The sequence below is a fragment of the Cucumis melo genome, chromosome 2, assembly GCF_025177605.1.
Source record: "Cucumis melo cultivar AY chromosome 2, USDA_Cmelo_AY_1.0, whole genome shotgun sequence".
Lineage (NCBI taxonomy): Eukaryota > Viridiplantae > Streptophyta > Magnoliopsida > Cucurbitales > Cucurbitaceae > Cucumis > Cucumis melo.
Genome location: NC_066858.1, coordinates 17,268,330 through 17,340,418, shown reverse-complemented (window position 1 = coordinate 17,340,418; position 72,089 = coordinate 17,268,330). Strand labels below are relative to the sequence as shown.

The 72,089-nt window shown below is 32.6% G+C and overlaps 6 protein-coding genes and 1 long non-coding RNA gene across 14 annotated transcripts in view; 5 read left to right on the top strand and 2 right to left on the bottom strand.

Moving 5' to 3' along the window:
* The first annotated feature begins 1,368 nt into the window (after positions 1-1,368).
* Positions 1,369-1,677, top strand: LOC127148297 (secreted RxLR effector protein 161-like). Its single transcript, XM_051081773.1, has one exon. It carries the CDS (start codon positions 1,369-1,371, stop codon positions 1,675-1,677), a length of 309 nt encoding a protein of 102 aa, XP_050937730.1.
* Positions 1,678-4,921: 3,244 nt separating this feature from the next.
* On the top strand, positions 4,922-6,768 carry LOC103501543 (heavy metal-associated isoprenylated plant protein 45). The gene is made up of 3 exons (XM_008465151.3): positions 4,922-5,556; positions 6,125-6,200; positions 6,330-6,768. Exons 1-3 carry the CDS (start codon positions 5,323-5,325, stop codon positions 6,461-6,463), a joined length of 444 nt encoding a protein of 147 aa, XP_008463373.1. The 5' UTR covers positions 4,922-5,322; the 3' UTR covers positions 6,464-6,768.
* Positions 6,769-17,935: 11,167 nt separating this feature from the next.
* Positions 17,936-20,821, top strand: LOC103501542 (uncharacterized). The gene is made up of 2 exons (XM_008465150.3): positions 17,936-18,502; positions 20,603-20,821. The coding sequence occupies exon 1, from the start codon at positions 18,038-18,040 to the stop codon at positions 18,497-18,499; it is 462 nt and encodes a 153-aa protein (XP_008463372.1). The 5' UTR covers positions 17,936-18,037; the 3' UTR covers positions 18,500-18,502; positions 20,603-20,821.
* A 3,511-nt stretch (positions 20,822-24,332) lies between these two features.
* On the bottom strand, positions 24,333-29,921 carry LOC127148048 (uncharacterized). 2 transcript variants are annotated; one of them, XR_007818703.1, is made up of 3 exons: positions 29,772-29,921; positions 29,469-29,533; positions 24,333-24,363 (listed from the first exon to the last, which is right to left on the bottom strand). It is a non-coding gene; the product is annotated as an uncharacterized LOC127148048 (long non-coding RNA). The 2 variants fall into 2 exon arrangements; XR_007818702.1 differs by lacking the exon at positions 24,333-24,363 and adding an exon at positions 28,720-28,750.
* A 3,761-nt stretch (positions 29,922-33,682) lies between these two features.
* On the top strand, positions 33,683-37,812 carry LOC103501541 (VIN3-like protein 1). Of its 5 annotated transcripts, XM_008465149.3 has the most exons (5): positions 33,683-33,883; positions 35,007-35,632; positions 35,790-36,100; positions 36,203-37,378; positions 37,503-37,812. In XM_008465149.3, the coding sequence occupies exons 2-5, from the start codon at positions 35,175-35,177 to the stop codon at positions 37,514-37,516; spliced, it is 1,959 nt and encodes a 652-aa protein (XP_008463371.1). In that variant the 5' UTR covers positions 33,683-33,883; positions 35,007-35,174; the 3' UTR covers positions 37,517-37,812. The 5 variants fall into 5 exon arrangements, with proteins under 5 accessions (XP_008463371.1, XP_008463370.1, XP_008463367.1 ...); XM_008465148.3 differs by having other exon boundaries at positions 36,206-37,812; XM_008465145.3 differs by having other exon boundaries at positions 33,685-33,883; positions 36,203-37,812.
* Positions 37,813-52,160: 14,348 nt separating this feature from the next.
* LOC103501540 (anaphase-promoting complex subunit 4) lies at positions 52,161-65,989 on the bottom strand. The gene is made up of 20 exons (XM_008465144.3): positions 65,625-65,989; positions 65,464-65,540; positions 65,229-65,340; positions 64,665-64,756; positions 64,383-64,466; positions 63,963-64,202; positions 63,041-63,115; positions 62,288-62,439; positions 61,617-61,777; positions 61,440-61,540; positions 61,291-61,365; positions 60,993-61,172; positions 58,902-58,984; positions 58,715-58,813; positions 56,633-56,737; positions 53,970-54,108; positions 53,495-53,722; positions 53,223-53,375; positions 52,813-52,894; positions 52,161-52,530 (listed from the first exon to the last, which is right to left on the bottom strand). The coding sequence occupies exons 2-20, from the start codon at positions 65,530-65,532 to the stop codon at positions 52,436-52,438; spliced, it is 2,325 nt and encodes a 774-aa protein (XP_008463366.2). The 5' UTR covers positions 65,533-65,540; positions 65,625-65,989; the 3' UTR covers positions 52,161-52,435.
* Positions 65,990-71,135: 5,146 nt separating this feature from the next.
* The window catches only part of LOC103501537 (nudix hydrolase 20, chloroplastic-like), a 6,195-nt gene continuing 5,241 nt past the window's right edge, over positions 71,136-72,089 (top strand). For 2 of the 3 annotated variants that reach the window (XM_008465142.3, XM_008465141.3), the window contains exons 1-3: positions 71,136-71,500; positions 71,686-71,750; positions 71,901-72,081. In XM_008465142.3, the coding sequence (XP_008463364.1) occupies positions 71,222-71,500; positions 71,686-71,750; positions 71,901-72,081 (525 nt within the window). In that variant the 5' untranslated portion in view covers positions 71,136-71,221. The remainder of the gene's footprint in view (positions 71,501-71,685; positions 71,751-71,900; positions 72,082-72,089) is intronic. The other variant, XM_008465140.3, reaches the window with a different exon arrangement.

Here is a 72,089-nt window from a genome sequence, read left to right as displayed (position 1 = left end):
ATGTTTGGGGTTGTCAAGCGGAAGTAAGAATTTATAATCCACATGAAAAGAATATGGGTTCAAAAACAACCAGTAGTTTCTTCATTGGTTATCCAGAAAAATCAAAAGGGTATAGATTTTATTGTCCTAACCACAGTACAAGAATAGTTGAAACTGGAAATGTAAGGTTCATTGAGAATGACATAATTAGTGGGAGTTTGGAATCGCGAAAAGTGGAAATTCAAGAAGTTAGGGTGGAAATTCCTTCATATATAACTTCTTCTCAAGTTGTTGTTCCTGTAGTTGTTGACTCTGTTAACAATCCACAAAAAGGGACAAATTAATGGTCAAACACCACATAATGATATTGTAACAAATGAACCTGTAACTGAGGGACCACAAGAAATAGAATTAAGAAGATATGTAAGATCAAGAAGATCAGCTATTTCTGATGACTATTTGGTTTATTTGCATGAGTCAGAATTTGACTTAAGCATTGATAATGATCCAGTTTCGTTTTCACAAGCCATTAAAGGAGATAATTCTACCAAATGGTTAGATGCCATGAAAGAAGAGTTAAAATCTATGAATGATAGTGAAGTCTGGGATCTTGTAGAATTGCCTAAAGAAAGTAAAAGAGTTGGGTGTAAATGGGTCTTTAAGACCAAACGTGACTCAAATGGCAATATTGAACGATACAAGGCTAGACTTGTTGCCAAAAGTTATACTCAGAAAGATGGCATTGACTACAAAGAGACTTTTTCTCCTGTCTCGAAAAAGGACTCATTAAGAATTATTATGACTTTGGTAGCTCATTATGATTTAGAGCTTCATCAAATGGATGTGAAAACCGCCTTTCTAAATGGAAATTTAGATGAAAAAGTGTTCATGGATCAACCAGAAGGTTTTATGGTTGAAGGAAAGGAACATATGGTGTGTAAATTAAAGAGGTCAATATATGGACTTAAACAAGCTTTCAGACAGTGGTATCTTAAGTTTAATGATACCATCACATCTTTTGGTTTTAAAGAAAACATCGTTGATCGATGTATATACCTAAAGATCAGTGGGAGTAAGTTTATAATTCTTGTTCTATATGTTGATGACATCTTGCTTGCTACAAATGACTTTGGTTTATTATGTCAAACCAAAGAATTTCTTTCTAAAAACTTTGAAATGAAAGATATGGGTGAGGCATCCTATGTGATTGGAATTGAAATATTCCGTGACCGAACACATGGGTTGTTAGGATTGTCTCAAAAGGCCTATATTAATAAAGTTTTAAAGAAATTTAAGATGGACAAATGCTCTTCAAGTGTAGTTCTTATTCAGAAGGGAGATAAATTTAGTCTCATGCAATGTCCAAAAATTGAATTAGAATGAAATCAGATGGAAACTATTCCTTATGCATCTATTGTTGGAAGCTTATTGTATGCACAAACTTACACTAGACCAGACATCAGTTTTGCTGTGGGTATGCTAGGCAGGTATCAAAGTAATCCAGGAATGAATCATTGGAAAGCTGCAAAGAAAGTTTTAAGGTATCTGCAAGGAACAAAAGATTATATGCTTACTTACAAGAGATATGATCATCTTGAGGTAATTGGATATTCAGATTCAGATTTTGCCGGATGTGTGGATACAAGAAAATCCACTGTTGGCTATTTGTTCCTGTTAGCTGAAGGAGCAATTTCATGAAAAAGTGCAAAGCAGTCTATTATCGCTGCATCCACTATGGAAGTTGAATTTGTAGCATGCTTTGAGGCTACAGTTCATGGTTTATGGTTGCGGAACTTTATCTCAGGACTTGGAATTGTCGACAGTATTGCCAAGCCGCTGAAAATTTATTGTGATAATTCTACAGCAGTTTTCTTCTAAAAAACGACAAATATTCTAAAGGTGCTAAACATATGGAATTAAAATACTTTGTCGTTAAAGAAGAAGTTCAGAAACAGAGGGTGTCAATTGAACACATTAGCACTAAACTAATGATTGCGGATCCACTGACTGAAGGATTGCCACCAAAGACGTTCAATGATCACGTTGAACGTATGAGCATCAGTAGATATCATCATTGAGATCAAGATTATGTTATTTGACACTTTGAGCTCATTTATTTATTGTTTCTGATTTTATCTTATGGTTCTGTTCTTATGATTAGTATATACATAAAAGAATTATGTAAACCAAACAGGACATCGTCTTTCATAAAGACACTTATTGTTGGATCATTGTTGATTATCTTTATTATAGACCATGTTAATAGAAGAACTATTTCAGTGATACATGGAAGGGAGTATGTTAATGCAATGATGTATGACCGCCATGATCCTTTAGTAGTTTCTTTGACTTGACACGATATGTTATGAAGTTTAATTTTGCGCATTATGTCTATGAATGTATATGGTAAATAATGTCAATGGGCCAAGTGGGAGAATGTTAGATTTATTCTTAAATATAATATTATCATTAATGTGGCCCAATTGCATTATTTATTATTTATTCTTTTTGGGCTTATTATTTTATTATGCCCATTAGGTTAAAAGATAATGCCCTAATTTAACACCATGATGGGTGGTGTCTATAAATAGAACCTTAGGGATTGGTCCTCTCACTGCCTCATTAACTAGTTTATTCTTCCCATCAAGAAACTTAAATTAAGTCTAAAGGAAGGCAAGTGAGAGAAACACAATTCCTCAAGAAGATTATTCATGGATTAAGGTATGTTGTTCTTTAACTAATTTTAATTTGTAAAGTTATCTAGTTCAAAGATCTTGACATTTATCGTTATATACAATGTTAAGGTTTATTGTATAATCATGAAACTAAAGTTTACAAAAAACACTTGCAATGCAACCCACTATATTTTTAATCCGCCAACTATATTTTTAATCCGCCAGCAAAAAAGTCTAATCCTTAATTAATTAATTAATTAAAAGTTTGTCACCCCATAAAAACATGCATACATTAAATTTAAAATTAGAATAGAGTTTACAACCATGCAAAGTGTACACTTACTTACTACTACTTAGTACATAAAAAATAATTGCTGACATAAAATTAGGTCAAGAGCAAATATTTAATCAACGAGGCAGAAAGTGAAAAAGAAAATAATAAACCCTCCATTCTTCCATTATTTTGAACAAAAAATTAGTGTCTTTTCAAGACGGTGTACGGCCGAATAAATGAAACATAATTTCCATCTATCAATAGTCAAGATCAACCCTTCAATCATAGCATAAAAAATATGATCATTATCAAATAAAACAAATGTTCCATAGTTATTTTTTTTTTCTTTCAAAAGTATGATAAAAATGATTTAGAAGAGGAAAAAGAAAATCATTTATTACTTTTTTGTGAGTGGATTTCATAAAAAACAGTTATTTATTTAATTTTTTATTTTAGAAAAAGATGTTGATTAATAACAACAACAACAATAATAATAATAATAATAATAATAATAATAATAATAATAATAATAATAAATAATAATAATAATAATAATAATAATAATAATAATAATAATAATAATAATAATAATAATGGGGTCCAGTTGGAAGAGGAAAATGCAAAGAAAAGTGGAGTTGTTATCCTCTCTCTATCCAAACAGGGAACATGTTACATGCCTATGTTTCATTATTTTAAGGCTTTTTCCAACCAAGCTTTTTCAATCTTTGTTCCAAAATTTAGCTATGCTCACGTGACACGCACGTGCATAACATGACTCCTTGAATCCCTCTTCCCCCCCTCCCTTTCCTCATAACTCTTTTTCCTAAAACACCCTTTCTTCACATGGCCCATAGGCCATAACCATTTACAGTTCTATTTACATAAATCTCCTGTAAGAATTACAATTATTAATTCAACGTCTTTCCTTTCCTTTCCTTTCCTTTCCTATCTATATAAACTTAAACTCTAAATCAAGATTTCATTTTTAAAAAAAAATATTCACACATCAATTATAATTTCTCTCAGCAGCTTGTTGATTAAAACAATAATTATTAATTAGTGTAGGTTTACACGAAGCATTATTTAGAAAAAGAAAAGCAAAATAATGGAAAGAAAAATTTGAATAATTTAAAAGGTGAGGAGAGAAATGAAGTGATGGGTTCCAATAATTGTAAACCCATCATCTCCCATGCCACTATTATATAATATATAAATATTAGTAGATGGAAGACAAAGGACAAGGCTGTCAGCCCAAAATAGTCTCGTCACCCGCAGGTGGGCGGTGCCCAAAGCCTTTGCTTTTTGCCTTCTTTCCTGCCTCTCATTGCTGCTATCTTCACCTCCAACAATTCTTCTTCTTCTTCTCCTTCTTCTCATGCTACACCCCACCTTCATTTCTTCATTATAAATATCCATTTTATACTTCTTTATTCACTATTCAAAATATTATTACCCGCTTATATGTTGGAGTTTATAAATGTGTGTTTTTAGGGTTTTAAGATAAATTTTTTTCATTAATGTAAAAGGTAGAAAAATGAAATATAAATGAAATTTCTTTGTAAATCTAAATAAATAGAAATAATGGAAAAGATGGATTCTTTTTTTTTTTTTTTAAAGCAGAAAAAGATGAACATTAATTAGATTAATGTTACTTATCAATGTCGTAAGCTTCTAGATTACTACATTATCAAGATTATAAAAATAAATTAAATGTGAAAATATTGATATTTGATATTTTACGCAAAATTAAATTAAAAATAAAATCAAAACCAATTAGTTGAAAAATTAAAAACTATATTGTCAAGTAAAAAATATTATATCTTTAAAAGTAGACTAATATATATAGATACTTTTTTTGCGTACCAACAATTTTTAGGAAAGAAATTCAAACGATAAATTTCGTGTATTTAAATTTTAATTGAACTAACCTGGAAAGAAACTTACCTGGATAAGTAGTGTTAAGAAAGCTGGGGTAATCTTAAAATAAATAAAACATAAAAGAAAAGAAGGGGGGGTTAAAATTAAATAATTTGATATTGATTAGTTTGGGGTTGGTTACCACTTATTAGCTGCAACCCCCAGAGACATTATCTGTTTGCCTTTACTTTTTCATTCTGCTATAAATACCAATTTTCTTACTTCTTCAAACATTTATATTTGTTTTTCTTGCCATTATACCTGCCCATCTCAATTTTTCTTGTGAGAGAGCCAAAAAGTTATTTCTAATTATATATTCAGAGTCTGTCCACTATTCACTTGTTTAGTGTAGTTGGGATTGGTGAGAGGCAGTTGTTGAAGAATATATATATATGGAGAGATAGATCACTTTCAAACTAAACAGGGGCCAAGAATTTTTGTGATCATTTCTTTTGAGTGTTTTATTTGTATATAGTGATGGGGAAGCTGAAGAAAATGGGAAAGGTTTTTGATTGTTTCAGTTATTCATCCAATTCTTGTAGTTCCAACTCTTGCTTTTGTATCAACTCCATGAAAATTGAAGATGAAGAAGATGAGTTTTTTGATAAACAGCCACTCATTGCCGACAACAACAAGAAGGACAACCAATTGCTCACATTGAAGGATGTTGTCAATGGAAATCAGACCTTAGCCTTTCAACTCAAGCCCAAGGTCCTATTTTCTTTCAACACCTTTTTTTCTTATTTGCCAAATTCGAGTTTCTTTTTAGATTTCAGTATTTGAAAGTAAAGAGGTATGTATTTTGAATATCGTCATTCGTAGGAGTTGAATCAATGCTTCTGTTTGATTTTCAAAAGATGAAAAATAAAACTCAAGCCTCTCTTTTTCGTTACCAATCTGATTTTTAATATTTAGTTTTTATGAATTAAGTCTATAAATACAATTTTCGTTTTTAAATTTATTGTTTTGTATTCCATTTTCTATTAATATTTTCAAAAATTAAAATTTCAAAAGGAGACTACTAAAAATCACACTTATAAGTATTTGATATGCCTTTTGTTTCTTTATTTTTTATTTTTTTGGGATAAAAAACCAAACTAAATTTTAAAAATTAAGAAAAGCTTCTTTTTTTTAATTCTTCTTTCTTAATTAAATCATACATAAAATAGAATGGAAAGAAAATATGACTAATTTTCAAAATATTTACACAACTGGGTTGCAATTCTTTTAATTAAAAAGGAGTGCTTTTTGAAAGAGAGTATTATTTCTGATTTTTCAGATGGTGACACTGAGAGTGTCCATGCACTGTAAAGGCTGTGCAAGAAAAGTGGAGAAACACATTTCAAAGATGGAAGGTAATTAAACCTTACAAATTAATTTAAATGTTATCTAACTAATTAATTTTGAAATATATATATATATATATATATATATATATGTTTAAGCTACTAATTATTTTATTATTAAAAAAATGAATGTGACAGGAGTGAGCTCGTACACAATAGACTTGGAGGCTAAGATGGTGATTATTATTGGAGACATTCTGCCCTTTGAAGTGGTGGAGAGCGTTTCTAAAGTCAAAAACGCACAGCTTTGGCAATCCTCTATAGCTTCATAATTATTATTATTGAATTATCAACAATTTTAATCTATATATATAATATATATTTATTAATTAGAAATATGTACATCTTTTTTCTCTACAAGTAAAAACAGAGGGATCGGAATTTTGCAGAGAATATTTTCATATTCTTTGTAATTTTGTGTTTTTAATTTCGATATTTTCTATATTTTGTTTATTATTAACCTATAGATTGATCATATGTGATGTCATTTAATTTATAGGGTATTTTTTTATAGGTAGAATGTTGAGTATTTATAGGTTTATCTGTCCAAAAGAATTAATGTTATTTCAAACTTAAACACATGCGCATACACACACACACACACACATATATATGTTTTATGTTAATTACCACATTCATGTGGACCAAACAAATTTTTTAAACAAACTTTAGGTGTTTTAGTCTGGTAATTACAAAGCATATGGAGAAACATGGAAGGATTAGACTTCAAATTAAAATATATAATTCAACTTCCGTATATGACAATATTAACGAATTACAAATTAATCTTAAATATTGAGACAATGTTAAGGATCCACATATCTCCCACCTTCTACATTTAAAAACAACTCATCCAACCAAATTTATGTTCCACTGATCTATTGCAAAAATGGATGAATATAAAATTAAAACCTAACATTTGGAGGAGCTCATGATCGAGAGTCTCTAGCTAATCTCTTCCAGAGAACCTCTTATTTGTTCTTTTATCAAATAAAGAAAGAAATAAATAAAAAGCTTTGAGAAATGAAGATGCATGGTGGAGTGACTGGAGTTGCATTAAAAGTAAAATGAATGCACCACTAAACCATATTAATTATGTTTTTCAGAAACCATTAGGTATTGTGGGCCACTACATGTATTTTGATATAGATGCATGCATATTCAACAAAAACACATTTATAATAATTATTAATTAGATTGAAACTATTAATAGATATAATATAATGTAAATTAATATATAATTTATACATACATTTTAAATTAATGTTGTTCACTGTCTATGAATAACTAGCTTTATAAATAATGCCACTCATCTCAATGTTATGCCAAAATATTGGTTAATTAAAATAACTAAAAGAATCTATTTTAATCATTTTAAACTTAAAAAACTTATTTTGTTCGTTGTCATTAGAATTTTATTAATTAATTAATGAAATGTTTAACGAAATGATAGACATTGTTTTCTATACTGTTTTCTATATTTTGATGATTATACTTTAATTTGTCATATTAATTAAACTGATCAATAACCAAGAAATACTGTTAATTTGTTCTATAAATCTTTTATGTTATTATAGAAATATAATTAACACATTTGAATTAACTAAATTCATCTTTATTTTTTTAAAAATTGAAATAATTTTAAAGTAAATTAAAAGAACGACATTGGGTAGAATAAAAAAATAAAATAGAACTGACATATTGGTGTTTCACATCCATGATAAGATAAAATAAACTTGAAAAACAAAATAAGTATATACAATGCTTCTTTAAAATAAACTCTACGAAATCGTAAACAAGTATTCATACGATGAATCATAAAATCCCAGAAATAATTGAGAGGAAGAGAAAAAAAACACTTCAATGAATCACAAAATATCCAAAACTTGAGACATTAAAAAATTTATGTATCTTATTTGACATCCTAATCATCTATATATAGAAGTCATCTCACCATTTTGTTAGAGAATTAACGAAATCTTAACGACGCGTATCAAAATATATTCTTTTTAAAAGTTTAGAAACTAAAACAAACATTTTAAAAATTTCAGGACAGGGATAAATATGATAATCATCATAGAATTTAAATCGAAAGAATTTTATTATAGTTAAAATTAAAATAAAAAAATTGATAAAATAATGAATAGAACATACAAAATTAAAATCAAGTTTGATAATGAATTAGACCGATCTATACCCAACTCTTTTTAGTATAAATGGGATGAAGATGAATTCATACCACGAATTTTTTGATAGATCCTTGATACATGCATGTGTTAACTGAGTTAGGACTCAATGATTGGATAAGGCTGGTATCAATAATAATAATAATAATAAACATCTCCTTCACTTCAATTATTATATGGTGATCAATTAATGAATTATTACTCTTTATCAATCAATTTGATATGTAAAGAAACATTAAAATATATTTTCCTAGAAAAACACTAAAATGTATTCTCACACAAAAAATAAAAATAAAAAGTTTATTATTAAGAATATTTTAAGTTATTATTCTTTTTTAGCAACTACTTTATTTGTTTATTTTTTAAAAAATTTAAGTATTTAACACTACTTTCTATCTTTAAATTATTAAGGATTCATTTGATAACTATTTTAGAATATTCTAATGGAAGTCATATTGTTAAAGAAGGGTAAACATTCTTTTGTGGATAATGATCTTCGGATTACTTAACATATTCATGGTTTTACAACAAAATTGTGTTCTAGTTGTTTGTCCCCCTCCATGTGCCCTCTATGTAATCAACATGACGAAGAATTACATCTCTTTTTCGCATGCCCTAATCATCTGCTGGTGGAAACTTTTTTCCATTTTTCAATTCCCTTAGGTTTTCAATAACAAGAGTTTAAAAGTAATGTGTTACTACTCCTACTTGGTCCACAAGTAAACATAAAGGCCCGATTGATATAAACCAAGCTTTGGTTGGCTAATTTGTGGTTCGAGAAAAATCAAAGGGCTTTTGATGATAGAAACCTCTTCACTGGATAGATTAGTATAAAGTTGCTCGGAGAAATAACCCATCATGGTGCATCCTGTCTAAGTCGTTTGAAGACTATTTTATCCAAGATTTATGTTTGCATTGGCGAGCCTTCATTTTCATACCTTAGTTCTATTGTGTTGCATTTAATTGTACTAATTATTTGAATTCCTTGTTTATGCTCTTTCATTAGTTGGGTTTGTCATTCAAGTTGTGTATAAGCCTTAGTTTCATTTCTTTAATTTTAGTTTTCTTGAAAATGACGAGGATGCTAAAGAGATTTCAATCTATTTGAGACGTTCGAGTGCAACTCCTAATCCATAGGTCTTTTTTTTATGCTCTTAGTATAATTCCCTTGTACTTTGACCATCAAATTTCACTTCCATCATTTCATCAATGAGGAGGTTTGTTTGCATTTCAAAAGAAAAAAAAAAGTAAAAAGAGAAGAATTCTTGTAATGAATATATTTCAACAAATAAATTTGCGAACTACAACGATCCTATACTTCCAATTCATATCTTAAATAGATAGAACACAAAATACATTGAGACAATCACATTACATTGTCACAATGAACTAAAAAACCTCAAACTTGACTTAATATACAAAACCAAATTCAAGAAATCAAAACCCAATAACAAGAAAATTAAACCAAAATTTCTTTCAAACAAACATGAATTGCGTTACACACAACAAATGAGGTTCAAAGAACAATACCAAGAAAAACTCAAGAACAAAAGCTAATAGAATAATAGAATAAAAGCCAAAAGGGGTCGTACTTGGAAGGTGCCCAATAGTGACATTGATTCCACCTTCTTCGTCCTTGTTTTTGAATTCAACTCCTAAAAGAACTGCAACCCAAGTCAAAGCACAATACCAAGTCGAAGGACCGCAACAATTTTCCTCTTTGAATCTCAACAATATAGTACCATCATAGAGAATTTGTTGTGGTTCTAAAAGTGTGATATGATTTTTTGCTATGTGATGAAATGTATATGCATTGAAATGGTTGTGTTACAAGTTTTTCTAGTCAAGTCCAAGTATAAATTAGAGTAGGTACTTGGTGAATCCATGACCGAACACAAGGAAAATTGTTGTTTAAGATGTGAGTTGAAGTCTTACTCTTTCATGAAACGAGCTATAATTAAACGAGTGAAAGTTGATTATGTGTTCTATTAAATCATATCGAATAAATCATTTTCGTTTTTGGTAAATTTACCAACGGCTATAGTCATAGTGATCCTCCTATTCAACTAACTTCAACCATTTTTGAACACCTCATTGCATTTTCAGGTCCTTCGAGTCTAGCACTTCTATATGATTTCTACTATCCCTTCTTTCTAATGGGTTTCGAATATAAAAATCATTTTTTGAATGATTTGATCCATAACCTGACCTAGATCAATATGATAAGCTCAATACTGTAAATTAAAGTATCATTCTCGTCTCCATTCTTCGTCACATTGTTGGAACACATATATTGAATATGTATCAATATGGAAATATTTGGCACATGGAGCCGTGATCGACTATGTAAAACATAAAAAGTACCAATGCTAAGAAAAGACAAAGAAGAAAGACAACTCCTTAGTGGAATAAGACTCGTTCGGATCTTAATACTCCTACCGTAGGGTCCGAATGTCTTTAATTTGCTTTGATCCTCTTGAGAAGTTTTCTCCTTTTAGAACTGTGGAGGGAGGCAAGGTTCAATAAAATATGATGGACCCGTAGGCAAGGTTCAAATATGGACACTCCTACGGAGCCTTGTTTTTTGAGGAGGAGTAGTCTTCTAGAATATGAAAAGAAGCCGATCGGAAGGAAGACTAAGAGGTGGAAACCGTACCCTCGGTCGGTCTTGGGCCTAGAGCCTTTCTGGAGAGGAAAATATCAAAAGCCGGATTCGGATCTCCGAGCCAGATTAGAGGCAAAACCGAAAACCGTACCCTCGCCTTCTCCGGGCAAAAGCTTGATTCCCTTTCCATAGGATTTAGTACTTTAAAAGGAAGCATGAGTGAAATAAATAGTCTTAAAACTATTCAGGTGTTGATTTGCATAGGAAAGTATCTGATGAAGTAGGATTATGAAGTTTTCCTCTAATCCTTTCATAAACACAAGTTATTCATGCATTCACTATCGAATTAAGGCAAGTGTCCTTTCAGTGCCTACGTGCCATAAATACTATATTTCTAGATGTAAATGATTAATGAAATGCGATAGGTTGTGCTTATTTCTAAGTTATCTCCTATCTTCGTTCTACATGGTCTAAGTCACTTACTCTTTCGAGCCGTTAATTACCGTTACTTGAAGTATTCTCTCGATGCTTTCAAGCATTTAACAAAGGTCAAACAAAATGAGAGGGATCCATGCTTATTCTACTTTTATAAGAAATGAAGATCAAAGATATGAATGTGATGAAACTCGAAATGATCATATTGATAACACAAATTTTGGCTTGAAGATTGTCTGTGCGTATACGTATATCCTTGGCTCACTCTTCAGAAAGGATATTTATAGGCTTCCGACACTAATACCCACTAAGCATATTCTGTGTTCTTCAATGACTATTTTTACATTACTGGGTCTCAACAATAATCCAAAAATGATGCATCGCATTTGGTTATCTGTGCTTATATAACTCCTAAGCGATGGACTACGTTATGATTTTTGAACTCCTCTTAGAATTCTTGTTATGCTTCAAGTAATTTCTTCTCTTTAGCATTTCTCTACCGCATTGCCTCTATTTGTTCGTTGAGAATTCTTAGCAATTGCTTTTAGACTAATTGCTCCAACTTTTATCAAATCCTACAATAAAAAATACCAAGTCATAGTTTCCTAAACATCATTGCAATATAAACATGTGAAGCATATTAAGCACAATGCATAATTTCTAACTATAATTTCTAACTATATTTGATTTGTTTCCTACCAGTTTTCCCTACTTCTCTTGAATAAAGAAGAACAAATAATAACCTGTATTTCTAAAAGCTATCAAAATTCAAGTATATTCAAATTTTTACACCTCCCAATAAAAACGGAAATTTAATATGTGCATCTCCATTGAAGCCTAGCATTCTCATTGCAATGTGTTTAGTGATGTATGGTCGTCTAATCACTTGTCCATCAAACCTCCTGACCAAATGTAGGGCTTGCAAAAATCTATCCAACATATAAGTGACAAATGAAAGCCTATTCCACGAAAGTTCGAGACTTAAACTTTAACTTAACCTTGACAACTAATGCAATAGACAAAATTGAAAAATCATACGCAAACTAGAAATGATATAGATAAGTAATTATTTATGCACACTTCTACTAAGAAATTAAGGCACTGTGTGGATTGACTTTCTAAGAGCTTAAATAAGCGGTCCAAAGTTAAAATAAAGTATTCTTAAGCACTCAGAAAGTCAATCCAAATATGCTCTAAACCAGTTGTTGGAGTCCGCTTCCAAATTATATACTAAAAGAAATATATCTTTACTAAGTAACAAAGATGTGATTTTTAGCAACTAATTATCTAACAAATTAGTAGTTTTAAACTTAGAATATTCCAATTGCTTCACTACAAAATGTTAAATACTTGAACTTACTGCACCAACTCTACACGACATAATAATGTAAAACACATCAACTACTACTTTCTCTTTTATACTTGCACACCATTATATCAAATAAAAATATTAGAAAGAAAAAAATGGAAAAAAGAGACCAATAACGATAAAGTGTAATAAGCTTCAATCTAAGAGAGAAACACTACAAGAAAATGGAGGTCTCCTAATGCACAAAGGCGTCGGGAGATATATGAAAAAGCGTTGGGAAATCCTCTTTCGAGGAATAAATCCGCTTTGGGATTGGAGTCGGGAAAAATGAGTTTGTAGAGGATCTTCCGACGCACAAAATATAGCGTCGGGAGATCCTTTATTTCTTTTTTTTTTTTGTAAACCAAGAATGAGATCTAAGCAAAAAAAATGGAAAATTAGCAAAGCTAAGACAAAATTAGAATTAGGATTTAGGATTTTAGAGCAAATTAAAAATCAAACTTAAATAAATAACTAATCGAAAGAGATAGGGAGGCGGTGGCAACGGAAGGGAGGATTGAGAACATAAAAAACAATAACAACACAATCAACAAAATAAAAACAAAATTTACACAATCAACAACAAATCCACAACAAAATGAACATAGTTTGGCTTACTATCAGCGAGGGGTTTGACAACGAAGACTGGACGGATGACTAAGTTTGGATTATTGTTGGCGAGGGGCGGCGGGCAAATGTGAAGATCGGACGACGGAGTTTGACGTGAAGCCTGGACGATGGACGACGATAGGAGTCTTCTTCCTCTTTCAAAAGTCTGAAATCTCTCTCTCTCTCTCTCTCTCTCTCTCTCTCTCTCTCTCTCTTGTTTTTTAGCTGCCTTTTAGATCTGTAAAAACATAAATGAAAATGGGTTTTAAAGGGAAACGCCCGACACCGTTATGCATGGTTCGGGAGAAGTTAAATATATTAAAAAATTATGAACTTCTTCTGACGTCGTTATGCATGGCGTTAGGAGAAGTTAAATATATTTAAAAAATTATGAACTTCACCCGATGTCGTTATGCATAGTGTCGGGAGAAGTTAAATATATTAAAAAATTATAAACTTCTCCCGACACTGTTATGCATGACGTCGGGAGAAGTTAAATATATTTAAAAAAATTATAAAATTTTCCCGACGTCGTTATGCATTGCGTCGGGAGAAGTTAAATATATTTAAAAAATTATAAACTTTTTCCGACACTGTTCACAGCATCGGGAGAAGTTTATAAATTTTTTTAATAAATTACCTTATATCGACGTCGCCTTATGTCACGTTGGAATTGTCAACCATTTCCAACAGAGTTTCTACAATATCGGGAGAATCCTTTTTCTAACATTACTTATCCCGACGTTCGTGTTGTGCGTTGAGAAATATATTTTTTCTTGTAGTGAAAGTTCGAACAACAGAATCCATATGTTCTCAAAATCATATCATAATTATAAAGTCATCCACGAAAGGATTCAAGGAGGGCACCTAATTTACCCTACAAAAGTTTAAATATAATTTATTAATTTTGTGTTTTAATGTATGATGCAAGTGAAGCAAAACAACAATAGGTAAGTATAATACAATAGAAATTCTAACTAAAGAGAACTAATAATAAAAGGAAAACACATCTAGACCCTACTTTTTTTATTTGTTTTAATTAATTTAATTTGGTTGAGATTTGGTTGTTGAGATGGTTTGGATGTTTGTTATGACATCCCATTATTCTGAGGAGGTTTGGAGTACTACGTTCAATTTTGTTCAGATTATTATATATGGCTACGTGGTGATTGATAGAGAATGGAGTTCTTGGGTGCAAATTATTGGAAAATTTATTACGATGAGTGGTAAACGTTCAGAATGTACTTTTGAGAATTAATGTGTGACAATACAACATTATGAACACAAGAGATCGATCAACTATTCAAGGATGCTTGAGGTTAGGATTGCAAGTGGTCATTGATTAAGAGGGAGTAATCCTATTAATGTTATGATAATTGTTTTTGTACAATATAGTTTTGATTGTTGAGATAGTTCATGTTCAACATTTTGGTTCATGTTTAGAATGTTGTACCCTCATTCATAACATTGTAATAATCAATTACTGTACGAACAATATAATATCTTATCATGGGTCTAAGACCTTCCAGATGTAGATGTTGTGTCATCGAACTGGGCTACCAAAGTTTGATGTGTCCTATGTGCTTTTATGTGCTTATGTATTTGTTCTTTCTGTCATTAACTCTCTGTACAACAAACAGTACGACAACTACTAAGTGTGTGTTTTCTCAATTGGTATTAGAGCGGGTTGACATTGGTTCATTGTGTTTTTAATGGCATCGATCAGGGTTGGTGGGTTAACAACTTGAAGCGTAAGGTGTGATGAATGTGAAGTATCCTCTGATAGCAAGTTCGAGTGGGCAGACGAAATCTAGTGCATATGCCGAGCATAAAGGTTCATCATCTTGTGACATTCCAAGTGGCGACTATCTCTTCAGAAAATTGAAGGAAGACCAAATTATGCTGAAACAACAAGGTGAAATAATTCAGGTTTTGATGGAGGACAATCATCGTAATCTATCATCTATTGCAACTCACAGAGCTGAATTGAAAGAAGCTCATCATGAGTTTGAATCTCTATCCAAGTATGTCAAAATGCTCACATCAGGGACGCAAAACCTCGAGAATATTTTGAATGATGGAAAATCAAGTTCAAATAAAATGAAACTTGGATTTTCTGAAGGTACCTCTACTAGTACATCAACTACTGTGTTTGTCAAAGCCTCTGGTAATATTGATCATGATGTCATAATCAAAGAAAAACAACATGTGATTAAAAGTAAAAAAGAAATGGGTATGTCACTATTGTGGAAGACCTGGTCACTTACGACCATTCTGTTATTGTCTACATGGTTTTCCATTGTATGGAAAATCTGCTCGCACTAATAGTTCTTGGAAACTTCCTGGAACTGAATGGAGACCTAGCCAAAGAAATGATCTTAGGTGTAATGTTACCCTTACCTTGGTTCATTCCTTAAGAGCTATAGGCTGCTATTTCAACAGTGGATGTTCTCGACACATGACTGGCAATGATACCTTCTTCACAAATTTCAAGAAATGTAGTGCAGGACAAGTTATGTTCGACAATGGAGTTAGAGGAAAGATTCTTGACAAAGGATCTATTAATCAACCTGGTTTTCCATGTCTTCAAGATGCTCATTAGTCAAAGGTCTGTCTACAAATTTAATTAGCATCAGTCAACTATGTGATCAAGGTTTTAATATTAAATTCTTAAAAGGCAGATGTTTTGTGACTAATAAGGATGAGACTATCATCATGACAAGTACACGATCTTATGACAAGGGAAGACGCCAAAAAAAAAAAAGGGAAGACGCCGAAAAAAGAAGGCTCAAACTAGTGACTGCATGAGAAGGGAAGATGCAAAAAAAAAAGGGTGGCAGAGTTTTGGTTTTCTTTATTGCTCTGATACCATATCAAGAATTTAGGTAAGGAATTCTGGTTATTTGAATTGAATTATTTAAAGAGATCAAGTCTCATTATATAGAGATCTTGGCAGTTAGTTTACAGAAACTGATTCTAACAACTTTATAACAAATTGACTGAATAACAAACTAATTGATCTTTATAGTAACAAACTAACTAATGTTTATTTATCTAATAGTACTAAATTCTCTTGTGAAGTATGTCCCTCACTCTCCAGTCTTTCTTTCCCTTGACAAAAGTTTACAGGTAACCTAAAAAAAAACTAAAGTTTCCTTTCCGGCCCATACATCAAGATTAACTTCATGCATCAATAAGAAGGAGGAAGTGATTAGTTGGCCGGTTAGAGTGTCTTATCTTCATCTTCTATCTTCCCTCCTATCACCTCCAAACTTAGAAACAATGTCATTCCGAATAGCTAGATGATCAGTAAATATTTTTTTAATTTTGGATCAACACATTGGTAGAAACAAGTTGGGAGTTTGTTTCTTCCTTAAAAAAGTCAAAATATTTTTGTGGAAATCCTTCCACGATATTCTCTCCACCAATTTGAATCTTGCTAAAACAAAAATCCTGGTTGAGAGGTGGTGTGTGTATTGTGGTGATGGTTTTTTAGACTGGATTCTATGCTCTATTTATATGTAAACATGCTTATAAGAATTTAATGGAAATTTTATCATTGCTTGGCCATTGTTTAGTGGAGTTGTCCTCTTCCTGTGATGTCTTTGTAGCTGCAACAGAGTGTCCGAATAATCCACTATTTTCCTTCTTCAGGGTGACCTGTTGGCCGATTTGGGAAGGCCATAATAAGGTAAATAACCCACAACCAATTGCTCCTGTGAGCTACAAAATCAATTGGATCCTTAAATACTATGTCGAAATCTTTAGGCAAGGCGAGAGTGTGGAAATGTTTCTGACTTTTCTTCCCTAGAAGGTCGACTTTCTCGTGCTTCCCTTAGGCCTACATGTTTTTGGGTTTGAGGCATGAGACGTCTAAACCATGTGTATTCCACTGAAGCCCACAAGAAGTTAGGTGCCCAAAAATTAATGTTGACGTTGCATGTTCTCCTATCAAACCTGGGCTTGGTATGGGGGTGATCACGACTGCTACTATCTTTTAGCGAGGCTTCTTCTCGATTGAGGCAGGTGGGATTTTTGCTATCTTTGGAGGTCTATGTTTTGCCGAGGAGCTTGGACCAATGAGTTATCATTTGAAATATGATGGTGATGGAGTTGCTAAGTCTCTCCTTTCTCTCTCTTTTTCCTTCTTCCCCATTGAAGTATTTTAGGGTGAGATGACTTCATTAATGAGTTGTATAAATGTTAGGGGTTCATGTATAATCCTAGATGTTAATGTAGTGGCTCATTCCTTAGTCAAAATCTTCTTCTAGAGTTTTTTAGAGTTGGACTTGTGACTTTCCTGTTATCCCAATGTGTATGATAGTGAATATGTAATTTGGACCTTTTAATTTCATTGACTTTCATTCCACAATAAATAAATTGCAATTTGTTTAAGAAAAAGAGAGAAATATCTCTTACAAAAAACAATTAAATAAATAGCCATTGCCACGACGTCGTTTAGCAGGTCAAAGTGTTTCTTCATCCCACTGTTTCCTTTGTGGAAGAGAGAACAGTTACGTAGCCATCACAAACGACTAGTCAAATAACTATAAACAACAATCTCATTACAACACAAACAACGTATCTCATACTCTAATTGATTTCCAAAATCTGAAACCAAACAACATTTGATTTTGATTCAGAGGTTGAAGAAGCTCACACCATGAAATCCATCTTCCTTCTCTTTCTCTTCTCAGCCCTCCTTCCCCTTTCCACTCAATCCATTGACTCCAAAAACCTAAACATTCCACCTTCCTCTGCCCATGCTCGCCTCGCCGATTACGGATTCCCCTTCGGCCTTCTTCCCTCCGCCGTCTCCACCTACACCATTAACGAGACCTCCGGTGACTTCTCTTTGGACCTCGGTGATTCCTGCAAGTTCACGCTTCCTCCAGACAACTATGTGGCTTCCTTTTCTAGGGTTGTAACTGGTAAGATTGCAAAGGGTCGGATCCACAATCTTGATGGGATTCGTGTTCGGGCTTTGTTCCAGTGGTGGTCGATTACTGGTATTAGGTCCACCGGCGAGGATTTGGTTTTCGAGGTTGGGTTGATCACTGCGAAGTACCCGTCTAAGAGTTTCAACGAGAGCCCAGTGTGTGAAGGCCGTCGGTCTTCTTCGTAAGAGGTTCGGGTTTCTGCTATTTATTTTACCGTTAATTCCATTGTTAGGATTGAAATTTGAGGAGTAATTTTGGGTTTTATTGTTACTCGTCAAGTAGACTTTTTACCTAACTCGATAAGCAATTTGTGATCGTGGGGTTGAGAGTAATGTTTTCAGTCTTTGCATTGGTGAGAATCTGTAGGAATAGGTCGCTGTTGGTTTAGATTTCTGATGTTTTGCTTTTTAAGTTGATTGGATTCTTGTTATCTTCAATATCCATGAATTTTGAACAGATGCTGTATATTTTCTCCATATTCTTTCTGTGCCTAATTTCAGGTTCTCTTGATTATACCTTGATTAATTTGAGATATTTAAATGAGGTATCTTTTCCTGCTTAATTTGATTATACCCTGATTAATTTGAGATGTTAAAACTCCCAGCATTTATTATTTCCGACGTAGCAAGAGCGAATTATTCTCGGTGCAATATCTGCTGGATCACCTTGTAAACATATTATATTATTAATTATCGGCCGCTGGCTAGTTTTGGCAATAGTTTAAGGGATAAAGTTACTGGGTGCCCTTTGTTAAATCAGCCTCATTGATGAATGAGATATTTTTCTTTTTTTGGATTTAACAACTGGGCGTTCTAAGGTTAAAAAGGTGATGACGTTGTAATTTGGATCTATCAAAGACTATAGCTACTACAAGACTTTAAAGGAGGGAGTTTAATAAGAACATAAGCCATTAAGGACAATCATACGATGACAAAACCCGTATTATTTAGGGATATTAAAGCATATTTCTGGTGTTTTAGCTTAATTTGTTGCACATTAGGCCAATAAATATATCCGACCCAGCAGGCTGGCTAGCAAAATCCACTTTTTACTATGTAGTTTTTATTAGGGAAATTGTGCAACCCATTCTTAAAGTATGAGGTGTTACAACTACACCCCTAAATACTTTTTACTATGTAGTATCTAAGGGAGATGATTGATAGGATTGTAATTGTAACAAACCTCACACTTTAGGGATGATTTGTGCAATTCTTCCTATTTATTATTATGAATAGTATCTTATCACCTCAGCTGTGAATTTCGAATCACATTTGCTTGCTCTAAGCTTGAATAATCAAGTAACTACAAACTTAGGGGAAAAAAAGGAGGTAGTGATTCAGAGAGAGAGATCAAATAGACAGTTGAAATTTGAAGTCTTGATGATGACAATAAATTTGAAAGTTAGAAAAAGAAAAAAATGGAAACATCTGAAGAACCATCCCAAAGGTTGAACCATTTAATGGTCAGAGTCATGAAGTTTTGTTTCTATGCTACGGTCTTACATTCCCAAAATCAAAATTCATATCAGGGACACAAGGGTTATTAAAAATATCATTTTCCTCTTCATATCCGCAAAAGCAACCTTGTACTTTGTTATGATGGTTTCTGGGGCCAAGATCAACCATCTGAAGATATCATTTTTAAAGATTGAAGTACAAATTCTGACTGGAAGCTGGACCAGGTAGGGTAGGATGTAGATTCTTCTTCCGCATATATGAAGTTGAAAGAAGCAACAGCAACAATCTACATCTCAACCCTCTGTCCATTACAGAAATTGCCAACTTTACATGTCCTTTTTTTTCTCTTCATACATCTCTTGGAACCTCATTTTTCTCCCTGATCACAAGATCTTTGATAGAATTAAGAAAACGAGAGCATATGAATAGCTTTAATTTCCTTGCATCACGGGCGCATAATATGGATGCTATCTGAATGTACATTGTCATTCTCAGGTTCTAGAAAAGTTATCTTGTAACCTCCATAATACCTTTTCCTAAAGAATTATTTAGCTGGATTTGTGTTTCTTTTAGTGTGTTTGGGAGGCAATGCTGTGATCTCAAGCTATCTTCAACTTCATTATTGCTCATAAAGAAATGAGTGAATTGTCATTTGTCTGGTTTTTGATTTCTATGCCAAAAAAGTAGATTCCTCCACTTTGTATCTTTTGCTTTTAGATATTTAAATAGATTGACTAGTTAAAGTGCGGAACATATAATATCTTGTATTTCTGAATCATACAAATTGCATATGATCTCATATTTAATTGGTATTTTGTTTGTGTACTGCAGGGGCATTCATTCACTTCAAGGATAGATGAACTTAGTGGATAATGCATATCATTTTATGCTGGTTCTTTTAAATGAAAGGTAAACCTTCTACATATTCTGGCTATGTGATGAACTATATACTTTGTAATTTGTATATATTTTAGTTCTGCGGATTGTAACACTTGCTACTTCTAGTTCTGGATTAATACTCTTTTAATTAATAAGGTTAGTACTTGATTATGAGCTGATGTGTTGTTGTTTTATACACTTTTAACTTTTCCCTTGTATTTTTTATTTGGTTTCTTCTGTTGGTTTGGTGAGGGGTGATGACTTGCAAATTCCGTTGTCGGTTGTCTCGTCTTTTGAGCAGCTTTTCTCCCATTTTTGAGCAGCTTTTCTCCCATGATGATACTTTCAATTGAATTTTAATGACTAAATTGTTTATTTGAATAATAAGGGTCAAACTATTGACTTTGGCTTTTATGATTCCAAATGAAAAGTTGAACTTTCATCAAAGCTAAATTACAAAAAGTGCTTCTGAATTTGGGCTTTTGTATAAAAAAAATATCCTCATACTTTTAAAACTTGTAATTTATATCTGGCCAACCTTCAATGCTTCAAAACTACTCTACTGCTCTCTTGAAACCCTTTTGCTTATATCAAGTCGTAGTTTTTTTTTTTAATTCAAATTATATCAAGTTTTAGTTTTTTCTGTTTTTTTTCAATTCAAGTTACATCAAATTTTAGTTTTTTCCTTTTTTTTTTTTTTAATTCAAGTTATATCGAGTTTTAGTTTTTTCTTTTTAATTAAAATTCATATATTTAGATATATTATATCCATTTCCATTGAAAAATAAATAAATTTTCAAAGAATTAATTAATTAACAATAAATAGTAGGTCACATAATTGGCAATTTAACTAATTTTTAATGAAGCACATGACAATTATGGATTGATGTTAATTTGAGCATAACACAATAATATATAAAACATTAATATTTTTATTGTAAGTCAAAGTCTAATTTGTTATAAATTGAATATCCAGAAGTTCACATCTACATCTACTTTATTCACTTTATTCAGATGCTATATTCCCATAAAAAGAAGAAGAAAAACAAGTAATTTACAAATAAATAATGTCTATGGTCACAATTATAATCATGAAGATTCCAATTTCACTTCACCACATTTATTCTTATTTTTAACCATTTAAACTTTGCAAATATTCATCAAATTTTGTTTTGAAAAATCATGAAAAGTAAAATTGAAAACAATCTATGAGAATATAAGCCTTATGCATATTGGTCGACATGTCATGATCATATTTATTTTCGTAGTTCCAAACTCTGGACCTGTCGACATGCACTTTTTTGAACCGGCGAAACTTTTGTAGACATGAAACCAAGTGGAAGGAGAAGGGGCAATATTTCTAGATCATTCATTGCCTTGCCATTAAACATTTAAAATGTTTAAGAATTGCATCAAACTTCTTGGTAAATAAAATGGTATTTAAAAAAAGTACATTCTTTTAGTTTCTGGGTTTTTGGTTGTACAAAATTGAAATACAAATACAATCAAAAGAAGAGTGAAGTGCTTTGAAGTAGTTGAGGAGACCTATGATGAGTAGTCTTCAATTCAAGTTTTCAAGTGTTTGAAAGAATGAGCCGGATGGACAAGATCATAAGTATACTTTTATTTCTCTTTTAGATTTAAAATTTTGAATGTCATTGTTATACATTTTCATGAACCGTCAAAAATTTTCTTCATTGAAATCCGGTGAAAATAAAATTCTTATGCTATCTTCATTCATTGTTTGTCACATGACAAATTTCAACAAACTATGCAAAAACTATAATATATCAAATGATATAGGACAAAAATCATTTTAGCTCTAGATTTTGAATTAAACATTATATTTTACTAGCTACCTTTCTTTGATTAATTTTAAAGTATTATAATATAAAAATAATAATTAGTCTAATAGTGATAAAAAAAAAAAGTGAAAACTATTTAATTGTAATTGACTTATTTCAAACACGAAATTAAGTTAAAAGTCGAAAGAGAGTAAATATGCATATTTATTAAAATCTAATAGAAAATAAAATTCAAAAATAAATAAAGAAAGAACAGTTTGAAAATAAAGAACTAAAAATAAAGATTAAATACACATTTTGCAATGAAAAATAGTTTTAAATAACGAAACTACTTAAAATATTTATAAATACAACAAATGTCGTAATTTATAAGTGATAGGGCTACTATCTTTATCGATGAGCAAACATAGAATAATTTTGTTAATGATCAATGGTTGAAAATGAGTAAAATGTTGCTATATTTATAAATATTTTGATTTATTTTACGATTAAAAAAAAAAAAAAGAGAATATATGTGTAGCAATAACTTAGTCATTGTCCAAAGATGTGTGGAATGGAGATGAGTAATATGATTACATAATTAGAAAGTTTTGTTTTGTAAAAGAAATAGGGAAAAAGAAGAATAATGAAGAATTGTGGTATAATTTCCTCCACATTTTCATTTCCCAAAAACCACAACCATAATTTAGGCATAAACCCTAAAATCAAAGTTCCCTCTAATACCATTGGCCCTCTCTGCTCCCTATCGCATGCGCTCTTTTTCTCTGTCTTTTGTTTTTGTTGTTCATTGTCATTACCCAATCAATTCCTCCCTTTAATTATTAAAATATTTTAGGATCGTTTCCCAAAAACAAACCCATAATTACATCTCACTCTTCTATTCCTTTGTTTTTAAATATCACCGAAAAATGATAACATAATTTTCACATTTGCCTTCTTCTCTATTCTTCACGAGTTTCATCAATCAATCATCCCCCCCCCCCCCACCCACCTTTTTCTCATTTGTTTTCCACTTCAACTTTCTTTCCTTTTTCAACTACTCTTCACCTTCTTTTTTGTCTATTATCATGAGAAAACACACACACACACACACACCAATCAATTTTATACGCCATTAATTGCAAGTTTAGGGGTTATATTCATTTCTTCTTTAAATTTTGGTTAGAGCCAATGAAACTTTTTGTTTTCTTTTTTTTTTTTCATCCAAAATGTTTCATATCATTGAAGATAGTCGTTATCCTTTACAAGCTTACGATCATTCTATTATGTAGTTAGTGTGAGAATTTGATTATGCTTTAACAATCCTCCTCTCTTTGAATAGTCATTTATTTGAATTAGACTATCCTTCTAAAGGCTCAACGATGGATAGATATAATCGTGGCTAGCTACATCTTTTTGATGAGCCGCATGCCTCTGATTTTTTAACACGTGAAGATTTTTACTAGCATGCCTACTTCAGAGGATGATTGGATACCAATCTCTTAGGAAAATCAACAAATATAAAGAAGGCTAGAAAAGTGGAAATGGATAAGATTGAAATAGACAATATGTAGGTTATGTTCATGAGTAGAGTTTAGAGAGACACATCAAATAATACATATTGCGAAGGCTTTAATAAGGTTATAAGATTTATATATATATATATATATATATATATATATATATATATATATATATATATATATATATATATATGTAACGACCCAACTCTTTATACTAAGCTGAGGTCGTTACTAAAAAGAAACGATGACAAGGACACTTTTTGGAACGAGGGAAGAATAAATTTTTCATTAAAAACGGAATATTAAAACACTGAAACATAAACGCGGAAGCAAAACTGAGTCCCTATATGGCATGTCACGGATCCTTCTTTGTCGCTCGCCAGCTTTCCTCTACCTTTACCTTCGCCTGAAATGTTAAACATAGAAAGAGTGAGTATAAACATATACTCAGTAAGGGACCTACTACTAGTCCCGCTAGGTGTCTGTTAACTTCCCATTAGAGTCCTGAAAATGGTACCCAATCTCTGGCACGTTCCCGAACACGTGCAACATGCGCTCCCGTAGGAACGAAAATCTGGTCTTCGGTGTCCCGAGGGAGCACCTAGGACATGCTGGTCTGTAGTGAACCCGAGGGTAACACTAAGACAATCGGGATGCGAGGACCCCGTCGAATCACTCGAATCATATCTATATCCATGCTAGACTGGCGTCCCGTCGAACCACACAGTCCTAAATAGGTGGTGATCCCGAAGGACACCCATGCAGGTACGACTCTAATAGACAAAGTTAACAGAACACCCTATCCATAGCATGTAGCATAACATAACATCATAACATGGCATGAGTATTAATCTTAACGTCCTTAATCATGTGATTAATATATCATGCATTAACAATCATCAACAGTCATCAACAGCATACTACCGGTCATTAACATAACATCGGTCATCATCATCAATCATCAACATAATAATCTCAGTCATCATCATCAACATCAACTATCATCATAATCTCAGTATAATCATTATCATCAAATTATGCATTTTAGCTACCATCAATGCATAATCATAATTACATGCGGTCTCTTGAATTCAGTTTGAAGGTCTAGTAGGAGAATCTCTTACCTGGAGATTTTAGCCAAACAAAGGTACTCCCTAGTTGACAATAAAATTCTCCAATTAACTTGATCCTAATCATAAAAGGAAAACTTAGTATTTTAATTAATGAAATTAGCAATTGGCTAACATCCAAAAATTCTCCCAAATTAATTAACTTTCTAAAAATTGGGGTTGAAACCAATTCAACCTTGATTGGGAAAAATCCAAGATTTAGATCTTAAAAAGTTTAGCCAATTGAACCTTTAAAGAAACCCCCAAATAGATCTAAAATTAAATTAATAAAATATTAATTTAATTTTATTGGCTTACCAAGGTTACTCAAATGGAGGTTGAAAAATCCTCTTATCCTTGATGAAAAAATTCATCACTTTAAATCCTCAAGCTTCCAAAGAGACCAATCTTAACTTCAACTGAGGCGGCGACAGCAGAGGGTTATCTTAGAGAAGAAGATAAAGAACCTTTTTCTTTTTCATTTATTTCCATCTTAAGCATTACAATGCTATTTATAGACCCAAATAATAACAATAATAATAATTATTATTATTATTATTTCCTTTTCCTTTTCCTTTTAGGATATATATATATATATAATACCAAAAAAATATACATATATCTTTATTCCCATTATCTTTCCTAAATCAATGCCTTAATCTTAGGCATTTATAACCATTAGTAATAATAATAATACTTTTTTATTATCATTATTTTTCTCTCACCAAAATCTACAATAAATATATATTTATTTAAACCATTATTCTCTCTTATAAATATATATCTTTTTCGTCCAATCAAAATCAATCATCTCTCTCTTCATGAATTATTTTCTTTTCCAAATAAATATAATTATATTCCATAATATAATTAACTACACTTTTCCAAATTATTAATTAAATATATATATCCATATATATATACTCAATTAATTACAATTCCACCAAAACTAACTTTTCCCTCCAAAATCTCAAATTAACTTAAGTCCTCAATTAATTTAATCAATCAAATCTTTTCTAATAAATCACTTATAACTTCCAACATGAATTATCTTAACTCAACCATAACAACTTCACTCCATAAACAATATTTATCTTTCTACAGAATAATTAATTATCATCCACAATAATTAATTATTATTTACCTTTCTTCCAAAATAATTAATTATCTTCCACAATAATTAATTATTATTTATCTTCTCCAAAAATAATTAATTATCTTTCACAATAATTAATTATTATTTATCTTTCTCCAAAAATAATTATTAATTATCTTCCACAATAATTAATTATTATTTATCTTTCTCCAAAATAATTATTAATTATCTTCCACAATAATTAATTATTATTTATCTTTCTCCAAAATAATTATCCTTTTACAAATAATTATACTTTCCCAAAATATAATTATTTTACTTTTTCTCCCTTACCAAATATCTTTTCTCCAAAATACAATTACCTTTTCCTTAAATAGTTATATTTTAACAAATATAAATATCTTTTCCTTTAACATAATAATTATATGTATATAACTTTCAACATGAATTATCTTAACCCAACCATAGCAACTCCACTCCATAATCAAGATTTATCTTTCTACAGAATAATTAATTATTTCTCACAATAATTAATTATTATTTATCTTCCTCCAAAATAATTAATTATCTTCTACAATAATTAATTATTATTTATCTTTCTCCAAAATAATTAATTATCTTCCACAATAATTAATTATTATTTATCTTCTCCAAAGTAATTAATTATCCTTTTACAAATAATTATATTTTTCCAAAATATAATTATTTTACTTTTTCTCCTTTAATAAATATCCTTTCTCCAAAATACAACTATCTTTTCCTTAAATAATTATATTTCAACAAATATAATTATCTTTTCCTTTAACATAATAATTATATATATATTTCCACGTATACATATAATTATCAAATCTCCAACAAACTTTCCACCCTACGGTTTAATTAAATAACGTCCATAATTATTTAATTAAATTCAACTTCAACAACACTAAAATCCACAACTTTACTTAATCCTCTTAACCTACCATTTAATAAAAACTCAACAAACACCACGTGTCAAAACCTCTAATTAATTAAATATTCATCCAAGAAATATTTAATTAATTTTAATTCCCACTTAAATCAAATAATTCTCATTAAATGGATTCAAAATAACGCCCAATAAATTAAATCTAGATAAACAAAATTAAGATAACTGACTCCAAAATTATCTAAATTTTTGGGGCGTTACAATCTTCCCTCCTTTAACAACTTTCGTCCTCGAAAGTTCTAATCTTTGAACAACTTGGGATACTTGGCTCTCACGTCTTAATTAATAACAAATTCTACCGAATTCCAAAATCTTTAATTAAATATACACACCCATGTATATATATTTAATTAATCCAACACAAAACAACCGAATATATTCCTTAACTTTGAAGTCCACTTAATGTAATACCCATAATAAGTTCCTTAAATTTATTGGGTGTTACAATCTTCCCTCGCTAAGAAACTTTCGTCCTCGAAAGTTTTAGTCCTTGAACAATTTCGAGTATCGAGCTCCCTTGTCATACTCTTGTTCCTAAGTAGCCTTCTCAACTTGGTAACTCTGCCATAAAATTTTCCTAAGTGCAACTCTCATGTTGCGCAAAGCTTCGCTTCTCTTGACAAAATATTACTTTTCTCAAACACTTTTCTTTCCTTTACACTTATCTAAGTGAAACTTAATTCATAACTCTTCAAAAACTACATTCTATTTTCCAACTTCGGACTTCCACCCTTAGTAAGGCATTCTCCACCATTTAGCAATCTTTAGAACTCACTAATTTCTCTTTTCTTGTTTGATAAAGTTCAAACTTTTGTCCAACTATTGGCTTTCTTTAATGACATCAACTTAGCTAGTTATTCTAAAGGAGTTCGTTATTTCATCACTTGTACTTTGAACTAGCTGTAACTTATCCTTCATGGTAAACTCAAAAACAGTTTCTTGAAGTCTCACCAAAATAACTATGCACTAAAGTTTGCTTTGTTCCTTCTCCAGCAACTCCATTCTAAACACAATCAAATGTGCTTGATATACTTGAACTTAACCATGCCTTTAGTTCCCTTTAAAACCACCAACATAACTTATTTCTTAGATATCCAGTCACAAAACAGTTCATCACGCTGAACACGTCCAACTCTTTTGCCTACTCAATCACCCCTTTGAGCATCTTTACGTGCCAACATTTTTCTTAAAACTTTACCACCAAAGCCATCACCATTAAATCATAACATTCATGCAGTTCTAGTTTAATACAGGCAAGGTCACGTGCATATTCATAATCATGTATCATAAAATACATACCTGGCGAGTGACGAAGGACCGTAATAGCCATATATAGAGACAAAATCAGAGACTCACATCGTAAGTTAGTCTACAGAACCTAAAAGCTGACGCTCTGATACCAACTGTAACGACCCAACTCTTTATACTAAGCTGAGGTCGTTACTAAAAAGAAACGATGACAAGGACACTTTTTGGAACGAGGGAAGAATAAATTTTTCATTAAAAACGGAATATTAAAACACTGAAACATAAACGCGGAAGCAAAACTGAGTCCCTATATGGCATGTCACGGATCCTTCTTTGTCGCTCGCCAGCTTTCCTCTACCTTTACCTTCGCCTGAAATGTTAAACATAGAAAGAGTGAGTATAAACATATACTCAGTAAGGGACCTACTACTAGTCCCGCTAGGTGTCTGTTAACTTCCCATTAGAGTCCTGAAAATGGTACCCAATCTCTGGCACGTTCCCGAACACGTGCAACATGCGCTCCCGTAGGAACGAAAATCTGGTCTTCGGTGTCCCGAGGGAGCACCTAGGACATGCTGGTCTGTAGTGAACCCGAGGGTAACACTAAGACAATCGGGATGCGAGGACCCCGTCGAATCACTCGAATCATATCTATATCCATGCTAGACTGGCGTCCCGTCGAACCACACAGTCCTAAATAGGTGGTGATCCCGAAGGACACCCATGCAGGTACGACTCTAATAGACAAAGTTAACAGAACACCCTATCCATAGCATGTAGCATAACATAACATCATAACATGGCATGAGTATTAATCTTAACGTCCTTAATCATGTGATTAATATATCATGCATTAACAATCATCAACAGTCATCAACAGCATACTACCGGTCATTAACATAACATCGGTCATCATCATCAATCATCAACATAATAATCTCAGTCATCATCATCAACATCAACTATCATCATAATCTCAGTATAATCATTATCATCAAATTATGCATTTTAGCTACCATCAATGCATAATCATAATTACATGCGGTCTCTTGAATTCAGTTCGAAGGTCTAGTAGGAGAATCTCTTACCTGGAGATTTTAGCCAAACAAAGGTACTCCCTAGTTGACAGTAAAATTCTCCAATTAACTTGATCCTAATCATAAAAGGAAAACTTAGTATTTTAATTAATGAAATTAGCAATTGGCTAACATCCAAAAATTCTCCCAAATTAATTAACTTTCTAAAAATTGGGGTTGAAACCAATTCAACCTTGATTGGGAAAAATCCAAGATTTAGATCTTAAAAAGTTTAGCCAATTGAACCTTTAAAGAAACCCCCAAATAGATCTAAAATTAAATTAATAAAATATTAATTTAATTTCATTGGCTTACCAAGGTTACTCAAATGGAGGTTGAAAAATCCTCTTATCCTTGATGAAAAAATTCATCACTTTAAATCCTCAAGCTTCCAAAGAGACCAATCTTAACTTCAACTGAGGCGGCGACAGCAGAGGGTTATCTTAGAGAAGAAGATAAAGAACCTTTTTCTTTTTCATTTATTTCCATCTTAAGCATTACAATGCTATTTATAGACCCAAATAATAACAATAATAATAATTATTATTATTATTTCCTTTTCCTTTTCCTTTTAGGATATATATATATATATATAATACCAAAAAAATATACATATATCTTTATTCCCATTATCTTTCCTAAATCAATGCATTAATCTTAGGCATTTATAACCATTAGTAATAATAATAATACTTCTTTATTATCATTATTTTTCTCTCACCAAAATCTACAATAAATATATATTTATTTAAACCATTATTCTCTCTTATAAATATATATCTTTTTCGTCCAATCAAAATCAATCATCTCTCTCTTCATGAATTATTTTCTTTTCCAAATAAATATAATTATATTCCATAATATAATTAACTACACTTTTCCAAATTATTAATTAAATATATATATCCATATATATATACTCAATTAATTACAATTCCACCAAAACTAACTTTTCCCTCCAAAATCTCAAATTAACTTAAGTCCTCAATTAATTTAATCAATCAAATCTTTTCTAATAAATCACTTATAACTTCCAACATGAATTATCTTAACTCAACCATAACAACTTCACTCCATAAACAATATTTATCTTTCTACAGAATAATTAATTATCATCAACAATAATTAATTATTATTTACCTTTCTTCCAAAATAATTAATTATTTTCCACAATAATTAATTATTATTTATCTTCTCCAAAAATAATTAATTATCTTCCACAATAATTAATTATTATTTATCTTTCTCCAAAAATAATTATTAATTATCTTCCACAATAATTAATTATTATTTATCTTTCTCCAAAATAATTATTAATTATCTTCCACAATAATTAATTATTATTTATCTTTCTCCAAAATAATTATCCTTTTACAAATAATTATACTTTCCCAAAATATAATTATTTTACTTTTTCTCCCTTACCAAATATCTTTTCTCCAAAATACAATTACCTTTTCCTTAAATAGTTATATTTTAACAAATATAAATATCTTTTCCTTTAACATAATAATTATATGTATATAACTTTCAACATGAATTATCTTAACCCAACCATAGCAACTCCACTCCATAATCAAGATTTATCTTTCTACAGAATAATTAATTATTTCCCACAATAATTAATTATTATTTATCTTCCTCCAAAATAATTAATATCTTCTACAATAATTAATTATTATTTATCTTTCTCCAAAATAATTAATTATCTTCCACAATAATTAATTATTATTTATCTTCTCCAAAGTAATTAATTATCCTTTTACAAATAATTATATTTTTCCAAAATATAATTATTTTACTTTTTCTCCTTTAATAAATATCCTTTCTCCAAAATACAACTATCTTTTCCTTAAATAATTATATTTCAACAAATATAATTATCTTTTCCTTTAACATAATAATTATATATATATTTCCACGTATACATATAATTATCAAATCTCCAACAAACTTTCCACCCTACGGTTTAATTAAATAACGTCCATAATTATTTAATTAAATTCAACTTCAACAACACTAAAATCCACAACTTTACTTAATCCTCTTAACCTACCATTTAATAAAAACTCAACAAACACCACGTGTCAAAACCTCTAATTAATTAAATATTCATCCAAGAAATATTTAATTAATTTTAATTCCCACTTAAATCAAATAATTCTCATTAAATGGATTCAAAATAACGCCCAATAAATTAAATCTAGATAAACAAAATTAAGATAACTGACTCCAAAATTATCTAAATTTTTGGGGCGTTACAATATATATATATATATATATATATATATATATATATATAGCAACATCTCTCTAACCTCTAGAGTTAATATCGAAAAATAACATAAGTATTATACAACTTAAGGTTATAAGGTGTTGCCCTCAAGCCCCTACTCGAGCACATCGGCTCATGATTACACTTGACTAGATATTCGAAGCACCAAATAACATATTCAAAGAATTCCATTTGAAACAATATATTTTATACTACATATCAGTGATTGATAGTTATTTTTATCTGAACAACTTAAACAAAATTAGGATTTGTTTGAGAATAATTTTAAAAAACAATTTATTCATTTAAACACGCAAAATTAATAATGAAATAAGTAAAAACCTGTTGTTATAGTGATGGTGGTTTGAAAACCAAAAGAACTAAATTTAATAATTTTCAAATGGTTTCCAACTATTTTCTTATAATCAAATTAAAAATAGCAAAAACTTTATCACATACAGCTTCTTAATAAATAAGGTGAGAGATAGAGAAAATGAAAAACTACTCTCTTTATTAGTAACAAAAAAAACCACTACTATCAAGTATTATCTATTCGTTTCTAACCTTTCTTTTACTTTAGTCGTTCTCATCTTTGGAAAAGTTATATATATACAAAACCCAACAATTTTAAAATAAAATTTTAAGATGTTTCAGTTCTTCCTCTTGCATGGCTATGTGAGCAATTTCAGATGAAAGAACGTAATTAATATAAAGAATAAAGTAATAACAAAAGTGGTACTGTTGTGTACAAAATCCAAACTATAATTAAGTACCATTCAAAAGGCTCTAAAAAGCGTAAGTCTCATGTCCATACCAAACGCTCGTCTGATATATAAAAAGCTCTACACATGTCCAAACCCAACGAAATTTAACAATGATCCTAGGATGATGTGAAAACCTAAAGAAATGATCCTTTGGTCGAACAATCCTATTGACTAAGTTGACTTAAAACATGTTTGGGAGTGAGTGATACTAAAAAAAAAATATGTTTTTAATAATTAAAAATTGATTAAAGATCCTTTTTAAAATGATTATAAACAAGAAAAATATCGAATTTCGAATACATATGAAGCTCTCAGAAGTATTAACTTGCTGCGTCTATATATTCTCTATTATTATTTTTTTTTTCCAAATAAAATAAATTTGGGGTGCATAATTTGAAAGAGGATGAATACTAGAATTTAGAAGTATAAATAGAGTGCACCAGATTCACCAATGTTGCACCTAACGGTAATTAAGTAGGAATGGAACAAAATAGAAATTGAGGACATAAGCATAAAACGGATTCATTTCATTTGGTCAAATTATTAGTATTAGAAAAGCGGCAAAAATAGTTGCATTCTAACAACTACTCGTTTTAGTGGCAATTGTTGATTGACTCCATTTTTATTCTTCCACTTTATCCGCCCACTCATTTTCTTAACTTCACATCTATATTAACCAATTACACCTCAAACAAGTCTTTCCTTCTTCTTTTTTTTTTTTTTGTTTTTGTTTTTGTTTTATAATTAAGTGGAGGTGATTGAAGTACATTGACGATTAGGAATTTAGAATAATAATAATAAGAAGAAGAAGAAGAAGAAGAAGAAGAAGTAAAAGTATTTGAAAGTCATGGAATCAAAGGGTCAGAAATTGATGGGCAAAGGGTGATGTTGATAATGAGACTTGTATTTTGTCTTTCACGTTGGGTTTCCAACAAACTTGATAAAAGCGAAAATATAATTAAAATAGATTATAATAATAATAATAATAATAATAATAAGGTAGTGGGAAAGTCACGCGCTAAAAACTGCGAATGGATATGAGTGACCCAATTGTAATTCAACGCAATGGCTTGTAATGTTTGATGTGCTCTCTCCTAACCGGAAATGTATTCCCAACTGAACCCCCTTTTCTCACGCGCTTTTCTTCTACGTCTTCTTCACTCTCTCTCCATAACGTGAACATTTCCTACAATCTCCTCTCTCTCTCTCTCTCTCTCTCTCTCTCTCTCTCTCTCAGCCAACTAACACCTTCGAAGACTCTCTCCCTCCTCCTCCTCCTCCTCTTCTTCTTCTTCTTCTTCTTTCTCTCTCTAGTTTCATGGTCTGCTAATAACAATTTATTCGGTTTCGGCGCATCCAAGCCCTAGATTCGTCCTTATTCTTCTTCGGTACGTTCCGAATATTTCTCTTTTGTTTTCATCGTTTCTTTCAAATGATTCTCTTTGGGGGCTGTTTCTTCTCTGCTAGATCCGTTGTTTTTCCAGCTTCTTTCTTTCGCGGTTTTGTTCTACTTCTTTTTTGTTTTTTTTTTTTTTTTTCATCTCTGTTGCTTTAGTATTTCGTAACGTTAATATTATTCTTGTAATTTTTTTTTCTGTTTAATTCTCTATAATTATTGTCTTTGTTGTTGGGTTTTTATTGGTTTGTTTCTAGATTCGCATAATGTGTTTGTGAAAATTTCAGATGTGTTATTTTATTTTATTTTTTGTTTGTGGCTTCTCGTGTGTTTTTTATTCATTGTTGTCATATCATTAAAGTGGTGGTGGAGGGGGGATTGTTTGATGAAGGTAATGTCTCAATTGTCATGGTAATTCAACAGTAGTTTTCTGGAGAGAAATGATGGAAAATAGATTCTTTTTTTGTGTGGTAAAGCTTTTTGTTTCTTCTTAGTTTTGTTCTGCGAATTTGACTGAATCAATATTTTTTTGTGTTTTTCTATCAATTTCGGGAAAATTGTAAGCTACATTTAGGGGGTAAGGAAAGTTTTGAAGAAAAGATGGAGTCTTGAAGATGTTTCTCCTGCATATGCATAGAGAGAATGTCTTTGTGCTGATTCTTTTTGTTCTTAAGACTTTGAAGATCAGCTTTCTTTTCATTGTCATGATGAAGATCTCTGGGGTTTAGTTGCATGTTCCCGAGGCTGGACAGCAAAATAGGAAAATTTGTTGCTCTGATTTGGGACCGGCATACGTTAGCTTCTTGCTCAGAAAATTATAGCATGTTTTGACGTATATTAGGCTGTTAGTATTAAATGTTGATTGGTTGCTTTGTATTCCCTCAATTCCCTTTTCACTGGATGGCACTAAGGAAAGGAACTTTTTGCCTTACAGATTTGGTAAGAAGACAATGAATTATTTTGTTATTGTGCATTGTGCGTCTTTTATCAGTGCAGCTTACACTAATATGACCATGAATAGGACTTAATAGTTGGTATATTACGTCATTTAAAATATTTTAAGTCATGTTGTTTTATTCCCAGGAATAACTAGTTTATCATCTTTTTCTTGCCAGTTTTGGCTTGCATAGCCCTGGAGAGAAAATGAGCTTCTAGGTGATGCACAAGTAGGCCAAGAACTTTTTTATTAGGTTTCTGAAATCATGGTTGGAATGATGAATTTTTTGAGCATTCCAATCATGTTTTGACAAGGAGAAGGGGGACTTAATCATTCTAGGAGTTAAATGTCTGAATTTCCAAAGGCAAGCAGTAGAATGATTAAGAAACAAGAGATGAAGAAAACTTCGTCCAGTTTAAATAATCGGTCTGCTAGTAGAAAGCAACACAGGAAGATAGAAAATCCAATTCGCATGCCTACAGCTCCTGAGCAATGTCTACATTCTGGAATTTCAAGTACATGGGTATGCAAAAATTCTGCTTGTAGAGCTGTTTTATCAGTAGATGATACATTTTGTAGGAGATGCTCTTGCTGTATCTGCCACTTATTTGATGACAACAAGGACCCTAGTCTCTGGCTAGTTTGCTCTACAGAATCAGAACAGGGTGATTCCTGTGGATTATCATGCCATATTGAGTGTGCCTTGCAGCGTGGGAAGGTAGGGGTTGTTGATCTTGGGCAACTAATGCAGCTAGATGGTAGTTACTGCTGTGCTTCTTGTGGAAAAGTTTCTGGGATACTAGAGTAAGCAATTTTCTCACCCATTGTTTCCTTTGATCCTCTTATTGTGCATAATTTTTCACTCTCAAGCTCCCGAGAGGTATTGTTACATGGTTTATATTCATTCCAGTGATATTAGTTTACCTATGGCCTGATTGAATTGTGAATTCTATACTGGCAGATGTTGGAAGAAGCAGCTAGTTATAGCAAGAGATGCACGCCGTGTCGATATTCTCTGTTATAGGATTTATTTAAGTTACAGGCTCCTTGAAACGACTTCAAGGTTTAAGGAACTGCACGAAGTTATTCAAGAGGCAAAGGCCAAGCTAGAAACTGAAGTAGGTCCAGTAAATGGGATTTCCGCCAAGATGGCTCGTGGTATTGTCTGTAGGCTTGCTGTGGCTGGTGATGTGCAAAAGCTTTGCTCCCTCGCAATTGAAAAAGCAGATCAATGGCTGGCTACAGTATCCAATCCAAATCTGAATTGCAGAGGTTTATTCAATGACATCTTGTTTATTGCCCCCCAATGATTCGAAATAAATCTCATTAGTTTTATGTTGTTTTTTTTCTTCCCCATATTTTCGTTTTTGACAGAAGATTCACTTCCGGCTGCCTGCAAGTTTCTTTTTGAAGGCATCAAATCTTCTTCTATTGTGATAACATTAGTTGAAATTTTTAATGCATCATCTAAAGAGACTAAAGGCTACAAGCTTTGGTATAGTAAGAGCAGAGAAGAAGCATACACAAAAGAACCTATATGTGTCTTTCCTAGAACTCAGAGAAGGATTTTGATATCCAATTTACAACCGTGCACTGAATACACATTCAGAATTGTTTCATATACAGAGAATGGTGACATTGGTCACTCCGAGGCCAAGTGTTTTACAAAGAGTGTGGAAATAATTAACAACCCCCATTCTCCAGCCCCTTCAAATGACAGGAAAGAAAGTCCTGTTATTGAAGAAAGCTGTATCAGGAAGAGGGGTCCAGATAATTCATTCATTATCTGTTCATCTTCAGGATTTCAAGTTCGAGATCTTGGAAAGATTTTGCAACTTGCTAGGGATCAAGGAAAAGGATGTCTTGAGAGGCTTTGTAGTGCTAATGTAGCAAATGGTTGTGGAGTGCAGAACGGGGTCAAACCTGAAACTCCGGAAGAAGAGCAGCTACCTCCTGTTTCTCCTGGACTTGATTTAAATGTAGTTTCTGTACCTGATCTGAATGAAGAACTAACTCCTCCTTTCGAGTATTCTAGGGATGAAGTTAATGGTTGTACTCTACAGCAAGCAGTTGAGGCAGATGAAGATGCTGCTTCTCATGATATAGAGAAGAATGGCTTGGCAAGATCACACGGTAGTGGCGATTCGCAGATATGGACTTGTGGGCCAAATGGCGAGGTACCGGCTGTTGATTCCCTTACAGGGTTGTGTAGGAAAAGGGCTACCAGCACAAATGAAGAGACAAATGATTGTGACAGCACTTTGATAAACGGATCGCCACTCCGAGTGGCAAATGGTTCTTGTTTCTTGGATGAAAACTTCGAGTATTGTGTAAAGATAATTCGGTGGCTAGAATGTGAAGGTTACATTAAACAGGAATTTAGATTGAAACTTCTAACATGGTTTAGCTTGAGATCAACCGAACAAGAACGTAGAGTAGTCAACACCTTTATCCAAACACTGATTGATGAACCTAGTAGCTTGGCTGGACAGTTAGTTGACTCCTTTTCTGATATAATATCTTGCAAGAAGCCGCGAAATGGGTTCTGCAGTAAGCTTTGGCATTAGATTAGCATTTTCATATGAAGAAAAATCACCCTTAACTCAGTACTTATGATCTCAACTTTCTCTGCTTCTTCTTCTCCTTTCTAATTGGTCTGTCATTATTTGTACAGGCATATATACTTGATCACTGTCTTCAACTAATTCATTTATACCTTCGGACAATGTGATCCGGGTTAAAGAAATTGGATGCTGATTGAAGAGACAGATTATTCGATTTTTCTTAGAATGTAACAAATTGGTGGTGGCCGGTAACCTTGTAGGTAGGAGGTATGAACTATTGCTCAAGTACTTGGTGTCGGTGAGGATAATTTGTAATAGCTTTATCATATTCACATTGCCTTCTTCCAATACAAAGAAGGTAATTGAAATTAATCTTGGATCTTCATTATTTAATGTCAATCCTGTTTTTACTTTATTCAACTTCTATCTCTTTCTCACAGCTTGCCTTTTGAAGGTGCTAGGGGTAATAGTAAAATAAGAACAACAATGATAAACTACTAGTAGTGTCGTTTTGACATTTTCTGGTAAATTAGTGAAACTTCTCTTTGGTTGGTTTCTTAGGAAGGAGAATGAAGAATTTAGAAGGTAGTCAAATATATATGTACTTTAGGCCACTTTTATGTTAATGTCTGTGCGTCTCATCTTATTGCTCCAATTTTAGTTTGAAAAGCAAGACCTTTGAAATCACTTCAGTCCTTAAAAAAGTTATTTTATGTGATTCCATAAATATCTTATCTTTTTACTTTTAAATTTGTTATAATTTTGCCATCAAATTTTTGTAACTAACAATTTAAACTCTATGTCTATTTGTTAGAGAATTTGAAAACAAAGAATTTCAATAAAAATAGAGTCGTATTTCATCTTTCAAATATGTTTTCTATAGTAGTAAAATTTCAATTTGAATTTAAAAATTGTTTAAAATTGTTTAAAATGTGTTTGATATCGTATTTATAAACCATAAAGCTAGTTAAAGTTATAGGCTATTTGGGGGCAATAAACTATTTATGAACATGTTTTATGTTAAAAGTTATTATTTTGCAGTACTATACAATTTATAATACATTAGACAATACATATTTTAATTTTATAAAAATGAAATTAAGTTTACAACTTAACATACAATGTTTGTACATAATTTTCTGTTTTTATTTGATGTAATTATATATTTTAAAATTTAAAATTTAAAATCAAGATATAATAAAAACATAATAGTGTTCTCAAAATTTGTAGTGTTTTCATTACATACTCCAAAAACTATCTTTGAAAATAGAATTTGTGTTGTCTATCAAATACAAAAATTAAGGTTTTTAAAATATAAAACAAAATCTAAATTATCAATCAAATATATTATTAACTTTCAAATATGTAACAAATTATGTCGCATTTTTTTAGAATTCTTTTGCAAGGGGAGAAAGTGATTCTTATAAAATCTTTAAGTGCTTTTAATGTTTGGTAAATCTTATTAGTAATTAATCTAACAGAACCGCTTTTAAAGATATAACTAACGTGCAAAAGCTATAATTTGTACAATTTAGATTCTAACTTTTTTTTGTTTTAATTTTGTTAAATTTTTAACCATTTAAATAAATGTATTATATGATTTTAATTTTTAATCAAATAACTTAGATAAAAAAAAATAAAGTTGAAATTCAAAATTCATATAAAATTTTAAAAACTATATATTATAAATTAATCATCAATGTTTGAAAAAGAATTATCAAGGTGAAAATAATTAAAACAATAAGTCTACTTTAATTCATATAATTAAATTACACCCATTTAGTGTTAATTTACCTAAAACTGTAACTAATTTTTCTAATTTGAAATTAAAAGTTAGAAACACTATTTTATTTTCTTTTAAAGTTGAATATGATAGGAAGTCTTTGTCAGAGTCTTTGTCTTTTTTTCTTCAGGGTCAAAGGAAGTCCCACAACGCGTGCCAATTTGTTTACACGAGATTTTTGGAGAAATTTGATTCATGGAGTTGAACTTATATTGATGTTGTATTTATGTTGATTTGATGAGATCTGGTTTAATATCTAGTATTCGATTCTCTGATTCTCTTTTTGTTAGATGCTTACGCATGATCTGAGTAAACGGAATACGTGATGTTTTTGAAATTGGAGCCGATAGCCAAGTTAAAGAGGTCTTCTAGCTCTTAGAAGAATTCTATCTAGACCTTCTAGCGTAAAAATTTTCCAACCACACAAATGAAGCGAACTTCCTCTAATAGGTTTTATGGGCTTGAGCCTAATTAGTTCATGAACAAGGCCGATGGGCTCAACCACATGGACTTGAGTCAACTTTAGCCATTGAACTAAATTAAGCTTTTTTAGTTCAATTGAACTCTAGTTCAAGTAAATAATATTTAATTTGACCAAAATAATTAATTTGATCAAACAGTGATAATAAAGACATGTAGCATGATTAGAATTTACCAATTTACGTATTTAATTTTAATTTGGGGCAAATGCCCATTTTTAATCTATTCCAAAATTAATTAATTTAATAAATAATATAACAATTTGTGATTAGTCTCAAAATCTCTTATCCAACCAAGTGAAGGAATAATTATTTTGAAAGCTATATAAACTCTAATTATATAGTTTTTTTTATTTAAACCGTAAAAAGAATATATTTAAAATAAAGTTTTTGAAAGCGTTTAAGAAACTACAGAATGTGTTTAAAAAATCACTTTATATAATTGTGAAACACCTCAAATGATTTATTCTCAAGATTAAACCTTTAAAATTAGTTATACAAATTATTTGTAACACCCTAAATTTAAAATAATTTATTTCTCATTATCTTAAGTTAATTTTTTAATTTTTAGATGTTATTAATCGTTGAAATATTTAATTTGTAAAAATTAGAATTTATTAGATATTTTGGAAAAATATCCTATTGTTGTGTTTGTAAAAATTTGATTAATTATATATTTGATTGTATAATTAATTAATTGTGAAGTTAAATAATTATATCATGAGGATAATCTAATTATTTAAGGGTATATGTTATTTTTTAGAGAATTTTGAATACTTATATTTAGAAATATATAATTATTTGGGTTTAAAGTTAAAATAATTGTATTATGAAAATAATATAATTATTTAAGATTGGTAGTTTATTTTTGGAGAAAAAGTTGATGTGAATATTTGATGGTAAAAGGAGAATTTGATGGGTTTTAAATAAAGTAAGAGAAGATATGATTGGTTTATTTGGGAAAAGAAGGAAAAGAAAAAAGATAAGTTAAAAATAAAATTGTAACGACCCAACTTTTTATACTAAGTTGAAGTCATTACTAATTTAAAAGATAAATAAAATTTGTAAAGTTTGAATAAAAAAATAAAACAAAATCTCAAAAGTTTCATTTAAAAGCATAAACAAATGTGATTAGAGATGAGCATAAAAATAAAATCCTAACTCGGACCCTACCTAATTTTAGAGAAAAAAAATACCAAGTAAAGTATAAAATAAAATGCAAACATTAAAATTTGAACTATGACATAAAGCGAAAGCAAAAGATCCCTATGGCTCGCCACGGTCACTTCTGGTCGCTCGCCAGCTTGACTTTGCTCTTACCTCTAGCTCTGCCTGAAAAATAGAAATGGAAAGAGTGAGTATAAAATACTCAGTAAGGGACCCACTACTAGTCCCGCTAGGTGGCTGTTAACTTCCTATTAGAGTCCTGAAAGTGGTACCCAAGAACTAGCACGTTCCCAAACACGTGCAACATGTGATCCCGGAGGAACATAACTAGTCTTCGGTGATCCCAAAGGAACGCCTAGGACGATCTGGTCTGTAGTGTACCTGGAGGAACGCTAAGACAATCGGGCTGCGAGCGATCTCGTCGGACCACTCGAATCATGTCTACCAATGCCAGACTGGCAGTCCCGTCGGACTACGCAATCCTAAAAAGGTGGTGATCCCGAAGGACACCTATGCAGGTACGACTCTAATAGGATAAGTTAACATACACCCTAACCATAGCATGCACGTAACATATCATCATCAGATCAACAAGTCATATCACAACATCATATCATATCATCATGTCATATCATATCCTCATTAATTACCAAGCCGTTATGCAATCTAGTTATCAATATGCACAACTCAAAAATAAATGCGATCTCTTATTTCCACTCGTAGGTCTAATAGTAGAAACTCCTACCTGGAGATTTGCTCAAACGAATTCTAACAATAAAATCACGACTTCCAAGCAGCCAAGCTCTAAATTAGTTAATTAGTTAGAAAAACTAAATTTAATAACTTAACCCTCCAAGAAATAAGGGTCCAAAATCCATTTGAAGTAACTTACCCAAGATCAAGGCCGAACTCAGTTTAGACTTAGTTGGACAAATTCCCTGCTCGGCTTCCAGTTAACTATAGTCAATTTAATACAACAATTAACTTGGTTAGGGTCAAAATAAACCTTAGCTGGGTAGACTAAAACCAAATCAAACCTACCAAGGCTTACTGAAAAAATATGGGTCAAAAATAGGGTTAAAAGAAGCTTGGCAGCTCAATTGGCTCGGCTGGAGAGGGAAAAACTGACTGGCGGCTCGGTTGGAGGAAGGAACTGCTGGTCGACTCGGGAAGACTCCTGGCGCGACTCAGCAAAACCACACGCGTGCGGCTGAAGACGCAACTCGCACACGCGGCTCGGACGGCTCGAGCGACTGCTGCAGGTCAACTCGGATTGCGCCTGCTGACGGTCTGTTGACGGAGACGACCAACGACGAAGACGACGACGATGCTGCTTTTGCAAGGCGGACGACTCGACGCACCGCGAACGACTGAAGACGGAGGCGAAGGCTGACGGAGCATCGTCATGTGTGACGTGCTCCACGTGACGGCTGACGCTTGCGCACGGTTCGACTATTGCGGCGGCGCGACATCAATGATGGAGGCGGCGCACCTGATGCAGCCGATCATCTCGGACTGGCGGCGGGGTTAGGGTTAGGGTTTGCTCCTTCTCTTTTTTTTTTCCTTTTTGTGAAGAAGATGACTCATTTCCCAAGAAGCCTATTTAACCAATAATAATACATTTATTATTATTTTCTTCTTTTTCCTATTTCCTTAATAAATTCCAAAACATCCAAATCTTTTGTTGTTGTTGTTGTTGTTGTTGTTGTTGTTGTTGTTGTTGTTGTTGTTGTTGTTGTTGTTGTTGTTGTTGTTGTTGTTGTTGTTGTTGTTGTTGTTGTTGTTGTTGTTGTTGTTGTTGTTGTTGTTGTTGTTGTTGTTGTTGTTGTTGTTGTTGTTGTTGTTGTTGTTGTTGTTGTTGTTGTTGTTGTTGTTGTTGTTGTTGTTGTTGTTGTTGTTGTTGTTGTTGTTGTTGTTGTTGTTGTTGTTGTTGTTGTTGTTGTTGTTGTTGTTGTTGTTGTTGTTGTTGTTGTTGTTGTTGTTGTTGTTGTTGTTGTTGTTGTTGTTGTTGTTGTTGTTGTTGTTGTTGTTGTTGTTGTTGTTGTTGTTGTTGTTGTTGTTGTTGTTGTTGTTGTTGTTGTTGTTGTTGTTGTTGTTGTTGTTGTTGTTGTTGTTGTTGTTGTTGTTGTTGTTGTTGTTGTTGTTGTTGTTGTTGTTGTTGTTGTTGTTGTTGTTGTTGTTGTTGTTGTTGTTGTTGTTGTTGTTGTTGTTGTTGTTGTTGTTGTTGTTGTTGTTGTTGTTGTTGTTGTTGTTGTTGTTGTTGTTGTTGTTGTTGTTGTTGTTGTTGTTGTTGTTGTTGTTGTTGTTGTTGTTGTTGTTGTTGTTGTTGTTGTTGTTGTTGTTGTTGTTGGTTTTGTTGTTGTTGTTGTTGTTGTTGTTGTTGTTGTTGTTGTTGTTGTTGTTGTTGTTGTTGGTTTTGTTGTTGTTGTTGTTGTTGTTTTTTTTTTTTTTTTTTTTTTTTTTTGTTGTTTGTTTAGATAGAGCATGGGGAGTTGTGTAATTCATCTCCTTCATTGAAAAAAACCCCTAGCCTTTCAAGTTTGCCACTCCACCTCCGTCCGTCGCAACTCCTTCATTGCAAGCCAAGCCGATCGTCGTCGTCGCCATGGTTTTTCGTCGCAAGCTATCGCATACAGCCAATCATCCTCACCGTTCGCGTTTCGCCAGTCGTCTGTCGCAGCTCCCCGTTGCGTTCCGTCGCTCTTCATCAGTCATCCTCAGTCGCGCATGCCAATCGTTTCTGCAAGCCACGCACGAAGCCGCCGAGTTACGCAGTCGTGCATGTGTCTTTGCGGCGAGCCGCCCACAGCCGCACCTCCTTCAACCGCGGCTTAAAGCCACCCGCTAGCTACTCTACCTTTTACCCGAGCCACCCGCCAGTTGTTCTGCCTTCTACCCAAGTCACCCTGTCTTCTAGCCGAGCCGTCTAGCTGTTTCTCCTTAGTCAAGCCGTTTTCAGCCGCCAATCCTGTTTTTGGTCCTTCTTCCCACCTACTTTGGTAAGTTTTGGTATGTTGATTGGATTTTTTGGCATGCCCAATAACAATTGATTTTGAACCCTAAATAATTTAATTTTGGATTAAATTGAATTATTTTTCTTAAAGGACTGGTTAGATCAATTGGAAGTAGAACTGTGGAATTTTCCCAGTTATGGATAAATTGAATTCAACCTCAACTTTGGGTAAGTTGAATCAATTGGATTTTCGATCCTTAAGCAATTGCTAATTAAATTATTGAACTTAGTTATTTACCCTTATTGTTTAGGATTTTTCCTTGGGAAACTTGATCGTGACTATTAGGATAATTTCGTTAAGCTAATCTCGAGGTAGGAGATTCTCCTACTAGATCTTCGAACTGGATTTAAGAGACCGCATGTAATTATGATTATGCATTGATGGTAACTAAAATGCATAACTTGATGTTATTGATAGTGACTGTCATTATCTTGATGATTGATGATGTAGACTGATATTATGTTTATGATTGGTAGGATGTTGATGACGATGACTGCATTTTGTTAAGAATGATATGATCAATACTTACGCCACGTTACGATGATGTTTTATCATGTACATGCTATGAATAGGGTGTACTGTTAACTTTATCTATTAGAGTCGTACCCACATGGGTGTCCCTCGGGATCATCACCTTTTTATGACCGTGTAGTCCGACGGGATCACCAGTTCAATATGACATAGACATGATTACGAGTGATTCGACAGGGTCACTCACAGCCCAATTGTCTTAGTGTTCCTTCGGGCTTCGGGTATACTAAAGACTAGTTTGTCTTAGGTATTCCCTTGGGTTCACCGAAGACTAGATATCTTCCTATGGGATCACAGATTGCACGTATTTAGGAACGTGCCAGTTTAGGGGTACTACTTTATAGGACTCTAATAGGAAATTAACAGGCACCTAACGAGACTAGTAGTGGGTCCGTTACTGAGTGTATTTTTATACTTACTCTTTCATGTTTAATTTTACAGGCAAGGGAAGAGGTAAGGACAGAGGGAAGCTTGTGAATGACAAGAAGTGACCGTGGCGAGCCATAGGAAACACTTTTGCTTCCGCCTGATGTTATTTGTTCAAATTTCAGTATTTATATATTTGTTTTTATTAATTTTCTTCTTTTAAAACTAGATAGGGTCAGAGTTAGGATTTTATTTTAATTTTTAAAATTTATTTCTATATACATTTGTTTACGATTTTAATGAAAAATTTGAGGTTTTGTTTTATTTTCTACTTTTAATTTAAAAAAATTATTTATTTTTTAATTAGAAATGACCTCAACTTAGTATAAAGAATTGGTTCGTTACATTATTTTAGTTGGATTTGAAGTGATATTTATTTATACACTTAAAAACAGATTAGGGAAGCAGTTGTTCAGAACTATTCGGTTTCAAAACAACTTATTAAGCATTTCCAGAAGTGAAGAATTATAAAAGAAGCTTTCATGGTGTTCCCATCCCAATCCTAATTAATGTTTGAAAGAACTGAAAGGACATAAAGCATTGTCAACCCACAATAAGGACATAAAAAGGACAAGGAATGCCACTCAAGTAACTGAGTCAAATACAAAATACGAAATATTTCATTTTGAATTTGGGTTATTAAGTCAAATAATTAAGAAAAATAAAAGAAAGACCGATTGGGTTTGGAGTCCTAAAAACACTTTCTTGTCCCAATTGCTTGGTTTTCCCATTTTGTGAAAGAGGAGAGCTTCCCAGGAAAGAAACACCATAGTTATGGTGCATGCATGTTTATTAATATTTAAAAAATGTCCATTATTTTTTACATTTTTAATTTTTAAATTACAAAACTACCACAATAAGCATAATAGTAATTTAGTCTCATTACAACCATGTATTTATATTTGTAGGTTTACATAATGGTTATATTTTACATTTGTATTCCACATTTTCTTTTTAGAAGTATTGAATTGTTAGAACAAGAGAAATCTTACAACTCAAAGGTCAAGATACAAGGCAAAAAAAAAAACACAAGAAAAACAACAAACAACAAAAATGCTAAACCAAAAAAGGAACAAATAACCTCTCACAACTCAAAGTAAAAAGATTCCACAAGAGAAGTCCTCGACCACTTAGAGGAAATGATCGAAATCTCCCACCGTATATCTAAGCTAACCTAAGAATAAGAAGCAAGGGAGCACAATGGACACACGGTTCCATAAATTTAGGGTATAAATTAACCTAAGATGTATATTATATTAGAAAATAAATCAATCTTCCCAAATCTCCCTCCATAATTTAAGCCCATAATTGTAAATTAAATGGTAATCAATAATTCCATAATTTAAGCTCATAATTGTAAATTAAATTGTAATCAATTGTCATTATTTTCTACCATATTTACCTCATTGTAATTGTATAAATAAGCAACATCTATCAATGAAAAAATCAAGCAATTCAGTGCAATTTGTTTCACATCTCTTTCATGGTATCAGAGCTAGTCTCAAACTAAATTTTCTTTTTACATACCTCCTCTCAATGGCAACTTCCAGCTTCCAAAATGATTCAATCACCACTGAAATTCCCACCAATTCCATTGTCACAAAGTCATCTCCACAAAACAAAACCGTTCCCACTTCCACCCTCTTCTTGCTATCCAATATTTGCAACCTCGTACCTCTTCGCCTGGACTCCACAAATTATGTTCTATGGAAATACCAAGTTTCTTTCATTCTTAAATCTCATTCCCTTTTTGGCCACATTGACGATTCCCTTCCCTGTCCTCCCAAATTCTTACCTTCATCAGCTACTGAAACCAATCCAGAATATCTTCATGGCTCTTCCGTGACCAAGCCCTCATCACCCTCATCAACGCCACCTTATCACCCTCTGCTCTGCTCATGTCGTTGGATTAACCTCTTCCAAATCCTTATGGTTTTCTCTAGAAAAGAGATATTCTTCCAATACCCGAGCCAATATCCTTGACCTCAGATATTCCCTTTACACCATAAAAAAATCTGTATGAAACAAAAAATCTGTATGAAACGATTGAACAATATACCTATCGAATTAAAGCACTTGTTGACAAACTCGCCGCTGCATCTATTTCTCTTGAAGAAGAAGAAATCTTGGTTCATACCTTAAATGGTCTTCCTGCCGCCTTTAATGCCTTATGTACATCGATTCGAACTCGAAGCGGCACCATCTCTTGAAGAGCTTCACACCTTACTCACCTCAGAGAAATCAACCATATGCATAGAAAAATCTTCCGTAACCGAAGCTTCTCCCATCGCCTTTAATGTCGCAATGCAGAATTTTCATGGAAGCCGTGGAAGAGGTAAAAAAAAATAACCGTAGTTTTTATTCCCCAAATAAATCTCAATTTCGTGGAAATCCAACTTATTCTTCTAGATCGCATGGAGCAAATTTCTCACGGCCCAAAAGCCCATTTCATCACTCTCAGCCCAATAACATCTTCAACCCAAAAACTGTCGCCCAATCCATTTCTCTCCAGCCAACAATTTTTCTTCAGGCCACTCTCATCAGCGTGGGCTTATTAGGCCGGCTCCAAGTTATAGGCCTATTTTCAATCATGAAAATAATTTTGCAACAGGACACATTTTTTGTCAAATATGCCAAAAACAAGGACATGGAGCTCTTGATTGCTACAATCGCATGAATTTCTCATATCAAGGCTGACATCCACCTTCTCAACTAGCGGCAATGGTGGTAAATTCTATGAATTCTCAATCTTCTGAACATACTAATAATTTCTGGCTATCTGACAATGGATGTAACGTTCATATGACGAATGAGTTGGTAAATCTCAACCTATCCAACAATTATAATGGTGAGGAAACTGTCACAGTGGGAAATGGCCAATCTTTAAATATTCAAAATACCAGCAGTGGTAACCTCTCAACTTCTTCTCATACCTTTAATCTTTCCAAAATACTTCATGCTCCACAACTTGCAGCAAATCTCTTATCTATTCATAAATTTTGTCTTGATAATAATTGTATTTTCATTTTTTATGTTGACTGGTTCCTCATTCAAGATAAAGTCACTGGTCGAACTCTGTATACTGGTGGAAGCATCAGTGGTCTCTACCCTATTCCCAGTATTTCTGCTCTACCCACATCTACCATGCATTCAACAATTTTAAATTTTCACGCAAAACAGGAGCATTCATCATTATGGCATTTTCGTCTGGGTCATCCTGCTTCAAGGATTCTTAGTTCAATTTTATCTCACATTGGTCTATCTTCGTCTCATTCTCTTTCTACTTACAATTGCACTAGTTGTCTAAAAGCAAAAATTTTAAAAAAATTACCTTTTCCTATATATTTATTTACTTCTCTTACACCACTTGCACTTGTTCATAGTGATGTATGGGGACCATCTCCAATAATTTCTTCTAATGGAAATCGTTATTATGTCAGTTTCATTGACAAATTTAGCAAATTTACTTGGCTCTTTCCTATTGGCTTATAAATCAGATGTTCCTTATATTGTGCAAAAAAAATTTCTTTTACTGAAACTCAACTATCTCAGAAAATGAAAGTTTTTCAATTCGATGGTGGTGGCGAATTCTGCAACAATTATTTGCAATCCTTTTTTGAATCCAAAGGTATTTCTCACCAAAAAATCATGTCTTTATACTCCCGAACAAAATGGCATTGCAGAATGTAAACATCGTCACATTGTTGAAACTGCAATGTTTTTAATTTTTCACTCCTCTATTCCACTTGAATTTTGGCCTTATGCCTTTTCTACTGAAGTTTTTCTTATTAATCGAATGCCCTCACCCTCTCTTCACATGTTGTCACCATTTGAAAAGCTTTTTGGTAATACTTCTGATTTGCGTTATTTAAAAGTTTTTGGATATGCATGTTATCCCCTTCTAAAACCCTACACCAAACACAAACTTGAACCCTTCCACACAACACATAAACCCTTCCACACAACACATATTTTTAGGCTAGCCTCACAATTTTAAAGGTTATCTCTGTTATAATCCATCAACCAAACAAACCATTGTTTCACGACATGTTATCTTTCATGAAACAATTTTTCCCTTTTCCCAATCCTCTCCTTCTTCTTCATCTCACACTAAATCCATCTCTGATCCTAGCCTACTACTCACCTTACTAAACCTTCCACAATCTTCAAACTCTACATCCCCACAATCTCCCACTTCTAACTCATCCACTGTTGACAATACTTGCTCACCTTCTATGGATACTAATGCCATTTGTCATTCTTTGCATGTTTCATCTATTGTTGATACAGGAAATGCGATAGATGTTTTCACCACCAATGCACCAACTCCTCGTAACACTCATGCCACGCAAACTCGGACAAAATCAGGAATTTTTAAACCAAAGACTTTCCATATCACAACAACAATTCCAACTCTCACATCCTACACTGAAGCCTCCAAGTATCCTGAATGGCGAAACACAATGTGTGAGGAATTTAATGCTCTTCAAGCACAAGATACTTGGTCCTTAGTATCTCGACATCCATCCATGAATATTGTGGCTGTAAATGGGTTTTTCATACCAAATATAATCCTGATGGCTCAGTTGCTCGTCACAAAGCACGCCTAGTTGCAAAAGGCTATCACCAGGTACATGGTTTTGATTTTGATGAAACATTTAGTCCTGTTGTCAAGAAACCTACTATCCAAATTAGTCTTGCTCTTGCTGCTCAATACAGTTGGTCCTTGACACAGTTAGATGTCAAAAATGCCTTTCTTCATGGTATTCTTCAGGAAACAGTATACATGTCTCAACCTACAGCTTTCCAAGATAAAACCTGCCCAAACCACGTGTGTCTTCTCCACAAGAGTCTTTATGGCCTCAAACAGAGATCTTTACTAGATACGGCAACTTCTCTGTGATCTCTGTTTTCCTCTAGAAATTTCACCAACACTATGGTGTGATAATGGTTTCACTGTCTCTTTTGCTCATAATCCTGTTTTCCATGCAAGAACAAAACACATTGAGATTGATTATTACTTTGTTCGAGAAAAAGTTCTTCGCAAAGATATCTCCGTTTGTCACATCTCCTCTAACAAGCAACTTACTAATATACTCACAAAATCATTGTTGGCTCCAACCTTTCTTCATCTTCGCAACAAACTACTGACTCAACCTGAGTCATCCATTTGAGGGGGGATATTAAGAAATAAATCAATCTTCCCAAATCTCCCTCCATGATTTAAGCCAATAATTGTAAATTAAATTGTAATCAATAATTCCATAATTTAAGCCCATAATTGTAAATTAAATTGTAATCAATTGTCATTATTTTCTACCATATTTACTTCATTGTAATTGTATAAATAAGCAACATCTATCAATGAAAAAATCAAGCAATTCAGTGCAATTTGTTTCACATTTCTTTCATATTATACTTTCATGTCGTGTTTATATTTTATAAATATGAGATATATTTACAATGTATAACAAAATTTTAGTTGCTATCATTGTCTATTATTGATTAAATCTAAAAATGTTCTATATTTTGTAAATACTTTTCAAGGAGACACGCGACCACTTGGCGATTAGAAAAATGAAACAAGGTGATCCACATCGCTAGCAGACAAAGTGGTTGGCGTGAATGTCAGGAAAAGATAAAAGTGACATCTGTGACACGAAGCAACTTTATCAAAGAATTAATGAAGCCCAGATGATGATAAGTTCTATCAATCCTCGCCTATAAATAGAATGTTGTATCTTTAAGAACAAGTGTGCAAACATACTGGAGAGCAAGCTCACTTTCATAATTCGTTTTCCCTTCTGTGTTTTAGGTGAGAGCTTTGAACAAAGTTGAGAGAAATTCCCCTTTTGCTTCCTCTCGATGTTGGCAGAAAACTAAACCAATGAGTATGAGAAATCATACTCAGCAGCTCGACGCATATCCTTGTATTTTCATTTGTAATTTTTATAATTGTATTTATAATTTGAACACCATGGCCAAAAGGCTTAGAGTTTTAATTTTAAATGCAATTTCCTTCTATTTTCATTCTTCCGTTTCTTTATCTATTCAAGATTATTGAATCTAAGTAAAAAGGAAAATGATGTAAGGCGTAATCAATGTTATAAAATCTTGATGTTTGTGTTATTTGTCTTGTTATGTTAAATGCAACAATTAATGCCTCATTTTATTCGAGAGAAAAAATGAAGTGATGACTATTATCATTTGACAAATTGATAATCTGGAATTAACTAAACAGATGGCGATAGGAATGTAGCAATAAGTTCTTGTCGTCGAACTTATCCTTAGCATGCATATCAGAAATGCGATTGTGCATGGCGATAAGGCACCAAAAGGTTGCTCGCCCTAATACAGAATGAGTTGCATATAATTTAGCCAGAAGGATCAGATATAATCATCTTTTAACTTCAAGTATTTAGATCCCGAAGGGCGAGTAAGTATGGCGAAGGCACCTAGAGGTTGTTCGCCTTAAATATGAAGTTAACAAATATATTTTTATCTTTTTGACGAATTGATTACCCTTGCTTTGCACCTAATTATTTAGACATTTCTGCATTCTCATCGCCATTATACACATTAGAGTTCACTCCCCGTAATTCACCAACGCCATCTCCATCTTGTTCATCCAATGCACAGAGCGTAGATATATAGCTTAGATAATATTGTTCATACATTTAAATTGGACAGGTAGTACATGATTAAGCAATTAAGATCACCGATTCCCTAAGTTGGACTCTGACTTACCTAAGAAACTTCTCTTTTTGTTTACACTTAGACAAGAGAGATGAAAACATATACGTAAACGATGCATCTTTAAAATTAATAACACATAGATAGGATTCAACACCTTTTATCGCATAAACCTAGTCTAGATGTCTAATCTAGTTGCATACTTAAAAGCCTAATTAGAATGAATTCACGAAATAAAACAAAAGTTAGTAGGTGAGATCAATTGTTTTTTAAACAACAATGCATGAGTATCTTATATTTATTGTAATATTTATAACAATATCAAATAAATCACTTTCTCAATTATTATCTAAAAGTGCAATCAAAAGTTTAAAACTTGTCGTTTTTCATTATGCACGAGATCACCTAATACTATTCTTATACTTTATTTATTTATATTTGATTCAAATTTTAATTTTAATTTTCCAATAATAACCTATGTTTTAATGACTTACTAGCACATGCTCAATGAACTCATGCTCTCAAAGTGTGTGTTCTTATTATTATAAATCAAGTCCTTTTAATGTTTTGTTGAAAATTTAAAAATTTTCAATAACCCTCTCAAAAATAATTAAAAATATAAACTCAGGTAACGTCAAATGTTTAATTGTAATGGACAATTTCTATTCGAAAAGATTAACAAAAGTGTCCATATTACTTTCCTTTCTTTTAATCAAAGTACTTTTACAACATTGAAAATCTAAAGTGCTAATAAATATTTTCTAGCGGTAAAAAAAAAAAAAAGAAGAAGAAGAAGAAGAAGAGTTGAATAAGTTAAAAATAAATGTATAAAAATAGAAGCTTTGCCTAATGCCCATAATCAACACAAACATAGACATAATTACTAACAACCTACACAACATATCGCTATCGTAATAAAGGGGAGAAACTACATTAGTATCAAATGAATTTCACTCAGCATCTGATACTTCATCCTCATCTTCCTCTAGGATGTAGACCAACGCTCGCTTTCTCGCAGCAAAAACACAAGCCACTCCTCTTGATGCTGGAACAAGAACACCAAGTGCTTATATTGATAACATTTAAACCCATTTGGAATGATTGACCAAAGAAAAGTGTTTCTTAAAATTTAATTTTATTTAAACTCTTTTGATAAAAACGGTTTAAAAGTATTTTAAAAGCTATTTTGAGTGATCGTCAAATACTCAAATTTGTTAAAGAAAAAAACTTGTTTTTTTTTTTAAATTTAAACATTTAAAAATGTATTCCAAACACACCATTAGTATACATAAAATAGTAAAAAAATATTACAACGATGAACACTCACCACTAACAGCCAAAGGAGAAATGACAGCATGAGAAATGTTGCGAACTTTCTCATTCTCCATTTGCAGAGGGACAACATTATCCTAGAGAAGAAAAGGAACATTAATACAAGAAAAAATAACATTTTGAGGATGAAACCTATAGAAAACCTCCCATCTCCAGGATATTTAAAAGATGTATAAATTTTTCTTTTATGAGCCACTAAAAGATATAATTCTAATTAACATCCGAGCTGGAAGAATTAATTACATTTAAATCAGATTAAGCCCTTGCATTATAGCACATTTGCAGAAGTCGATTTATGAAGATATGAAGTAATCTTTGGGGAATTGACTTCAGAAATAATGGTTGTATGAAAGACTATACACTCATGATGAATCTTTTCAATGAGATTTAAGCAAAAGGGAAAACCTTAAGTTGAAGGATCTTCCAATTGTCCAGACAGGGAGATCTTGGCACAGATACAAACGGAAGGTCATCTACTTTCACAACCATCATATAGGAACCAACAGAGCTTTCAGAAGTAGAAGCAGTTTCATTTAATAACAAAACAATCTGTCCATCCTGTTTACAACCAAATAGGTTCACAGATTATTCACACAGGATCTGTCAATCTTTTACCCTCTTCTTTATATATATAACTAGGGTGCAGAGAATAAAAGCTTGCTAACTTGAACCATTACCTTGTACAAAGAAAGATCAACACACTGAGAACCATCAGGAATAGATATTAAGACTGCTTCCGATGAGGAATGGTCCTCGTTTGAGCAGCTCTGGTCATGGATGAATCTCCTGACTATGCCTACACAATTTGCAATTTCTGCAAAAGAATCATCGGGGACTCTGAAAGATATATAATCTATAAACTTCTGCTCACAACTTAGATCGGCAGGAACAACTTCAGAGGAATCCTATATGGGGTTTAAAAGCAAATTGAAAAATTAACAAACGCCATATCGAAAGGAACAGTGTGCATTAGTGGACATCATGCCTTCAAAAACTGTTAGCCATGGTAATAAAAACTACTTATTAACAATTAACATTGAGGATAATAGTTGTATAACAATCGAACTCGTTGTGTGAACAACTGCCAAACCTCAGTAAAAAAGTAAACAAGAGACAAGCATAAATAGAACAGCTCAATAGCAGAATAAATACCTCATAGTATGAAACGGAGAGAGGAACATGTGAAGACAGGCAACTTGACGAGGATGGAAAGGGGAATAGGGATATTATATCTTCACAAAGTATTTTTCTTGAGATTGTAATAAAGGGCATAAGAAAAGCTTCCTTAAAACTGTGGAAGTAAATCAATGGTTAGATAACAGTTTAAGGAAATACCGAGTACGTATTTGTAAATTCTTAACTATTCTGATCTACAACGAGCTCTTAAAGAAATATCGGTGTGAAAATTTGATCACCAGTTTATTGCTTAAAGATATGTGGAAGGACTACGAGAGTAATTAATGCATAATAGTACTGGATCAAAAAAAAAAAGGTTAACATCGTTGGGCGTTTCTTAAGAATCCCTTTAGGAGGGTGATACCTTCCCACAACGGTTTTCTTTTTTTTTTTGGGTAAATTTTTAAGTCCAAAAGAGACTTCTATATTGACATAGGTGGGTTGAATAACCACCCTATTTAATTATTGGCAAACCAAAAGGTGGGGACTGGGGAGGGGGGGTCTCTTTTACCCAACCCAACCCAACTTGAGAGCCAAATGCCTCTTAGAGTCAGAGACATGTTCTGTTTTTTTATATATAAGAAATAATTTCATTGATTGAATGAAACAGGAACTCAATCAATGAAACAGGAACTCAATCAAAGAGTATACAAAAGGGGCCCAATCTGTACAAAATGTGTTTCTAATTTGCAAGGAAAGAACTATGACTATGTACGGCAACTGTATCTTTGCACCAAAAAAGACGTTCTGAATGATAGTATCTATTATATCCTTGGTTTTCTTGTTCTTATCCCAGAAGATTCTAGCATTTCTTTCCTCCCATATTTTCCACAAAACAGCACAAATAATGCATAATCATAAACGTTCTTTGGCAGCTTCAAAGGTGGATAGATGATCAACAATCGGGGCTAACACAGTTGACAGTATCACTTGGAAAAGCAACAAACCAATTGAAGGCAGAAAAAACCTCTGACCAGATACCTCTAGAAGTGGGGCAATCAAAGAAATCATGCTGGACAGTTACAATGTTGGGTCATTAATGTTATTCTTATGGAAAAGATGAATTTGAGAACGTTATGAAACTTGAGAATTTTAGTCCTCATCATGCCAAGAGTAGACAATACAGAACTTCGATGTTTTCTCTGATTCCCAGATTTCCATCAAAACCATATATTCACTATTTTCCTTTCTTTAAGGTATCGTTCAATGCAGATTCATGCTGACACAATCTATTTTTGAACAGAAATCAGGATATCTAAGAGATAGATCTCTTTACCACATAAGTATGCCACCATAATCTATTGACACACATACATATGTACACCAAAAGGAAAAAATATTCTCATTCATTTGCAAATTCTACATCCAAAGACCTTGTTTGAAACAATAAAAGGCATATAAACCTTACTACAAACAGGGCAGAACATAACTGAATCTCCACATTCTTATACGCAAGTATTCCAAAGAGAAAGAGGATGTTTCCTTTCCTTTCCTTTCCTTCCTACAGGGAACCAGGTATGCCGAACGTGAGAGAAAGAAGCACTTCCTAGGGTCCTTCTAGGTTGGGCTAAAAACTCTCTGTCAAAAGTAATCTACCCCACTTCTCTGTCAAGAAGCACTTCCTAGGGTCCTTCTAGGTTGGGCTAAAAACTCTCTGTCAAAAGTAATCTACCCCACTTCTCTGTCTCTCCATCATTCATATTTCTTCTTAAGTACGAGATTGCAATCTCGTGGCCAATAAGCTTATGGGAGGATGCATGGAATGTAATTGACCACCAGACTGCACCAGACATCCGCTCATAAGCTTATGGGAGGATGCATGGAATGGAACTGACCACCAGACTGCACCAGGCATCTGGTCTTAAGTTTATTTCTTTTAGTATAGCAGTGCTAACCGTGATGGTGAGGATTAATGTAAATGTTTAATCACAAAATGCAAATTATCGAGGAACAACTTAGAGTAAGAACCAAAATAAAATGTGCTCGACAGAGCATAAGAACCAAAGCAATATACCAGCCAACATAACCCTCTTTAATCTATGAGTTGATAATTTGGACACTTCATGTTTTACCATGATTCAATGTTGAAACTTGGTTTCATCATATTCTAAGAAATCCAAGTTCGATCTAATCAAATCAAAGTCTAGTACTCACACTGCTTTAATAAGCTCTCTCGGGTGCACGCCTAGGCTCAAAGCGCAAGTCTAGCGCCTCGTCTGGAAAGCAAGGTTCACAAAATAAGGCGTGCCTGATTGTGAAGCCCCAAGGCTCAAAGCAGGCCTTAGGGCTTTTCATTAATTTTAAAAAATGGTAATAATTGATGGTTTCCTTCTTTATTAACTAAAAGAATCAAGTTTCCTATGGCTAAATGAAAAATTTCTTGTGTTTGGGGTCTTTACTTTCCATATTCCCTCTGCAACTATGCTCTCTCTTTTTAATGTAATATTTTTATGTGTAGTGTTCCTAAAAAAACCCACGTTTTTTTGTGCGCCTTGTGCCTAGGCTCCAAAGGGACATTGCACCTTAGGCATTTAAAAACATGGAGTATTCAGCTTTTTCATGGTTCCATATTGTCAGAACTTGTCAATATTATAATGCAAAACTACTCCCAAACCAACTGAAAAGAAGAAAGGGAATACCTAGATTCCATCTGCTGAAATTCCAGACCAAGTGTCCTCCTTAAAAATTCACAATCTGCAAATCCCCCAAATAGAGCCAATTCTCTTACTCTTTCAACAAGTTCCCTGCAGAAAATGATAAAAGATCAAGTCACTGTTGGATATAAAACAATACATATATGGTTCACACATGAATGGAGAAATATTGATTACGAAAAGGAAAACTCCCTAGAGATCAAAAAGAGCTAACTAAGAGAATGCAGAATAGATGCAAGTAATTTAATTATTTAATCTATGGAAATGAGAAATTTTAAGCATTAATTCCTTCTTATGGATCCTTGAGATGGGTGGGGGGAGGTTATGGAAGAAAAAATTTAATGAAAAGGGGAGGCGATGTGGTAGGGACAACTCAAGACTCAAAGGCAAAATAATAATAATAATAATAATAATAATAAATACATGGCCTTTTATTATTATTTAAAAAAAAAAATTAGAAGGCCACTTTCGATAAACACTTGGGCTTAGCATTATGTTATTCATAAGTATTTAGATCAGCTTACATGAACCTCGAATAATCTCCTAAGATAACCTATCTGGTCTTACAGCATGCAGAAAACTCGTAGGATATCCAACCTTCGGTAGGTGGCCACCATGGTTTGTTTGTAGTTATCTACTTTTTAAAAATGATTTCAAAATTCAAACCAAATCCTACAAACTTAAAAAGTTTTTTTCTTTTTTCTTTTTTTTTTGAGAATGATACACAAGGACAGGGAAATGTAGTCGCTCCACACCGAGCTCAACTAGTACAAATTTGGGTTAGGGTATAATTACAGAAAAAAAGCAACAGAAATCCATAAAAGTCACTATTACTTCTTGATCACGAGAGTATATAGAGTTTCTTTCAAACCAAAGCCTCCAAAGAAAAGCAAAAATCCAATTGGACCAAAGGATGTTCAACTGAGCATTTAATTGGGACCTTCAACTAACTGTACAAGGGCATATGAAGCTTTCTTGAGCCAACACCACTGCATTTTGCACAGGCTAAACAGTCTCCCCCAACAATTAGCAACAAAGGGACAAAAGAAAAAAAAAGTGCATCGAAGACTCTTCACTACGTTTACAAAGAATACACCAATTAGGAGAGAGGAGCATAATTTTGAAGGATTCTTTGGACTCTACAACAGGTCCTTAACCTTTCAAAAGAGAATACCCACACGAAACCTTGACTTTTTTAAGACAAAAGACCTTTCAAATTTAAAAATAAATAAATAACTTGAAGTGGTTATCAAATGGAGCAATGATTTCTTTTTTTCTTTTTTTTCTGTTTTTTCTTTTTTTTCTTTTTTTTTTTTTTGAAAGAAATAACTTCTTTCATTGAGAAAAAGAAAAAAGAATACAAAGGCATACAGAAAAACAAGCCCACAAAGAGAACCCCCACAGAAAGGGTTTCCAACTAACGGTAAACTGGCAATCCCAAAGATAAATGACAAGCTACTGGACATCAAACTTGTGCAAAAAGCAAATCCATACAAACCTCACAAACTGACAATCCCAAAGAAGGTGATCCAAGGTTTTTCTCCGTCTTCCAACAGAGACTAGAACAAGAATTCTTCTTTTTATAAATGTATTCAAGTTCAAAATGAAACTAGAACAAACAAGCTGTATTTGATAAAACCATATATTGATTACTAAGATTATGTGAAGGTAGTGAGAAAGTTGAAGTATATGGACAGGGCTACAGAGAAGAGGAAACATTTGTCTTTCGCTTGTATCTATACAGAGGTGGGTGTTGATAATCCTCTCCTGGATTAGGTGAAGATTATGTTCATGATGTGAATTTTGATAAGAGTGATCTTTTTAATCAGAATGTCGAGTAAAATTAAAAAGATGTCTGTGTACTATTAATTGAATTAACATTTGTAACATTAGTTAAAAGTTAAATTCATTTAAATATTCAAGTCACCACTGTTATGATTTGTTCTTAAAATATCACTTCTTGATTTCCTTAACTACTTGAGAAACATCAGTTATTTTCAAATTTAGTGATTTTCTATCAATTATATATTTACATTTTATAAGAGAGGATGGAAGAATAAGACTCACGAGTCAATCTCAATATTGTTGTCGTTTTCAGATGCTTCAAGCAGCTTATTAACAGGATCTTGATTGTATAAAAACTTCAAGAAAATGACAACAAGTTCACTGCAATGACCAACAAATGTAACTAGATCAGGTAGAGAGAGTTCACAACTTAAGCAAGTGTCATTATATCAGGGAGAGAGAGAACTACCTATTATAAGGTAGAAGTTGATCACTCGGCTCTGACATAAGTAGTTTAATACATCGTATAAGCCAGTTAAAGAAGTTTGAGAACTGCACAAAAACAAAAGTTTTATATAACAAAATTATAAAAGCAGGAAGAATTGTCCATTATTACACACATTAATACGAACCCATTTTTTATACAGGTTTGGCTTACACACACACAAAGAAAAGAAAGAATAGTGTAATTGCTTCCAAATTCCAGCTTAGAAGGGATTAGGGGTTGGGCTTGTAATAGTCATTTAGACATGTTTCGCTTGATTCTGTTTCGAGAGAGAAAGTTAGTTACATAGGTATACCACTGTAAGAAGTCCACTTAAGTACCACAGTAAGATGTTATTGTTACCAGAAACACTATTAGAAAAAGGACAAAGAAGACACTATGACAAGTTCTAAGAGACACTATAAGACCAGAGTTAGGAAGATCAGACCATGACCGTAGGCCTTTGAAAGTTTATGCCAAATTTGAAGAAAGGATATTTGAAGAATAAATGTCCCATATTGTCCCAACACTATAAACATGAATCAACAGTTAGGGGTAGACTCGATCTAGAATCAAAGCTATCTTGTATCGATTTTTTTCCAAATTTTACAATCATTTGGATACTCCTCCTAACAAACATACAGAAAAGAACTATCAAACCCACACTCAACATCTTAGCATACTCCTCACCGTGAACCTGGGGGAAGCTAACTCAAAATACAAAGGACCCGAAATTGATCCTAACAAAATCTTAGGAACAAACATTGCCCACCACAAACCTAGATTTTCCGAACTGGATGCTTCTGAAGCAAATTATAGCAATTTAAAGGCTCTTAAAGGTTACGACTCTGATATGCGCATAATCCCAAGTCCCAACCACCACTGAGAGTAAGAGACACCATATTTTAGAAAACACTACTTTAAAGAATCTAGCTCCTCCATCAATCTCCAAAACCATTTAGAAAAAAGAGATAAATTGTTGCTACAAGTAACCAACGAAGCTTTATTCCAGTTGTCTAAGTTTTAAGAGAAACCAAATGAAACTCTAAAACAAAGAAAGACCTCCAACAAAGCTATTTGCCCAGCTAAGGCCACTTAAGAATAATTTTTTAAATTAAGCAGACTAGAAGTTTTGAGCAATAAGCAAAAGATTACTAGGGAAGCACTGGCAAAATGAGGATGATTTATGGAGAAATAAACTAGACCAACCGAAAAACCTTTCAGAACTATATTTCCAAACCATTCAGAGAGAAATCTGGCAGATAAAAACAAGGGAAAAGGATTCCTTACCTCAACCCTTCGGAAACAAAGACTTTTGTGATTTGTACAAGGGTAACACACTGATACACTTTACGCTTATTGCTCACAATGATGACTAATATACTATATTGTCACATTTTGAGAAAATTTTAGGTTGGAATTAACCCATCTTACCCCCCTATTTGAATTCTGAACAAAAATACAACACGATTAAACCCAAAAGCATAGGGCATAGCAGAAATTCTTAAAGAAAATAAATGTATTTACCAAACTTATGTAAGAAGTATAATGAAGTGTAGTTGACAATTTCGTAAAGATTTGTTTATAGTAGGTTAGTTTTTATACTTTCAGAAGAAGACGAATTTAATCCTAGCTTTTTAATCAAGAGTAGTAATAAACTTCACACAAGAAATACGTCCAAACTAAGATCCATCTCCTCCATTAAACCTAAAGCACTGAGCCTTTCGGACAACATGCAGAAAGGATGAATAATTTGTGTCATTAGCTCTTTCAATTTTCAATTTATATTATTTTGTAAGATTTTCAATTTCCAATTTATACACCCACCCCTTACAATCATCGACTACCTCGTTAGCCACAAGAATGTAATTAACTTGTTTCTCAAACTGAAATGAAATTTTAATGATAAATTAAGGATTAACAAGCTTTTTTCTATTGTACAACTCAATTTGCTTCTCTATTGAAAGACAAAAAAAATCCAATCTCCGTGGGTTGTTGGGGAGGGGGCTTTGGTTCACAGCAAAATTTGCATTCAAATGAAAACCATAGCAAAAATTCATCTTCCATAGGGCATACCTGCTGCAAGACTGTTGAAAGCACCCTCATAAATCGTTCAACTTGCACAAGTAGCGTACCAACCTTTTCTGTAGCATTGTGCATAAGCTTCTCATCCAAACCAACTCCCTGAAAACGTGCACGCCATCTAGAAATCCCTAATAGTTCACCCATTCGAAATCCAATGATTTCTGCAGCAGGCTGCAAAGAAAATCTACCATTTAAGTTCTACTAGTATATAACTATATTGATATCATGTCAAAAAATAAAACTATAATAGTCAAGAATAATAATAAAGTATTACGGTATGCATTTCCACCTGAAGATGATCTAGGACAATAAGTTGGAGTTCACTGCCAGCCCCAGAAATAGCCTTAGACACACGCTTTGCACCCTATTTAAAAAATTGGAGTGAACAACAAAACGATCATTAATATCTGAAATGATCAAAGAAAAGACTGTGCATACCACTTCACCAAGAGAGTTAACTAAAAATTGGTGAACCGGAGGACTAGTTCGTGCACCACCTAGAATGCTAAGAAACTCCTCTTGGGCAGATGAATCAAGTCCTACATGTAGGAAAGGAAATGACATGAGTAGGGGTAAAGGGAGTAGCAAATGAATATCAATAATATCTATTACTACCATGGTTAACTATCAGCGTGGATAAAGAGTCAAACTTCTCTCGGAAAGTGTGCATGGCATCAGACCACTGCTTACTCATTACTGATAACGATACCCTTATTACCTCAGTCAATTCCCCAATGTTAGAAGCTTGTTGAGCTACCTGATGCAGCTCACTTTTCCTACAATGACGCAGAAAATGAGTTTTTCTTTTCTTTTTCCAGGAGCACAAAGGTTAGAAAGGATATGATGGGACAATACTAGATAAGATATACTTCAGTAGGACTCAACCAACCTTTCAACAAGAAAAAATTGCTTGAAATATCATACCAGTTTTTTCTTAGAGATATATTAGGGTAATTAAAAAGAAGCATAATGAGAATCCAATGGTAACCTATACCAGAGTCTGGAAATTAAGGGGGAGAAGTGGAAATTATTGTAATTCCAAAGAAAAATTCAAGGGAATATTGAGAATTCCCAAGATCTGCTTCTCTTCCTACCCCTAAATCCTACTTATGACCATTCAACTACGACAATTAACAATGTAATTACTAATACACCCTCAAGTCTACAATCACCTTTTGGCTCCTATCATATTCCTATCAGAATTCAAGAGATAGAAATACAACACCAGAAAATCTAAATCCGAGGACAAATATTTCAGCAATATTCCTAGTGTCAGCAGTAATTACCTCTTCCTAAAGATTGAAGTATCAAGCACTAAAGAATGCATGCCATGCACACCTTGAACAGTGATCTGTATTTTTCTTGGATCATGCCCATGACCAACGAGTTCTCCTGAGCACATGACTACCAAACGACAAAAATCCTTCGATAAAGCAACCTACAATAATACAAAACAAATTAGGTACATTATCGTATTTACTCATAAACCATCAAATTCTGAAACTTGAAACCAAGTTACAATACTCCCAGTTCAGACAAACATTTCAGGTACAGTGAAAATTATTGGAGAAATCTTTACATTAAAGTAAGATATTAATCTAACAACTAGAAATCTTAAAGACTGAACAGATAATCCTTGATATTAAATTATTTAATTTAACATCCACGATGCTCTAATAGTTCGGAGGAGATTTTTGAAACTTGAAGCTCAAGCTCCATATGCATCAGAAATCTCACTTCCACAAGCTTCTGCTTGAAACATCGAATATTCAAAGGTTACAAGTTGATTTAGAAGCAAATAACGCATTCATGCCAAGATATGGACCAATTAAAATCTCAACTTCACTTGAACCAATATAAGTTATAAAAAGTATAAGTTAAACTCCATTTAAATTTCACCATACTCCTGTTGCTCGAAGTCACCATATTTCCATAGCTATGAAAACAAATTAAAAACGATTGCCCTAAAGGAAGAGGCCATATAAACAAATAAAATCCATAAATGTAGAATAGAAATCCTCCGAACTGTTTTATCATACCTTGTAAATTTCAGCATTCAGAAGGTGACACGAAGCACTAGCATCTTGAAGAGGAATATGAAGCTCGTGTATGTTCTGTCCCATTGAAAAAGAAAAGCACGTCAAAGGATGAGAGACACTCAATACATCAATACAATGACGGCAACAAGACAAAAAACAATAAAAATAAACTTGCATGTGTTAAAAGGGGGGAAAACATAAATCTCCAGTTACACATTGTATAACTACACTACACGTTGTTTTTTATTACAGTTACCTTATAAAGTCAATGTCTAAAAGATAAAGAAAAAAGGAAAGCAGATGCTTTGCATTCCAAGTACTCAAAAAGGGAGTGTACAAGAAATATAGTTTTATAGAACAAAAAGCCTTTATTAAACAGATAATTTTAGGATTGAGAAATTATACACGCATATAACAACGAAGCTTTCGTATCTCTCTTTGGAAAATTATCACTTAACTAATTACTCTGCTCCATTCATCAGCATAGTTCTCAAATACACAGATAAAATTATTTCGTTTCTCTTGTAATACAATTTAAAGTAGTATTTTCATTTCAAAACTGTATATTTTTGTTCTGATTGACATCACTTCCTGATCACTTGAAATGTGTAAGACCAAATCCTGAACCCTAGCTTTTTCGTCCTCTGCTCGTCTGTATTCACCGAAAGGCCAGCAGAGGATAGGAAAGCTAGGGGTCAGGTTTTGGTCTTTATACATCGAGTGTTCAAGAAGCGATCACAATCAAAATAGAAATATACAATTTTGAAATTAACATACCACATTGAACTTTCATACAAGTGAATCAATGTATTCAAGAACTATACTGATGAAGCGAGCAAAGAACCAGCTAAGTACCTATTTTTTGAAAAGAGAGAAGAAAGGTTTGTGGTTGTGGTTATAAATATAATCGCAGTTAACTTACTATTTTTCCAATTGGAAAAACGCCAAATATGCTGAAACAGATGCTTCCATCTTTGTCACCACTGCACAAGATGTTAAACCGCTGTTGCGAAGAATTTGACAACTCCGTAAATGAGTCTTCAGAGTCGTCAATGAAACCAGTATCTCCAGAAACAAGTCCAGGCATTCGAGGAATTGTAGGAGCAGGAGGGAAAATACGGCGAGTGCGATCTTCATAAGTTGACAAGATTTCATTTTTGTCCTGTACCACAATTTTGAAAACAGGTGAAGGATGAAAAGGAAACAAATTTTTTTTGGATGAAAACATAAACCCATATTTGAAAATCGTTATTCATGTTGCACATTCTAGATGAGGTTAGCAAAATGATTTTCTAATAAACTTCATGGAAAACACCAAATAAATAAGTGGAGAATTACTTACTGTAATCAACTGGCTATCCTCCACCCAATTTAGACTAACCACAGCAACTGCATGAGACTTTAGGCTTCTCAACAACTTTCCATTCTGTTAGACATACAAAATAAAGGGTCTAAAAAGCAGCAAGAGAATGAAATCTATATTAGGCACATTGGAAGCTGATCTAAATAATCATAGTACCACTGGACTAGCAGGAGTCTGGATCACCATAATTGAGTGCAAGAATTCCACAATTAACCAATCAATAGCAAAAATGTGTTTTAAAGTTAAAGTAAGGCAACTCACTTCAACATCATGCAATAAAACTGTCCCATCTTCAAGTCCCACTGCTATCACCTTACCATCAGGCCTCCAACATAACGATTTTATAGACCTTCCTACATAGAAGTTATACAATCATTCCTTGCCAAGGATGTCATCGAACAACATAACACATAAGAACCCAATAATAAAGTGAAAAACACAGAGGTCTAAAGAGGAAGTGACTATATGGTTGAGATGTTGATGTATTAAGTTTTGTTGAACTAAAATTTTCCAAAGCAAGAATTTAAACTTTAGCATAGCACCAAAAGTTGAATCAATAACATAAAGATAGTCTTTTGGCAGATGAAATATTGCCCTTCGTCAGGATTTAGTATCAAAAGTTTAATATCAATTTAATTAACCTATGCATCACTCTAACAAAAAAAAATCAAACTTCAACATATATTAGAAGCACTTCTTTAGATCAAACAAAGACAATATAGCAGTTTCAAAATGAAAACTAGAACACACCCGTTGAATTTTCTTTTTAAGAAATAAGGAAATGTAAAAAATAAGCTACGGAAACAACGGAAACATAGAACTCACCAGGCGATATAGTCCACAACCTCTGCCAGTTGAAACGGTGGAGCAAAATTTTCGAGTCTTCCGTGACCATGGCTAGCAAATCCTTTTCAGGGTTCCACTCGGCAATTTTAACCTTGCATTAGCAAATCATCAAATATTCAGAGCAGAAGAAAAAAAAAACTTATCACGCACAATAATATACTAATGTATGGGCAACTCTAAGTAGAGGCCAATGGCGAAGAGTGAAAATTAAAACCTGCGAGGCAATAGGCTTGTCGAATTGGAGCTGAAATGGAAGCACACGCTCGGCCTCGTCGGTTTCCATAGCTAGAGCTGAAATGGAAAAATCCACAGTACCAAATCTCAGAAAAGAAGGTAGAATAACTTCAGAAGCCAAAGTATGAATCGATGACTTACTTCTGCAATGCACTACAATTACTACAAAGGAACTATTAAAGTACGAAAGAGAGGCTAAGAAGGACAAGCCCTTGAGGGCGAGCACTCCGGCACTGAGGATTCCACTTTCTGGAGTTCGGGATGAGATTTTCGGGTGACTTCCGTTGCCGCCGGTCACAAAGGCGCGAGAAATAACTCAAAAGACAGAGTTCTATAAATTTGAGAAATTGACAAAAATAAAATAAGAAATAAGAAATAACCCCTCCTACGGGTGAGCATGACCTGAGAAGAGAGTCTCTATCCACAAACAAGAGGAGTATGTAAAGTTTTAATCCATAATTTTAAAAAAAATATTTTTAAGTGTTAAACCGCTGCATGAACAATTGATTGATCGACCCAGTATTACTCCTACCTCCCACTTTATTTTTTAAAGAATGAACGCATTCTAAAAAGAATTATTTGTTTGAACCCTTTATGAGAGAAGGGGAGATCAGCCTTAGTCCTTTTCCTACGAACTGGTTGGAATTTATATTTAAAACTCACGGTTTATAATTCAAAATCATATTCTATTTAAGTTGTTAAGATTTTGTTATTAGAGATGAATATTATAATCTGAAATCTAATAAGTAAATTTGAATTTTAGATAGACATAAACTTATATCAAGTTCGAATATATAGTCTAAATCGTCTATAGTATATGAATAAAAATTAGGCACCTTATGTTGGGACACTACAGATGTAACTAGCTAGCACAAATGATGTGATATTGAATCGTTCGTAGAGACATGAAAATGGGGGCATCTTATGTAAAAAGTTTACATAAAACTGGACTATGAAATAGATACTTTTAAGTTGTAATCGTCGTTTAATGTTTAAAATCGTCTATTTCGATTATTGAGGACATAGGTAACTTAATCTTAATCCTAAGCTAACTATGAACTATTGTCGAGATGATCCTTAAATCTGCCAGCACTGGCCCCAATAAGCCTCCCATTTTGAACATATGGTGAATAAGATTGGGCGAACTCACCCCTACCCGCTTTAGGGTTAGCAGATAGGTTGTTTCTTAATGAATCCAAGTCTTGAATAAATGGCCCCACCCTTTCATTGCCCCGAGAGGGATTCGGTTTATAGGTTGGATTTTAAACCAATTGTTTAGAGTGGATCAGTGAGATTTAAAGAGCATAGTTTAGAGGGTAAAGTGGTATTTTGATCCAGCCAAGATTACGAACAACGGATTAACTTATCGATCATGGTTATATCAATAGACACAAATATATCTATAGTTAGCGAATTGCAACTATGAGACTTTAGTGGAATGACACGTTAGTTAATGAATGTTGATTAGCTTTGTCTAAAAGTGTTTAGCTAGTTAATTTCGGATTGTTGGAGCCCATCATCTATAGGTCTATTAGGTTCGTAAGAAATTAACTTATAACAGTATGTTAAATTAGTTCAAATAGTTCAAACTAGGTGAGGAGAGAAATCAACAAACATATGTGATATAAAATTTGGTTATCAGTTTAGAGATAAAGCTTTTATGTTTAAGTATGATTTAAACATAAAAATATAAATACAGATATATTTAAGTATGATTTAAAAATAAAAAATGTTAACTTTTGACTTTGAAAAGTTAAACTTTGACTGACTATATATTCAAATCTGATTTGAATTTTTTAATGTGAATTCATGCTCGGAGGTCGAAATTAGTTAAGACAAAAAAATAATAGACTTTTGACTTGAAAAAGTCAAAGTTTATCTTTGACTTAAATGGTTAAATGATCCTTTTACTCTTTGACTAAAACTAGTGAGAAAATTTAACATTTTATTGAATAATCTCACTAACTCATTGTGGGATATGTAGTTACATAAGATGATAAGAAGCCCACTAATGATTAATGAATTATAAGCTTTGGTGAATCAATTGAAGTAGTTTGTTTATAAAATGAGGGCTTTTTCAAAGTTTTAAAAACTTGGGGTCTTTTTCAAAAATATAAAAAAACGACAAAATATTTACAGTATAGAACAATTCAAAAAACTGAAAAAGCCCAGAGACCCACCGTGTAAAATACCGAAAATGCCCCGTCAATAACTCGCTCGTAATATATTTACGATCGTTTAAATATGACTACAATTTATACGCGATTGTTTATATATGGTTCATATACACGATTGTTTAGATATGACTATAATTTATTCGCAGTCGTTTAGATATGGTTACCAGACGATCGTTTAGATATGATTATAATTTATACGCGATCATTTAGATATGGTTCAATATATACGCGATCGTTTAGATATGGTTATAATTTATACGCGATCGTTTAGATATGACTATAATTTATCTTTTTATTTAATCTAAATGATTTTTTTTTAATAATTTGGTACACGATTTTTTTAATTCTTTTGTACACGATCGTTTACTTTTTTTACACGATCGTTTACATTTGGCTACTCCAATCTAAATGATTTTTTTTCCAAGATTTTTTCCAAGATTTTCTATACACGATCTTTTATTTTTTTTACACGATCGTTTATTTTTTTTAAAATGATCGTTTACATTTGGCTATTCCAATCTAAATAATTTTTTTTCAAGATTCTTTGTCTTATACACCGTTGTTTAGATTTTGTTATCCAAATATAAACGCATAAAAAAAAAAGAGGAAAGATGATGTAAAGATTAAACGACTTAAAAAATAATCAGAAAAGAATAAGTTGTAAATATTAAATGATGTAAAAAAGAATCAAAAAAAGAAGAAATACGTTGAAAGAAATAAGAAAAAAGACGTTGAAAGAAATCACAGAATTAAAAAAGAAGAAATATGATGGAAAGAAATCGCAGTGAAAAAAAAATACAATAGAAAGATTTAACGACTTAAAAAAACAATTGAAAAATAAGATGGAAAGAAATCGCATGAAAAAAGAAGAAGAAAAGAAGAAAAACGATGAAAGAAATCGAAGAGGAAGACAATGAAAGAAATCGCTTGAAGAGGAAGACAATGAAAGAAATCGCCAGGAAGAGAAGGGCAAACCTGAAATATTTAAAAAATGACTAACTTTATACGCTTTGTTACGTGGGTTGTAAATAGTTTGGTGTTTTGTTACATTTATTATGTAAGTTTCCCTAAAAACTTTTGGCATTTGTTAATTTGTTTTTCCTAAATAAATTATTTGGTATCCCAAAATAATTTTCACATTCCTTCCTTTTTCATTTCTTTCTCCCTCCTGATTCATTCACCTATCGCGTCCCACAACTTGGTTCTACGTAGATTAGTGAGTCAACACTAATGGTGGTCCGAGTTCATGATCGAAGAGTAGACAAGTAATTCAGAAGCTACAAAGGTAATCTCTTTTAAACTCTAATTCATGTAGTTTGAGGTTTTACATGTTAAACTGGGTAATTAGAGTAAAATCTCAATTCTATTTCCGTTGTGCATGTTTAATTTTCATCACAACCGACTCCGACCAACCACAAGTTGGGGATGGAAACGACCAAACTGTTTATGGTCGCTGTTCGCAACAAAACCAATCGACCACATTAACCTATACCAAAACTACTCAACTATTCTATATTTAAGATAATAATAAGTAGCCAACAATAGAAACAATCTACGCTCAATCCATATCAGTAAGCAAAAATATATAATTGAGTTCAACAACAACAAAAAAAAAAAAAAAACAAATAAGTAAACAACCACAATAGTAGAAAGTTTGTAAACAGGCTAAAAAACACCCTAGAATCATGAATACAATAGCTACACCAAATTTAAATAAATTTATCTGTATAATGGTAACAAAAGTACATACAACAAGATAGGGAGAGTGATAACCTATCGAGATCTGGCGAAGAAATAGAACAATGAAAGCACTTAAGGAGCTGAGTCGCAAAGAAAGGCAAACCGAATGCAGACTAAAGGACTCCAATCAAAAGGCGTGCTCTGACGTTCATCGTTGCTTTACCGATGTTCACCAAAGGGGAGGATGAATACAACTTTAGGGTGGAGGAGAAGAAATCACGAGCGAGAAATTTCGACTTTTTTTTTTTTTTTACTTTTACGTAAAGAGAAGAAATTGTGAGGAGAAGAACTCAATCATTTTTTTTATGTTATGTTTTAGGTCAAGTAAAAGTGAAATTTTATCAAGTATAAAATTGAATTTTTACCTTCATTTTGTTCTAAAACTCAATTTTTTCCAAACTCAATCTTAGAAGTCATCCACCCTAAAATTGACCTAAATTTTTTGCAATTTTCCAATTAACAATACCGTGAATTTTCTCAATAATCTGCAAAGGAGCATTTCACATTTCTTAAAAAAAGAGGGCCATTTGTCATTTTCTACCAAAAATGGGTCCTCTATACAAGTGTTTCGAAAACTTTTTGGAGGTGTTTGACACTCATACTATAAAGGAGTAGAGTGAGTTATTTTAGCCTACCCATGTTTGGACCAAAGATTATTATAATGGGAGGATTAGGACTATTTACTTCTTTCCCAATTTATCATTTGTTACTATGCATCACTCCCTCTTTCTCCTTTGTTACTATTCACCATTCCCCAATTTCTCATTTTTCACTATTCCTCACAAGGTCATTGTATATTTTACAAATTTTAATTATGCCACAAGAAAATTCATCTAATGAATTTATTCATATACATCTTCAAATATTCAGTTTAATTAGAAAATTAGATAAAAATTTGTGTAATATTAAAAAATTAAAAGATTGTAATATTATTTATGAAAATTAACATGACAATGGATATTTAACACCACCTTCACCGCCAAATTAGTTTTCATCTTTTAATTTAAAACAAGTTTGAAGTTAAATGACATTTTTCTTGAACAAATTCAAAAGTAAAAAGAAAAATAATAATTTTTCAAAGTTTTAAAAAATAGCATAACATTACTATCATGTTAGAATCAAAATTATTCAAATTTAAATGAGCAAAACTTATAGTATAAGTAAAATATAAAAAGTTTAAAAGTTTAAATATAAATTTTGAAAATCTAAATAGTATAAATAGATATGTGAATTTAATTAATTAAAATAGCACTTAAACATTATTCTTAGTCTCATTTTCACTTTTTATCTTAATCAAGGGTGATCTCATGCTCACTAAGCGATCATAAATTGTCATTATCGTGAATAAAATTTCTTGACAATTTTTTAAATCATTAATCATTATTGTTTTTATAAAAAAAAAAATATAATTTGAGTTATTTTTTTAGTATTTATATTTGTTGACCCTTTCTATGTCAAATTCACCTTCACCAATTAGTGAAAAATCCAATTTGAAGTTAAATTCATCAAATGAACGTACTAATTAACCATATTTGATAAATTCAAACGAAGAAAAATGTTCGTTTAATATACAATATATATGTATGCAAAAATGTTGTGCTAAAAAATATATATTATAACCCTAGATTATAATAACTACCAAGTATAATAATTTGTAACCACCGTTATTATAATTGTGAGATTATTGTAACCCAATATTACTGCTATTAATAGTCACTCCTTGCCTCTGTCTCTAAGTTAAACCGATTTCACTTTCGCCCCTATAGTTTATGACTTTATAGGCTCTGGTAATTTCGGCGACGTTTGCTCCAATCCATTTCCATGGCCTCCAAATCTCTCGCCCACAGCTTTCGTAATTTCTCAACTGTCCCTTCCTTTTGCAACGCTTCAACAATTTTCCGGACGACGTATACAACGATCTCTACATTTCGCCCAACAGTACACCGCTCGATATCGGTTGCCTCTCGTCCTGTATCGGTCACCCCCGGCAGTTTCACTTGGGACGACGTTGTCCATGTTTCTTCACCAGAAAGCTTTCAGGATGATCCTGCGGATTTGACGGGCTATTTCGAGAAGGTCAAGCTCTGCAATCGCGGATCAGTAGGTCTCTTTCTCCTTTTCTTTTCTTGTTTCGCTGTACAAACGAAAGATGTAAAGGCATTCCTTTCGGTACCAATTGTATACATTAGTTGGTTTTATATTTTTTAGATTCAGTGCAGGAAAAGCTATAGACTGATGCAATGTTGTCCCATGTCTGTCTGGAATGGACTAAAATTTTCTTACAGGATACGCAATCTGAATTTTTTCCGTTTGTCATCGATGGCCAAATTGTAGGCTACGTGCACCACGGGTGAGGCTTCTGTATCTTTATGGATGACCTTTGTTGGCTATGTTTGGTCGAAGCCACTTATTTACACTCATTTTGTCAAAATTAGCTCGTGTGCGGTTGCTATAGACAATGGATGGGTTTAATTGGTTTGTTTTAATGAGCTTTATGCAGTTTCGCTAAACACCTGCAGCAGTATCCGAACGTGTTTACCTTCTCTCAAGACGATTCTGTTAAAGTTGGGGCTTGCTTAACCTTGCATGAATCCTTGAAGACACCCGAAGATAGGACGCGTGCAGTTGGAGATGTAGTTAAATGCTTGGGTGAAGAAGTCATTCCGGGCACACGGAATGAGGTACTGGT

Bases quoted from the DNA above. Each gene is read 5' to 3' on its own strand.
- LOC103501542 (XM_008465150.3), top strand. From the start codon at position 18,038: ATGAAATCCATCTTCCTTCTCTTTCTCTTCTCAGCCCTCCTTCCCCTT.
- LOC103501541 (XM_008465145.3), top strand. From the start codon at position 35,175: ATGTCTGAATTTCCAAAGGCAAGCAGTAGAATGATTAAGAAACAAGAG. The intron at 35,633-35,789 runs GTAAGCAATTTT...CTATACTGGCAG, and splicing joins AAAGTTTCTGGGATACTAGA to ATGTTGGAAGAAGCAGCTAG. The intron at 36,101-36,202 runs GTTTATTCAATG...CGTTTTTGACAG, and splicing joins TCCAAATCTGAATTGCAGAG to AAGATTCACTTCCGGCTGCC.
- LOC127148297 (XM_051081773.1), top strand. From the start codon at position 1,369: ATGGAAACTATTCCTTATGCATCTATTGTTGGAAGCTTATTGTATGCA.
- LOC103501543 (XM_008465151.3), top strand. From the start codon at position 5,323: ATGGGGAAGCTGAAGAAAATGGGAAAGGTTTTTGATTGTTTCAGTTAT. The intron at 5,557-6,124 runs GTCCTATTTTCT...CTGATTTTTCAG, and splicing joins CCTTTCAACTCAAGCCCAAG to ATGGTGACACTGAGAGTGTC. The intron at 6,201-6,329 runs GTAATTAAACCT...TGAATGTGACAG, and splicing joins ACACATTTCAAAGATGGAAG to GAGTGAGCTCGTACACAATA.
- LOC103501540 (XM_008465144.3), bottom strand. From the start codon at position 65,532: ATGGAAACCGACGAGGCCGAGCGTGTGCTTCCATTTCAGCTCCAATTC. The intron at 61,778-62,287 runs GTAATTACTGCT...GCGTCATTGTAG, and splicing joins ACTTCAATCTTTAGGAAGAG to GAAAAGTGAGCTGCATCAGG. The intron at 52,531-52,812 runs GTGAGTGTTCAT...TTCTTGTTCCAG, and splicing joins TTCTCCTTTGGCTGTTAGTG to CATCAAGAGGAGTGGCTTGT.